Raw genomic sequence first — 72,089 nt, 5'->3', positions numbered from 1 at the left:
AATAATTAAAAAAATGACATACAGTTATAATTTCATAAAACAGTCAGATAAAAATACAATAAATAATTAAAATAAGATTAAATTGAGATGGAAAGCCTTTTTGCTCGAATCATCCAAGCCCATTTTAGGAATTTGGAGACAGCGCAGACAATAAAAGGGGAAGTATCAGTTAATAAAATGCGGAGAGCCACCAAATGTTGTCTAGTGCCAAGGAGCCTGCATAGGGGTACCAGCCAGCGCTTCCTTGGGGCACGGTAGTCGGGACATTCAAAAAGGAAGTGTGCCACTGTCTCAACCCTTGTAAGACACACCGCACAGAAATCTGAGGGCTGAGCCGTTGGGGATCTCCACCTAGACACCAAGTCAGCCAGAGGTAAGGTGCCCACTCTGAGTTTAAAATAGAGGGCCCTATCCAGGGGAATGGAGATTAAGTCCAGGTAGGGCTCAAGTGCTACAACGTCTTCAATTCGTAGAAATGCAGCGGTTGAATTGCAATGGCGGGCATAGCAAATGAGTTTGTTGGTTACCCAGTCCCAATATATCTTTTTTAGGGTGGCTTTTGGAGGGGCAGAGCGGGTAACCCAGCAGTCTTCCAAGCCCAACTCCACCAGGAGGCTCTTGATGTCTCTTAACCATTTTATGCGATGCCATCCTTCCATTGCAATTACTTCAGACAGGCCAGCTGCGTAGGAGGCTAGCTCCGGTACCCTCCATAAACAGGCCCACAAGAGCAGAGGCCGCAATCGCGCCTGGTCCGTGATCGATTTGCAGCCCGTGTCGAGAAGCACTGGGACAGTAGGTGTGCTTGTTGGAAGTAGCAAAAGATCTTTCAAAAATTTGTTTTCTGCTTTACCCAGTGCCTCTAAGTTTGTGGAGCCCCACAACTCCGCCCCATACAAAGCCGCTGGAACCCCTCTGGCTTTGTAAATGTCTATTGCTGGGGAGATACAATGTTTAGAGGAAGAACGATGTTCCCTGAGTATGGCACCCGCCACCCTTTTATGGTTAAGTAACATCTTATTAATGTGTGGGGTCCAACTCATAGAGTTACTAAGGCGAATCCCCAAGTAATCAAACTCGAGGACCCTTTCCAGTGCGACAGAATTTAGAAACGGGGGTGGCCCAGGGTTTTTTGGAGGGTTCATGGATAGAAATTTAGTCTTGTCCACATTAATTATGAGGCCCCTGAGGGAGCAAAACTCCTGGAAACGAGTGAGGAGCTTTTGGAGACCCTGCAGTGTTTTGGCGATGAGCAAGGTGTCGTCGGCAAAGAGCAAGGTTGGTATCCGGGTGCCCGCCAGGGACGGGGCGTCTGCGGGTTCCTTGAGCAGATATTCAACCACACCATTCACATATAATGAGAATAGTGTGGGGGCCAGCACACAGCCCTGGCGGACACCCCTTTGCACTGGGATTCTGTTGGTTTTCTCCCCGTCCTTGCCCCACTGCACCTGTGCATAGTTATCTGAATGGAGTTTGACAAGAAGCGACAGGATGTAGGCGGGTAGTCCCAGCCCCTGCAGGACCCTCCAAAGCTCCTCCCTTGGTACCAGGTCAAAGGCAGTCTTCAGGTCAATAAAGGCCAAATAAAGACTGCCCTTGCCCAGCACCACCACCTTCCAGTACAGGAGGGTCAACCTAAAAGCTTGTTCTATCGTCCCCGTACCTGTACGAAAGCCCGCCTGGAAGTCTGACAATATCTTGTGTTCCTCAGCCCATTGGAGGATCCTCCCCAGAATTGCCTTCCCTGCCACCTTTTGAGAAGAGTCGATCAGACTGATTGGCCTGTAGTTGGTGGGGCTGTCCCGACATCCCTTTTTGTAAATCGGGACAACCTCCGCCCCCTTCCAGGAATCAGGTACTGATGCACCCCTCATAATTGCATTTAGTAAAGTGGCAACCAGTTTGCCCCATACCTTGGGATTGGCACGGAGCAAATCACCGGGTATCCCATCAGGCCCCGCAGCTTTTAGTGGGACCACGGACTTGATTACTGCTTCTACCTCTACCATTAGATCGTTCACCTGGGAAAAGGAATCGCTAAGAGCCCCTACAGGGTGGGAGTAAAGAGCCTCAAAATGAGTATACCAGAGGTGGGCGGGGATGTTGCAAGTAACAAGCGACCCATCTGGCCTATTCTTGTTCTTAATCAGACTCCAAAAGCTCCTTGCGTCCTTTCCCTTACTTGCGGTCAAAAGATCTTCCCAAAACTTTACCTCCCATTTGTTTTTAGCCGCCTTTATGGTCAGGGAATATTCTTTCCTGGCTGATCTAACAGCAATTGGGGACTTAGATTTAACTGCCTCTATCAGGGCCGTTTTCTTGTGCCTGCATTTAGTTGTATACCAGCCCTGTTTTGTCCAGGGGTCTTTCCTGTTGGACGTACTCTGGGCACCACTGGGTAAAACAAAGAGTTTGCCCAGTGCACCAATTAGGGCACAAAAGACCTGCGTGGCCTCCTTTGGTGCACTAGGCAATAGACTCAGTTTGCTCTGAGCCTCGACCAGCAGGACCCCTATAGTAGAAAGTTTCTCGTTGGACAGGGCGATCTTGGGCCATTTTAGCCGTCTCTCACAGTTAGATACCGTAAATCTCGGGGTATTAGGTGCCAGCAATGATCGTTTGGACCTATCCATATCCCTAAGCCACCCTGGGGTCAGATCGAGAGACAGGAGATTATGGTCGCTATCAATACTCTCAATAATCCTCATGTCGCGCAGGGTACTCCATAGACGTACATCGAGAAGAATATAATCTATTCTCGATGTATGATTGGGCCTATTGTATGTATGTGTGCCCTGCACATCCGATTTGGACCTCCCGTTTACCGCCCTTAGGTCAAATTCCAAATTTAGTGCGTTGATCTGTAAAGCCACTTGCGTCCATTTCTTAATGGGGGGCAGGGCCAAGGCCGGGATCCCCCTTTTCGCATCCTCCTCCTCCAAGCCCAACACATCGTCAAGACCAAGGGGCTCGAACGTGCAATTAAAGTCACCCGTCACCATAGTGCTCGAGTTCCTTGGCCGTTTTCTTAACAGGTCTTCCAGGAGTGCTATGGTGGCCGATTGCACTCCCCCCCTTGTGCCTCTGGCGTAGACGTTGTAAATGTCTAGCTGGATGCGACCCCGGGAATCCTTCAGCATGATGTTGAGTATGTCAGGGGAGTTTGTAAAATGCTCCTCCACCCTGCAGTCCAAAGAGACTGCAACCCAGATGAGGAGACCCCCTGAAGGGCGCCCCCTCCCTACCAGGGGCTTGACCGCGGGGATAAAGTGTGATGAATAGCCCACCTTGTGACGGGGCTCCAAGGCCCATGTCTCTTGGAATATGCAGATGGAGTAACCCTCCACGAGGGCACTCCATTCTGGCAACTCCAACTTCCTATCAATACCCGCGATGTTCCAGCTGAAAATCCTAAGAACTGGATCCGTCACAGCTGGAGCAGCACCGGGAATTGGTTCGTTCTCACCCGCCACAGGTTCCTGTATCACTAGGGTACTAACCCCTTCTTGCTCAGCTCGAGCCTGGCTTCTCTCATGCGGGGGTGTGGGGATTTTGCTGCACAAAAGGGGAGTGACAGGGGCAGCAAGCAGACTGCTCAGATCGAGGTCTCCCGCAGCAATGTCATCTCCAACCAACTTCACATGATTTGGTTCGGTTCAATAGCCCAAGGGGCTCCGCCCAGTTGATTGCCAGGCTGCCTGAGGATAGAACAGAGGTTTGGTAGGGAAGTCGAAGTAGTTAATGTTGTTGTACGGCCCTGACCCAAAATCTCGACCAGTCAAAAGTGGGGTTATTCTTGGGTAGAAGAATGTTAGATCCACTATGCTGATTCCCTGCCCACCAAGATTAGGATTTGAGTCGCAGATGGATTGTGCTACTCTACTGTCTCTAAAGTTAACCACCACACATTCACCTTCCACTTTCTTGTGCCCATAACCCACCCAGTTCACCCCTCTTGCTCCTATGATATGGCCATCAAGGCCCCTAGCTAGGGGTTTGTTGGATTCAAGCCAGTGCATAGTTTTGTTTGTTAGTGCCTGGGGGGATTCGTTGGTGCCAGCCTTTAGTGTGGGTACGTTAATCAGGACGGCAACATATGGGTGGCAATCTGGTGGCAAATTGACTGGAGGAGGTTTGGGGGCAGTTTTAGACCGAACAGCTTTATGAGCAACCTTGGAAGTTGGAATATGCGGTCGCATTGGAGAATTGCTAGCGTGTGAGGTAGTAACAGTGTGGGCATACGGGATATTTTTACTTTTGCCTACTACGTAATATCATGTCATGAAATGTGTGTTCCTTCTGGGGAGGGTGTGGGAGGAAGCGAGGCGTGGGTTTTGAAGAAAATGTTCAGGGATGTAAGTGTGCCTTCTGTCCCTGAAACCTGATAAAAGAATGTGTAATTTTGAGGTGTTCCGAAATTTTTTGCTAACACACTTTTTGATTTGAGACATTTACAGAGATTTCTTCTCTTCCTGAGAACTTTACTTTAAGATGAAAGGCTCTTTGTGCTTCCCTTTGGAAGATAGACCTAATGTCAGTCTGCTTGGTAATTTACTTGATGTACTAACTAAGTTTCCTTTCTGTAAAAAAACTATATATTTTTAAAACCCATAAGGTTGACAACTTTCGAATTTTTCATGTACAGTTTTATTGATAGCTTTGGACTAAGGCTATAAGAAACCCAGTTCCATTCAAATGACCCTCCTGATTTATTAATTAGAGTGCCAACATAAACATATAAATACTGATACCGAGCAGTGGAAGCTTCCATCACTAGATGAATGCATCAGGAGAAGTAAGTAGTAGTTCAAGTCTCCTTCCCGAAGTACAAACATCATGGGCAGCAGATATGCACACCTCATGGCTGCACTGTGTGGGGCTATACAAAGCCCAGAGCGTTTGAAGGATATCCAGGCCCAGGCTGTGTAAGGCTTCTCAATCCACCCATAGCCTTACAATCCTCTCTAATGAAAATAGGCTTGAGTACATGAGAAGCTTTACAAGCCTCTCTAATGAAAATAGGTTGAGTACCACAGTAGCACGGTACACATACCTAACACAACAAATGCACGTGGGCAGCAGGGAAGGATAGGTTTGCACAGGTGCATAGGGGCACCACATCCTCACGTCACAAGTGACATCTCCAGCCAGTTAAAAGTTGTTATTGGTGTTATATGGCATTTGAGTAGCCGTCAATCTATGCAAAGCACTGTGCAGACAGAGATTTCAAATCCCACAAATTACAAGTCTTCAAAAGCACAGCATTGCTGGATTCAAGTGTCCTATATGACAAGTTAAACAAGCATTGGCATTGCCAATAGGCCTCGCCTTTTGGACCTTATAAGTGTTTAGCCATGCAACAGTTGATGTTGTTGCACCAAGGATATTGTGCTGGATAACTAAACACTTATAAGGTCCCAAAGGCGAGACCTGTTGGCTATGCCAATGCTTGTTAGCTCTCTTAACAACACGATGACCTCCACGCCTGCTTCATCCACAAACTGTCTTCGAAGCTGTGCCATCCGCTCCCTAGAACGCAAAGCTGCCTTTCAAGAATGCCACGACAACACCCTCGAGACCGCTGTGGTTACATAGGGCAGGCTGAAATTACACAGCTCACAACAGAAACTCTGTCCTATTACTACACAGTGGCAACCACCATTGTATAATATATAAACACAAGCATGCATGCAATTCAATTCAATAATCTTTATTTCGTTGCAATTGCATCATAAAAGATATACAAAATACATAATAGACATGACCACATTATTATCGACAGATGTACAAAAAATATACAGTCAAAAAAAGTGCTGGTGCATAACCAAATAATTACTCTAACCATACACAGATAAATCGTGAGTTGGGGCTTGAAACACACTTCAATAAATATAGTTAAAAAGATTGTTAAAATATTTACAATGTTGGGGGCGCTAGAGGGCGCACTGCGGTATGGCTGGCTGAAGTGTCAGCTCCGCCGGATGGATGCGACTGCGAACCTCCTTTCTCCTCAAAAACCCGCCGCTGCAGCAATCAAACGACATTTTTGGTCATCGGAACATAAACCCGACGCCCCTATGACAAAGCTGTGACTGACCGCAGCCTGGTTGCCGAGCAGGCACCGGAAAAACGGGGAACCGCTGGAGCACCACAAAATGGCTTCGCACTGCGCTAATAAATATCGGCACTTACTGAGAACTGGCGACGGTCAAGAACGGACCCTTATCAGCAAATGAGCGGACGGATGATGCCTGGTGGACTGTGAGGCAGAGACAAATGGGAATTTCCCGCTTCTAGCGTACAACGTTGTCTCTTGATGTGCGTTCCAGCGGGGACAAGATGGCGGCGGCGCTGGAACGCAAATGACCAGCAGAAACGGCCAACTACGAAGCAAGCAGGACGGACCCGCTGATTGCTACAGGCGGCGTTAGCGGTAACCATGCGGTGAGTGAACCTGCGGGACGCACTGAGAGGGCAGCTGATATCCCGCTGCTTCACGCATTGCGCGCCAGCCGTACTGAGTGCTCAGGGAGGGTGGAGGCAGGAGCCCAGGACGCTGCAGAGCACAGAACCCTCCATAGTGCTGCAGGTACAGAAACACACGCTGGCGCAGACCCGCGCCACGAGGCATCACCCAGCAGCGACCAGGCACTGAGGGACACGACTTGCGCCTAACGCCGTGCCTGTGTGAATCCCGGAGTCCTAAGGCAGCTGGCTTAACTGCGCCATTGACGACGCTCCTTGCGGCCGCTGGGGCAAATGAATAGACGCACCCCGAGGTGGGGTACCAAGACACCGACACCCCAAGATACCCCTACCACTAACAGGGCACCGACAAGCAGCCCGAAGGCGACCACGTCTACAACGCCTCCGTCACAGTGGACCATGGGAAAGCCGGAGAAACAGCAAACCAAGCTTCCATTCGAAACAAAAAAGCAACAGAAAACCACGGTGTCCCCCCCGGAGTTGGAAGGCGAGGGAGACATGGCGGAAAGGTCGGGCATGGAGACGGTGCTGCGAGCGATCCAGCAGAGCCTGCAGGAGATGAATGGCAAACTGGACAGCGTGGTGCAAAGAGTGGACAACATGGCAGCCAAAATAGAGAAGCACGACGAGCGAATAGTTGAAGCAGAACAGAGAATTTCTAAAGTGGAAGACTAACACAACGCCACCTCGAAGATCTGCGGGGGCTTGGAGAAGACGGTAGAGACCCTACGCGCTAAGGTGGAGGACCAGGAAGCCAGGTCCAGGCGGAACAACCTTCAAATATCAGGCCTGCCGGAATCCACCAACACCGGGAGAATGGAAACCTATATCGAACTACTCCTGAAAGACATATTCGGCGTCGACAAGCTATCCCCGATGTTTCTGATCGAATGGGCTCACCGCTCACTAGCACCTGTACCGAAGTCGGGGGCCACTCCACGAATGATAATTGCCCGTGTGCTCAATTACAGAGACAGAGACACTGTGTTACGGCTTGCTAGAGAAATGGGCAAAGTCACGCATCAGGGGAATACTCTGGAGTTCTATCCTGATCACACCATGGCGGTACAACTGGCACGAAAAGAGTTTGCTCCAGTGAAGAAGAAGTTGAAGGATCTGGGTCTTGAGTATGCGATGCTGTACCCCGCGAAACTCAAAATCACGAACGTGGATAAACCTATCGTTCTGCAGACGGTGCAGGCGGCACATGACTTCATCAAGCAACATGTGAAACGTCGAAAAGCGCAGGAAAGAGCAGAACCGACGAGCGATGTGGACTGACAAGAAGCGTTGCGGTATCTGCATGTGGTCCCTGGAACAACTATGAGGCCGAAATAGACATTCCACTGTGAAGATGTGATGAGACGTTGCGCCAGGTCGAACTGAATTGGCGCCAGATTTACTTTAGACAAAATGGACGCCTGCGGGAACACGCCGATCGAACTGTTAATTACAGTGGTAAGACCTGCGATGAACATCCGAGAAGTGAGTACTCGCAGGGCCAGACATTTCCGGAGGGTGCATGGCAAACCACTGGGATCGGGGGTATAATATGCGCCACTGGCTGTTGTACAGGTCTCGGGGAGACATACAGTGGTGGGCCCTCAGGTCGACCCAACTAAACGGGCGCAGTTTCGTACTGTTGCCCGACTAAAGGCTGGGGCGATGGTAGAGTTTGCTGCTCTGAATGTGATTTCATGATACGCGAATTTCTTGTTGGCGGGAGGAGAAGGAGAGGTGAATTACTATGCAATTTACGTTAATGACGTTATAAGCGTCCGTCCACGTCCACTTTGTGGATGGAGTTGTGTGACCCTGGTGACACCCCCAGGCGGGTGCGCCCCAAACTAAGTTTCCGTATGAGGTTACTGTTTACTAGGGGATGGCTTTGGCAAAGTTTGGGTGCTAAAGTGGGAGGTGGGAGGGAGGGGAAATCAGAGACTACCGAGATACGAAATCTGTATCTGAGAAGCATGGCGATCTCCTTAACCATACACAGCTGGGCAGGTTTTAAATACCGTCGCTCTGCACTGTTATTGATTTGGCACAGTACACTTAATTGCACAGTGGCTGAGAGGCGCCTAGCAAAATTACTACTCCTCGAGCGAAAAATGTTTTTGAAATCCAGTGTCATTATCGGGGGTAATGGCGAAACATAGTACGTTGAAATTCCTCACTTGGAATGTGCGAGGTCTGGGCAACCTGAAAAAGATTAGGAAGTTGTTTGCATATTTTGATCGGTTGAATGTTAACATTGTTTTCTTACAGGAAACGCACTTAGCCCGAGATGGCACATCCACGTTGGGCGCTAAATGGGCAGAATCCGTCACCCACTCGAGCTACTCATCTTACTCCAGGGGGGTGAGCATATTGATAAAGAAAGGGACGAATTTTGAGATCACACACATACACAGAGATACTGATGGGAGAAGCATTGTCATGGTAGGCACAGTTAGACGGCAAAAGATTCTCTTAGTTAATATATATGGCCCCAACGTGGACGACCCGGGCTTTTTCAGCAGTGTATGGCATACTGTGGCTGGTCTCCAGGTAGATCACATGTTGTGGGGGGGTGATTTCAATGTCACACTTCAGGACACGATGGACAGGGCAACTCACACAGCGGAGCAACACGGGAAGGCCAGGATGATGCTGCAGGACGCAATAGACGACCTTCATATGGTAGATATGTGGAGGATTCGTAACCCAGGGGCGGCAACAGCGACACACATTAACGCGGCGAACAACAGCTGGTCCAGGCTGGACTACTGGCTAGGCACACGAGAAGTACTATCGTGGGTGTCGGATATCAAACATTTACCACGCACACTGTCCGACCACAACCCGGTGCTGCTGGACATAACCATTCCACACTATGACCCACCACCCTTTACATGGCGCTTTAATGCTACTGCACTACGAGACCCGATCTATAGTGACACCATACATACAGCGATAGTGGAATACTTTGACATAAATGGCCCAACGACGGAGGACCCGGGCTTACTATGGGAGGCCTTTAAAGCTACCATCAGGGCAGTCTGTATCAGTACGTCCTCAGGTATCCTCAAAGATATTCGACAACAATTGCACACACGAGAACGCACCATTCAAGAACTGGAACAGGCGTACACCCAGACAGGCGACACGAAGGTACTGGGGGACATTCAAGCACTGCTAACGGACCATAATAAATTCGCGCAGGACGAGCTTCAGTATGTGTCTCGGCGGGCGACTGCTCGGAGATATGGTGAGGGGGGCAGACCGGGCAGGGAACTGGCCGCTAAAATATGCTCAGGTAAACCTCCGCAAAATATTAAATCCATCTGTACTGATTCAGGGGAGGTGATCACTGATGTGAAAGGGGTACTGACAGAATTCATGCACACGTACGGCACTCTCTACGAGGCGCGCCCGTCACCCTCTCAGGCTGACTTACTGACGTACATGGAAGATATTGAACTAGCGTGGCTAGCGGATGGGCATAGGCAATACTTAGAACGTCCGGTAACGGTGGAAGAAGTCACAGACACCATCCGGCGCTTACCAAATAACAAGGCACCAGGGCCGGATGGCTTCGTAACAGAATTCTATAAAAAATATGCTGACTTACTTGCCCCACATTTGGTGCGTCTATACGGGACAGCACATGAAGCCCAGACACTGCCAGCGTCCCTGAGAGAGGCATTGCTTGTCACACTGCTGAAACCGGGCAAAAATGAGGACAAATGTGATTCATACCGTCCTCTTTCGTTATTAAACGTAGACACGAAAATAATAGCTAGTCTGCTAGCTGATAGATTAAAACCTCTTATGCCCCTGTTAATAAGGCCCGACCAGTCCGGATTCATCCCTGATAGAGCCACCACACATAACACCCGCACATTGTTTGCACTGGCGCACTACCTGGCTCCTGAAACGAAGGCAGCGTCTGTGTTGCTTGACGCCGCAAAGGCATTTGACACTATTGGCTGGCCCTTTATTCAGGCGGTGTTAGTGCGTATGGGATTCCCGATGATTTTTCTGGGTTGGATATCAATGTTGTACACTAACTTAACTGCACGCATCAGAGTGAACAAGTACATTTCGGAACCAATCCGCATAGGCCGGGGCACTCGGCAGGGTTGCCCACTCTCCCCGATGTTATTTGCCTTAATTTTGGAGCCACTAGCTTGTAAAATCCAACAACACCATCACTACTCTGCACTTCAAATGCCCTCCCGTCCAATTCACATTTCGCTTTATGCGGACGACATGGTGCTATATGTAAAAAACCCTGAACAGCATTTGAATCCGCTCTTACGGGAATACATAAAATTCGGTCAGAAATCCGGTCTGCAGATCAATTGGGATAAATCCCTTATCCTGTCGCTGACGGACAGCACACGCCCGACACAATTAGACTACCCGCTGGAATGGCAGGAGGAACCGACAAAATATTTGGGTGTGTGGTTCCACAGAGACCCGGAATTAGTCATACGGACGAATTACGGGCGTACCATAGCGACCCTCGAAGATAAAATTAAACGATGGAACAGACTCCCCTTGTCCTTAGCGGATAGAGCCGCGATCGTAAAGATGGTACTTCTGCCGAAGTTCCTGTACTTATTCAATAATATTCCGATCAAACCCCCAACTGCAGTGTTCCGTAGTATTAATACGTTGGTACTTAATTTGCTTTGGGCAGGCAAACAGGCGAGGATGGAAATGCGCACCATGACACTGCCGTATGCTAAGGGGGGATTCAAGGTCCCAGACTTCTACCTATACTACCTATGCGCTCAAGCGCAATTCGCGCATTTCTGGCACCACAATATACCCTTTTTGACACATGTGGCTGTGTAAGCGGGCGATGCGGATCCGATTCCATTGTCTAGCATACTAACACATCAACGTCCTAGACTACATGAGCGCGACATCAATCCGGTAAATGCGACCACGGAGGCTTGGAGATTGATGGGAAAGGCAGCACACAGCTTACCACTATATGCACCAAGGCTTCCACTAGCACATCACCCGGCACTTTCGGTCACTCAGGAACAGATGGGTATGGACCTGCTTAGGAGGGCTGGCATAGACACGCTGGGGGATCTATATATGGATGGTGAATTCCAGACCCTGGATAAATTGCAATACATCAGCAACCCATCCCCGCTCTTCAGCTTTAATTACTACCGACTACAGAGAGCACTACGGGAACATTACCCCACGCATCCAGAAGAACCAAAGACACTGGAACCCCTACAGCTGCTCCTCACCTCACCCACAGCATCACACTTAGTGTCTAAACTATACACGAGCATACAGGGAGCTATGGGGGGCAACTCGGACAAGGCTAGGGATAAGTGGAACTCTGGGCTAGAGGAACAACTAACGGACAGTGAATGGGAATCCGCTTGTATGCTTACCGGCATGTTGACACCTAATGGTAACCTGAAAATCATACATTACAAATATCTACATCAAGTGTATCATACGCCCCAGCGACTGTATAAATATGGTTTGAGGGACGACTCAAAATGTTGCAGATGTAATCAAGATGATGCGGACTTCCTGCATCTAGCTTGGCACTGTCGCAAGGTAGCAGGTTACTGGGGACAGGTCGTGCAGGTTTTAACTGAAATGCTCGGAGTTTCTGTGCTTTGTGATGTTAAGGTCTGTTTGTTGGGTATTGTTCCACAACTCAGAGCTTTGAAACGCAAATTCTGTGTAGTTGCACTACTATTAGCCAAAAGAAGGGTATCCCTCCATTGGAACAGCAGGAGAATACCGGAGGTGAAGCACTGGATTGAGGATATGGTGTATTGTCGAGACACACTCAATACATATGAGGAGGAGTTGCCGATTGGGTCCAGACCGAGAGACTATTGGGGGTTTCTACGCACATATTTACTAACTCATGGCGCATCAGACTCGGATGCGGACACTGAGTGATATAATCATCAGAAGGTGCAATAAGAGCGTACTACTGTTTAGTATGGGTGCTGAGGAGGAAGGATGCTGTGATACAGAATATTAGTGGCGAGAGGGAATCGTATGTTGGGTAATTTGTTGTTATTTTTAGTTTTGTTAAGTTTTAAAAAACAAAAAAATTGTGAAAATGTAAGAACACTATCGAGCATACAGGCGAGTATGACACTGTTGACAGCTAATGGATTATCTGATAATACGCCGCCGGTCCGTTGGATGTCGGCTGATGGGCTGTGTTCAACCTCCACCATCTGTCGCTGTTGTGAATATATGGTGCCGGCCTGCAGAGGTTGTAGGCGACTTCTATGTACATCTTTGTATGCGATGAACAGTGCAATCGACTTTCTTACGTCAATAAATAAAAAAATAAAAAAAAAAAATATTTACAATGTTAAAAAAAGCATTAAATTGAATTATAACAGCCAGTTAACAATTCTCGCTAGATACGCCTAAAATGGCAGAGACTATTTTTGTCTGATGAATTTTACAGCCAAGAGAAATCTACTGATGCCAAACAAAATTACTTGACTAGTGTCCGTAATTAATATTCTACCAGCTTCCTTATGCGAAGTTGATCCGATATTACGGCACAATGGCACTATCCATTTCCTTCTTGTTTCTATATAGCATGAACAAAAAAATAGAATGTGAAAAATGTCTTCTCTTGCATTATTTGTGCATAAAGTGCATTTATCGTTGCTAATTTTCCCCCATTTTGTCTCGGTTTCCCGAGTTCTTAGTATGCCATACCTATATTTTAGATACAAGGTTTTCGCCAATGGTGGCCGAATCTCATCAAGAAACATTTCAAACTGGGCCACATTTTTTACCATTAAAAAATTTTTAGTTATGGGGCCATGCGCTCCAACGTATACTGCGTCATGGCTCACAAGGGCCCAAAAAGAAAGTTTGACTATTTTCTTTGAGGACACGGTCAAAGATTCTGGCTGGCTCCAAAAATGGGATAGACCCAATTTTGTTAACCATGTTTTGACATGTTTAAACCAAGAAATCTTATTACCAGTATCTAATTTCAAAACTTCAACCAGTCCATTTTTATATTCAATTAATAGGGGTAATCCACAACCTGACCCATAACAATAACGGTCTTAATATTGCATGTAGATCAGTGCGTCGTATGTTCATATCGAGGAGTAGGGGTAGTAATGGAGTGTTGTTAGGAACCTTTAGTAATCCCCTTATGAACTTGTTCTCCAAGATTTCAAAAGTCTTTCTACACACTGGTCCCCAGAGTTCTGCCCCGTACAAAACTGCTGACTGGACCTTGCATCTAAAGAGCTCTAATGCTGGGGTAACTGCCTTATTTGCACATTTATCATGTCTTTTCAGTATCGGAAGACAATTTTGTTTGAACACAATTTTTGATTTTTCTAATTGGGGTCTCCAATTTAATGATGCATCTAATAGTACCCCCAAATAAGTAAAACTTTGTTCATAATCAAGCTTTTCTCCATTCAGCGTTAGGTTTTTTTGAAACTTTTATGAGGATTAAGAGCCATATATTTAGTCTTTTTTATATTAATTTCTAACCCTTTTGTGATTCAATACTGCTGGAATCTATCTAATAGGATCTGTAGGCCCGTGGGGTTTGTGAAATGAGAATCGTGTCATCCGCAAAGAGGAGGGACGGTACTCGTTCCCCCCCCCAGGCGAGGTGAATCGTTGTCACAATTCTCCATATAAACTGCAATATCGTTGACAAAAAGGGAAAAGAGTGTGGGCGCCAGCACGCACCCTTGGCGCACTCCTCTCTTGATAGGGATTGGATCTGTGAGTTCACCATTTTGGCCCCATCTTACCCTAGCATAGTTATTCTGGTGTAACCCAATCACTAGTTTCAATAGGTCACCTGGGAACCCCTGCTTTTTCAGTGATTTCCACAGTAAATCACGAGGAATAAGGTCAAATGCTGCTCGTAGATCTACAAAGGTAACATATAAATTACCTCTGCGGATGATGACATATTTCCAATACAGGCAGCATAGCCTTAATACCTGATCGATGGTCCCTGTCTTTTCCCTGAACCCTGCCTGATACTTAGATAAAACCAAGTTTTCCTCCAGCCACGTATTTATGCGGTTTAGAATGTGCCTGGCATACATCTTCTGTGTTATATCTAAAAGACTGATGGGGCGATAGTTCGCTGGCTCATCTCTATCCCCCTTTTTAAAAATAGTGATAATTTCTGCCCCGTCCCATGTATCAGGGATATGGTCACCAGCTGCGATGACATTAAACAAATGACTTAAGTAAGGTGCCCAGATATCAGTATTATGCTTATAAAGATCACCAGGGATCTTATCCAGACCAGGGGCCTTCCCTTGCTTAACAGAAGCAATTGCTGTTTCAGTCTCTTGTATATCAAAGATTACCAATGGGTATTCCTCATTCTCTACCTGGGTTTGTATTTGATTTGGGTTTTCTGAGAGCTTTTCCTCTATAATTTGGGCTGCATATAATGATGTAAAGTGATCAACCCATATGGCTTCGTTTAAGAAAACCTCCCTCGAACCTTTATCTGGTTTGTTCCCTTTGGCTACTAACTCCCAGAACTGCCTGTGATCTTTTGTTTTTGCAGCTAATAACATACTGGACCATAAATCCTCATCCCAGGATGCTTTGGCTGCAGCTATTATCTTATTGTAGCTTTTCCTTTTTGCTTTAAGTTCTACAGAGCCTTTACTTTTTACTGCATTAATCAGGTCGGTTTTGGCAGCTCGGCATTCCCTGTTAAACCAGGGTTTGCCTACAGGTTTTGCATTCACCAACCCGCTCCCTTTCCTAGGTTTTTTAGTGATATGGTCTAACAGTTTTTTACAAAAGGATTTATGCAGTCCAATGAATTCACCAGGAGTATATTCATCCACATTATAAGATTCGAATATATTCACAAATGTGGAATAAATGTTAGCCAACAGATCTTCTCTTTCAAGAATGTATGCCCATTTGACGGCCCTTCGATTATTGCTTAATACGACATTGTCGCAAATTAACGGGGCTACTGGGCTAAGTATACCCTCAGTAACACCTTGTTCATTCAGCATACTAGACAAAAAACTCATTTCCAACGGAAAGTGATCGCTCTCAAAGCGTTCTCTAACCTTTAAGTCATTTGTACATGGCCACAAATTAAAAGAAACAGAAACATAATCTATCTTGCTCCTACAATTCCCCCTACTAAAGGTAAATGCTTTCGGGGAGTCTGATGGCATGCGCCCATTGCAAGCCCTTAAACCATGGCCTGTGAGCAGCCTTGTGATCTGTAGGGCTAATGTGGTCCCAGGAACAGTTCCATTATTCAGTACTGGTATCCCATTAGCAACATCCTCATCCTTGTACAATTTAACCATCCCCACAATTGGCTCAAAATTGCAATTCAGATCACCACATAAAATGATACTTCCATCTTGATCTAGAGTGTCCATAAACATTTTCAATTTCTCAATACATGGTGATTCCCTATTGGCGGGACATGGTCTGTTGTACACATCTATGAGGTTTATCACCCTCTTATCTCTTGTTGTTAGTTTCAGTCCAAGTATATCTACGGAATCGGTATTTAACATTTTTACCCCCACATCAATGGTTGCCCTGATCCATATTACCAACCCTCCTGAGGCTCGCCCTCTTACTGAAGGGACGGCCGCCACTTGGTAGGTTCTATATCCTATTCTATGGACCTGGTCCGTGGCCCAGGTTTCCTGTAGCACACAGATATCAAATGTGTTCATATAGATGTTCCAATCAGGGTCACACATTTTTGTACCAACTCCAGCGATATTCCACAAAACTAATGTTATCAATGGGGGTCCCTCTTTTAAACAATGGGTACTAGGTTTAATAATGGGGAGTAGATTTTCGTCAACGATAGTACAGATATTCACGTACCTATCCACTAATAACTCGCTATTTTCATTATCTCCTTTCTTCAAATCACATGGCCTCATGCTTTCTTCGTGCCCATTCCCTACCAAGTTATTGCTATTGCAGACTTTTTCGCAGCCAATATCCTGGTGATTAAGTGGTATATTGACCCCCCCACTCTCCTTAGAAAATGCTACACTAAGTTTGGGAATTACATAATGTAATGAAGATACCTCAGGTGTGATGGTCGATGGAATTACCTGTAGTCAATCGACAGACTCAAGACAATCAAACTGGTTATGGGAGAAGAAATCATGAAGATGATGTGTTTGTCCTAACCAACCTCCTCCTTGGTGCCTCCTGCCACGGTGTCTTACCATGGTCCACCCATCAGTCCTAGAGTGAAAGTAACCGGGTGGGTAAAAGTATGTTAGTTTGAGTGGTTGTATGGTGGTGGCTGGGTCTGGGTTGGGATACTTCCAATTACAGATGTAATTAACTATTCTTGGATTGTCAAAATTAATAACTATGCTATCACCTTCTATGTCTTTCGCCAAGTAGCCCACCCAGGGTGCTCTCCTGATGCTTAGAATGTTACCCATCAGGCCAGGGGGTAACGGCCTATTAATATTTAGCCATTGAGTCACCCTTTTCCAGAGGAAAGTTGAGCTTTCCAACTCCTGTTTGCCTAACTCTGGAACTCCAGTCAGGATTACCACAAATGGACAGACCTCCGGGGGAAGGTTAAATACATCCTTTGCCTGGTCTTTACTTGGTCTATTTCAATTTACCACCCCCTTACTACCTATTGCTGTGCTTGGTGCACTTTGCTTTTGTGGTTTATTAGTGGATACCTCTCTAGATGTCATTGGGTCCCCCACATTTGATTTAGGTGTTACTTTTTCATTAGGCACTAGTATTACATCTGGGGTTTTTGCAGACATAGCTTTTGGCAATGTTAGTTGCGGATTAGTACTAGACTTCTTCTGTGGGTTGTCTAATATCCCCTTTATGTCCCTTTCTATACGTTTTAAAAATATCTCTACTTTACTCAATCTCTCCTCTAGTGGGCGAAGTAGGTGCCTTAGTGCTTCAAGTATGACAGTAGAAGCAGAATACCCCCCTTCTGCGCCAATCCCTGCTGGCAGCAATCCCCCTGGAACCTGTACCAGGGGCCCATGGTCTGCTATATCCTTATTTTTACCAACAGCCGCTATGTCCAAACTAGTATTAGGTGATGCGGGCTGCTTAGGACCCTTCTTCCTCTTACCACCAATATTAGTGGTAGGCCCTTGCTTATTTTTTGGAATTGCCCCTGCGTTCACCCCTTTCTGCTGCCTAGTGTTGTATACTTTAGCTGACTCAACGGGTGCCGGTGCAGTACGAGCATTAGGTACATTATTAGGTGATTGCAATATAGATTCTGAGACATTTAGAGAGCTACCCTCAGAGACATTCAGTGTATCATTATTAGTATTTGTATCCACAATAATTTCATTACTTAGGGAACCATTAGTCTCTCCTGCTATTTTAATTCTATCTTTGGGAGCAGGTGTTTGAACATGTGCCATTGGTCCAAGGGAAGATCTCCTCGCGATGGCCAATTCCTGCGAAACCCTCCTTTCCATAATATTTATACTTTCATCCACCACGCAGTTCATTCTTTTAATAAATTGATCCATAGCTCCCGTAAAAGCAACAGTGTTGCTCTTCCCTTTACTTTCCTTTGGAGGCATTATGCCAATGGTAGTGGGGTTTGTAAGAGCCGGTAAACAAGTTAAAAACTAATTAAATTGAAAAAGTACTCACGAAATAAAGTAAACTAAAGACAAGGGGGGTTGCCCGCCCAACCACTGCTGTCCACTGAGGGCCACAGAGGGCCCGCCCTTTGCCCGGGCTTAGCCCCGGGCGCTCCCGCGCGCGACTCGCGGGGCGATAGGGGTTTCAGCCTTTTGAGGAGCCGCCTCCTGGCGCTCCGAGCGCGTCACGGGCGCGCCGCCCCTGGTGCTTCTGGGGCTTGTAGTGCCTGGTGCCGAGTTGGGATGTCTCTCGGCACTTCCCCTGTGCCCGTCAGTCCTGCCGTTTCCCTCACGGCGCTGCGGTAGGTTTACTTGCAGTTTAAGTGGTGTTCCCCCCATGCATGCTTAGATTGAAACATGTTAACTAAACTACACTACTGTGCAATGTAGGGTAGCTGGACAAGTTAATATGTGTCACAAGATGAAATGTTTCTTTTCTGCCTTGCCTCCTGGCACCCTTGATAGTTTTGGTGATGGTGGGTCACAAGGTGGGGGGCAGGAATGCTAGAGCTGACCCCTCTAGAGATACCATTGACTTGGAGAGACACACTGAAAGAGGAAGAAGGAGAGGATGTAGCCGAACGGCTAGAGCTGTCGACCCTGACACTCGGGAACCAGGTTAGAGTCTTTGCGCTCAAAATCCTGCGATTCTGCGCAAATCACTTAATCGCCCCGTGCCTAACAAAATGAATGTGTCCCTCTGTGACACAACTGGTGCTCATGTAAAGCGCTCTGATACCTTCGCGTCGTGTTCGCGCTATATAAAACTCCCCAACAAAATAAGTCTAGGGGAGGCAGATTGAAGAAGACCGTAGGAGGAAGAGTGAAACAAACTGAAAGAGGCAGAGTGAAAGAGACAAAAAGAGGGAGCAAGGAAGAGGCTGAAAGTGGCAGAGTGAAACAGACTGGGAGGCAGAGAGATTACAACTAAACCGTGGGATTCGTGGAACTGTACAGGAAGAGACATTTTCTGCAAGAGAGTAAAAGGCATAAGACAGAGTAAGGTGGTGCGCGAAGAGAGATGACAGAAAATAGACAAAGCAGCCAGAACAAGATACAGCTTGCAAAATATATACTTGTTAAATGACAGGAGGACGGGTAATGACAGACAGGAGCAGAATGGAGAGAAAGGAAAGGCTTTCCATGGATAGCAGGCCGCCTTCTCTCCTTGCACTGGAGGCCGCCTTATCTCTTTGCACCGTAGGCCCCCTTCCCTCCAGTGTCAGGGTGGCCCTGCATGAGTGCGCAGTGCCAGCATCCACTCGCATAACCTTGCTTCAGCTGCATTTCGAGCGCCTGTCCTTTCCTGGATTAGTATGCAAAAAGCAGAGTGAAAGAGGGCAGCGAAAGCATATTAACGAGGGGGAATATGGAGCTGGCAACACAGCCAAGCAAGAGGCAATTAAGAGATAATGAGCAATGTCTCACTTAAAAGATTCATCTGCATTGTTTGCACGGCCCGTGCCAAGCGCTCCCGCTAGACCAAGCGTGGAAGAGACAAACCACAGGAGAAATCTGGGACTCCTCCATCAGGAGAGCTCTTCGCGCTGTGGCTGATAAAGCAGCGCGCGCCAGATAACCTGTAATTGGACAGGCGTGCAAGGCCATTATTACACACAGGCAGCGCCCAAGGAACTTTTGCTAAAGTCAAGGTGAACAAACTTCCCTCTAAAATAAGCGCGTGCACTGAGGCAGCAGGGGGGGAGAGAGTAGGGGGGCTGCGCCGCATGCTGAAAGTTATAACCAACAGGTTGAGGGGAGAGAGGTGGGGCCTTTCCCTTGCGGGAGCGAGCAGGAACCATCTGTTAGTAATTAACAGAGGGTTTGAAAGCTCGCTCCCGCAAGGGAATCGCCAAACGTGCACGCGTTGCCATTCAATGCAATGCAACATGTGCATGTTTTTGCCCGCAAAGCTGTGCCCATTACTAACGGCCCTTTTCCTATGCAGCGCATGCACGCTGCGTAGGCGAGACCTAAAAATAATTGCTGAGCATTCTTGGCTTAAATGCTAAAACTGAATGAGTGTCCTATATGACATGGTGTCACTTGACAGCTGCTTGTGTGTACACACGCAAAGCACTGTTTAATCAGAAATTTCTAATCCCCAAATCTACTAGTCCCTTAATGTACAGCAATGCTAGCTTAAAGTGACGCAGATGACACGTTAAAAACTTAAATTGTAATTCCAAAAATGCACAGAACTGCGGACTCAAACGCCAAGACTGATTTAAAGTGTCTCATATGAAATGGGGTCACTTGACAGCTATCTGTAAATACGCACAAAACACTGAGCAAACGAAGTTCTAATCTCCAAAAACTACTTGTCCCAGTAAACACAACAATGCTGGCTTAAATTGTTAAAATTACAAGTTGAAATAACACTACAATTGGCAGAATGCACAGCAATGCTGTCAAAAAAACAGAGAATGGCTTAAATTGTCCCATTTGACTTGGCTCACTTGATGCTCTGTGGGCCCGATTCACAGAACTAACTTAAGACAAAATCCTAAACTTACTACTATTTTGGTATTCACAGAAGGCACTTACTCATTTTGGTATTCACAGAAGGCACTTACTTATTTCGGTATTCATAGAAGTTAGGAGTCCTAACTTTAGGACTCCTAAATGCCTACTGTGAATATCGAAAGTCTTAACGTTAGGATTTTTCTCAGTTTAGGAGTAGTGAAGTTAGGACTCCTAACTTTAGAACTCCTAAATACCTTCTGTGAAATCCAAAAGTCTTAAAGTTAGGATTTTTCGCAGTTTAGGAGTAGTGAAGTTAGGGCTCCTAACTTTAGGACTCCTAAAAGCCTTCAGAGAATACCAAAAGTCTTAAAGTCAGGATTTTTCTCAGTTTAGGAGTAGTGAAGTTAGGATTCCTAACTTTAGGACTCCTAAATGCATTCTGTGAATATTGAAAGTCTTAAAGTTAGGATTTTTTTCAGTTTAGGAGTAGTAAAGTCTAACTTTAGGACTCCTAAACTGAGAAAAGTCCTAACTTTAAGACTTTCGGTATTCACAGAAGGCATTTAGGAGTCCTAAATTTAGTAGTCCTAACTTTACTACTCCTAAACTGAGAAAAATCCTAACTTTAAGACTTTCGGTATTCACAGAAGGCATTTAGGAGTCCTAAAGTTAGTAGTCTTAACTTCACTACTCCTAAACTGAGAACATTTTGAACTTTAAGACTTTCGGTATTCACAGAAGTCATTTAGGAGTCCTAAAGTTAGGACTTCTAACTTCTGTGAATACCGAAATGAGTGAGTGCCTTCTGCGAATACCAAAATGAGTAAGTGCCTTCTGTGAATACCAAAATGGTAGTAAGTTTTAAGTTTAGGATTTTGTCTTAAATTAGTTTTGTGAATCGGGCCCTGTGTGTGTACAACTCTGACTAATTTCCAAATGGAATAATTAAATTGCCACTCCAACCAAAGTTAATCTTGGGGTTGTATGATGTCTATTTGATTATGCACTCCCAAGTGAATGCTTGACTCATAGTAGTACTATGAGAGCTGCATTAGATCTTTTCTGGCTTTTCTACAGGGTTGAATGTACCATTTTTAAAGAACATTTAATTTTCCTTTCTATTAGTGATTCATGCAATTCACGTATTGAGATCTAGGTTTAGCTATGAATGCTGTTGTCGTCTCAAGTCATTATTGCAGTGTATTTTAAATTGGAGATTTAAAAAAGCTTACACTTAGAAGTAATTGCCACAATCTCATATAGTAGGTCTTTCAGGCACTTCAGCTCTCATTGACACTGTTCTGCATGATCTGGGATGATGGCTGACACTCTGCATGTTGTTCATGAGCCCAGAAAAGGGCACACAGATAAATTCAGTGAAAGTGAATCATGTAAGTGGTGTGCACAGCAAACTTTGTTTTCCAGAGGTAGTGGCTATTGGTATTCACCCTACCTCGGATAGGACCCCGTCCGTACATAAGAGGCTACATGCTGCAATAGAATGGGATTGTCCAGCCCGGCCTCCATTACCAAAGTCATTAAGGCAACTTGAGTCCTGCTTCCGGTATAGAGAATCCGGAAAAACAAAAAAACATTAACATTAAAACAACAATGTTGCATGTTTTTCTACTTTCAGTTTGAGCAAAAAACAGCTGCCACAATGTGTTGTTTTTCAGGCCATTGCACACAAATAGGGGACTTGGGGCTCTCCGTGGGTGGTGTATTCTGGGTGACCCCTCACATTGTGGGGGCTGCAGCACACTGTTCAACACCCCTGGCCCACCTATTTATCCATTGATCTATCTACCACCCAAACTATCCACCTCCAAACCATACACTCCACACTGCATTTAGCTAAGTATTTGCTAGTTACCAGATAGCATGCTAGTACATCATAGGTTATTCCAAAAGAATCACAGTTGTCGCTTAAGAAGTGTCCAAAAGTATGACACTCTAGTGTAACTTCTAGCAGGATTCAGTAGTTGTCAGATCGATGTCCATGAGACTTTCATGACATGACATAAACATCACTGAAATTGGTACTTGAACACAAACAGAAAAGTGCAACTGCATGATAGCAAGCAACCAAGGAAGAAAGAAAAATGCTATATAAGAAACTAACAACCACACATTGTAAAACAACATTTGTACACTAATGCAAAAATAAGTGGCAAAATAATACTAAAGAAAAAAACATGCTACTATTGTGGTAACCGTGATAACTATACAAAGTCAATCAACCATGTAGTAGGTCACCAAACTCCAGAATTTACATAGGCCACGACCCTCATACCCAACCTGAAGTGATCCTTGGACACCATCACCAACTTGTTTTGACTTATAGGCATCTCCGGGAGCATGGCTATGATGCCCTGTGTAATATATTCCTCCAGCCAATCCTCCATCTGTCTTCATCGTCCAGCCATTGCTGTACACATCAGCAACTTGGTGGTCTTCACTACATGTACCTTTCTTTTGGTACAAGGCTACATGTCTCAAATTCCACTTCTGCCCATTCTCATGCTTCACCCAGTTATAGAGATAAACTTAACCTTGTACGGGCCCATTAACTTGGAAAGCCCACCGAATCTCTTGCACGTTTAACGTTAACCTACTCATCAATCTCAATCATTCTATGCCCATTCTTCACCTGCTTCTTCCTTCCCTTTACGATTACAAGTCTAGCCTTCTCAGCCAAGGAGCAGAGGACGCCTAATGACCCGTACCTTTTAGCTGGTAGAAGACAAAGGGAAATGTGCTTTTTAAGGCAAACTGCGATCTTTCTGCAGGTTGATTCTCCTACACATTGACTCCTTCAATCAAAATGGCACTCTATTGGAACCAAGCTTTCTACCTCTCATGTTGAAGAAAGGAAATACATCTGTTTGGTTATTTACTGTGGTGCTAAAAGCCCAAAATGTATCCCTCATTCTCTCCTCAATATCGAAACAACTGATGATTGCCATCTCCAATGTGCCTTTTAAAAAAAAGTTGTTATTGTGTTTCAAAACATCCATTATAAGTGTTTCTTTTCTGCCTTGCCTCCTGGCACCCTTGATAGTTTTGGTGATGGTGGGTCACAAAGTGGGGGGCAGGAATGCTAGAGCTGACCCCTCTAGAGATGCCATTGACTTGGAGAGACACACTGAAAGAGGTAGAAGGAGAGGATGTAGCCTAACGGCTAGAGCTGTCGACCCTGACGCTCGGGAACCAGGTTAGAGTCTTTGCGCTCAACATCCTGGGATTCTGCGCAAATCACTTAATCGCCCCGTGCCTAACAAAATTAATGTGTCCCTCTGTGACACAACTAGTGCTCTTGTAAAGTGCTCTGATACCTTCGCGTCGTGTTTCCGCTATATAAAACTCCCCAACAAAGTAAGTCTCGGGGAGGCAGATTGAAGAAGACCGTAGGAGGAAGAGTGAAACAAACTGAAAGAGGCAGAGTGAAAGAGACAAAAAGAGGGAGCGAGGAAGAGGCTGAAAGTGGCAGAGTGAAACAGACTGGGAGGCAGAGAGATTACGACTAAACCGTGGAATTAGTGGAACTGTACAGGAAGAGACATTTTCTGCAAGAGAATAAAAGGCATAAGACAGCGTAAGGTGGTGCGCGAAGAGAGATGACAGAAAATAGACAAAGCAGCCAGAACAAGATACAGGTTGCAAAATATATACTTGTTAAATGACAGGAGGACGGGTAATGACAGACAGGAGCAGAATGGAGAGAAAGGAAAGGCTTTACATGGAAAGCAGGCCGCCTTCTCTCCTTGCACTGGAGGCCGCCTTATCTCTTTGCACCGTAGGCCCCCTTCCCTCCAGTGTCAGGGTGGCCCTGCATGAGTGCGCAGTGCCAGCATCCTCTCGCATAACCTTGCTTCAGCTGCATTTCGAGCGCCTGTCCTTTCCTGGATTAGTATGCAAAAAGCAGAGTGAAAGAGGGCAGCGAAAGCATATTAACGAGGGGGAATATGGAGCTGGCAACACAGCCAAGCAAGAGGCAATTAAAGGATAATGAGCAATGTCTCACTTAAAAGATTCATCTGCATTGTTTGCATGGCCCATGCCAAGCACTCCCGATAGACCCAGCGTGGAAGAGACAAACCACAGGAGAAATATGGGACTCCTCCATCAGGAGGGCTCCTCGCGCTGTGGCTGATAAAGCAGCGCGTGCCAGATAACCTGTAATTGGACAGGCATGCAAGGCCATTATTGCACACAGGCAGCGCCCAAGGAACTTTTGCTGAAGTCAAGGTGAACAAACTTCCCTCTAAAACAAGCGCGTGCACTGAGGCAGCAGGGAAGGGAGAGAGTAGTGGGCCTGCGCCGCATGCTGAAAGTTATAAGCAACAGGTTGAGGGGAGAGAGGTGGGGGCCTTTCCCTTGCGGGAGCGAGCAGGAACCATCTGTCAGTAATTAACAGAGGGTTTGAAAGCTCGCTCCCGCAAGGGAATCGCCAAACGTGCACGCGTTGCCATTCAAAGCAATGCAACATGTGCATGTTTTTGGCCGCAAAGCTGTGCCCATTACTAACGGCCCTTTTCCTACGCAGCGCATGCACGCTGCATAGGCGAGACCTAACAATCATTGCAGAGCATTTTTGGCTTAAAAGATAAAAAGGAATGAGTGTCTTATATGACATGGTGTCACTTGACAGCTGCTTGTGTGTACACACGCAAAGCACTGTTTAATCAGGAATTTCTAATCCCCAAATCTACTAGTCCCTTACAGCCTGATTCATGTACGGGCCGTTTTGCGTGTCCCTAATAGCGATGAATAGCGACTCGCTATAGAGGAAACGCAAAACGGCATTCATGTACTTTTCGGGGAAAAATAGCGACTCGCACGCGGGCGCTAAAGCCGTTAGCGACCTACAAAAAATGCAGAAAAATCGCTATTCCCGGCTACCTGCGATCGGGATTGCGACTCGCAATCCCGATCGCACGGGATTGCGACTCGCATTCCCGATCGCACGGGATTGCGACTAGCAATCCCGTGCGATCGGGAATGCGAGTCGCATTCTCGCGCGATCGGGAAAACGGGAAGACGCATTCCGAGCACCGTGATGACATCACAACCAGGAAGCAGCCAGTTCCCACCCCCAAACACCACAGTGACGCTATCCTTCGAGTGTGCACGTCGGAAAGCTGAGGCTAAACCACCGTTAGCGACTCCAGAAACGGCAGAAATAGCGACCGCCATGTCTGAGGAACCTGTCCCTGGCCCCAGCAACAGCGCTGGACGAAAGCGCAAGCTCAAGTTCTCCGAGCAGGAGCTCGAGAACCTGATTGAAGGGGTGGTGGCCAACCATGACAGGCTGTTTGGCCCCAACTCCAGGAAGGTCCCAGAGCAGGACAAGCGGAGGATCTGGCTGGGGATAGCCTCCAGCGTAAACTCTGTGGGCGTGGCGGACAGGTCGTTGGAGGAGCTGAAGAAGCGCTGGTACGACCTCCGAGGTCGTGCCAAGGAGAGGGTGGCGGAGCGCCTTGGTGAGGCATCGGGCACTGGAGGTGGCGGACCGACTGTCCCACCCAACACACCCCTGGAGGACCAGGTTGAGAACACCTTGGAGAGGGAGGCGTGTGTTGGCGTGACCCCTCTGGACTCCTCCCGCCCCACCCAAGACACCCAAGGTAAGTGGCATGCGACTGCGACCCTGTCCCCTATGACCGTCCCTGACCAAATAGGCTCACTCATTGGCCCTTAGTCATGCCTATGTTGTGCATCAGGAAATGCCCTGAAGCATTGTGGGAGATGTAGTATGTCCACAATGTAGTAGTACCACAATGCGGCCAGAAAGGTTCCAAAGTGCGCAAATCCACAGCCATCCAGGGAATGACACCCAGCATGCATGTAACATCTGCACGTCTGACAGTCACATGCACCTAATGAGTATCCACTTACCCTCACAGGTGGCGATGATAGCAGTGACAGCGAGAGGCTGCAGATTGATGAGGAGGCCCAGGAGGAGGAATCACTACCCGAAACCCAGCCACCAGCCCCTGCCGCTGCACCAACACCAGCAGCCAGGCCCCCCACCGTACCTGCTCCTGCATCTGCCGCTGCACCAACACCAGCAGCCAGGCCCCCCACCGTACCTGCTCCTGCATCTTCCGGCCAACCGGCTGCCAAGGCCAGGCCCCCCACCGTACCTGCTCCTGCATCTTCCGGCCAACCGGCTGCCAAGGCCAGGCCCCCCACCGTACGTGCTCCTACATCTGCCGGCCAACCGGCTGCCAGAGCCAGGCACCCCACCAATGTGCCTCCAGTTCCTGCCGCACCAGCAACACCAGCTGCTACACCACCTGCAGCTCGTGCAACCAGATCTGGGCCTGCCACAGCCGCAACACAGCGGCCGAACAGCAGGAGGTGCAATGGGCATCTCCATGCCTGCATGAGCGTCGAGCGGCGCATGCTCCGAATCCACCAGCGCCAGTCGCAGCAGCAAGGAGCCATCCAGCTCCAGCTGCATAAAATTGGCCGCAATGTGGCCGGAGTAGGAGAGCGGATGGACCGCATGACGGCGGCCATGGACCGCATGACGGCGGCAATGGAGGACAATACTGCTGCGCTCGTCAAGCACCGCAGTGTTGCAAGCAGGCGCCACCACCAGCTGATGAGCCGGCTGTCGGCCTATAGTAGGTCAAATTATGTGGCAGCAAATGCCACCACCCAGCTGTCGCGGCGCTCTCTGACCCAGCAGCACCAACTGGTCCAGTGCTGCGAGGACATAACCAGGGTGCTGGAGCACCTGACCACCGCCGTGACGGCACTTCATACACCTGTGCTACCGGCCATTGTAGGGGGAGACGATGCCAGTGAGGGTGCCTCCAGCGTGAGCAGCCACTCTGCCACGCAGGTCCCGCCACCTAGGCGCAGCACCAGGGCTACGCCTGGTACAGCTGCCCAGGATGAGGATGAGCCTCAACGGCGCCTGGGCATTACGCGCCGGAGGCGCCAATGACACTGTGTGAGGGACACTGGCGCAGGCTGACGCTAAGCCTGCCATGAACCTTCACATGCAGTATGCAGGAATACTGTAATTTGTAAATAGTTGAAACCATAACCTTTTTCTTGTGAATGAAACAAATACATTTATTTTACTGCACACATTAGCCTTGTGTAATCATTACATTTTGCATGCAATTGTGATATGTGGGGTGGGGGAAGGGGGTGGGCTAGAAATTGTTAGCTGTGATGTGGTTGCGACGTCTGTGGCCTTCAGCTGGGTTCTCCCCGCGTGCATGGTGCGCATGTGCTGGTGGCCGGTCGTCCCCCTCAGATTCACTGCCTGAGATGTCAACAGGTATCCGGCGCTTGGTTGCAATGTTATGAAGCATTGCACAGACAGCCACAATGCGGCAGCACGCTGCAGGACTGTAATACATGGCCCCACCTGTCTTGTGCAGTATACGGAACCTGCTCTTGAGCAGGCCAAATGTCCTTTCTATACAGTTCCTTGTCCAGATGTGCGCAACATTGTAGCGCCGTTGCTGAGGTGTGGCAGGGTTGAGGTAAGGGGTCAGGAGGTATTCCCGTAGGGCGTAGCCACTGTCACCTGAATGAGAGGAGCAGATGTTGATTGCCTGTGCAGCGCAGTTACTTCATAGCAATGTGACATTGTCGACAAAGTGTACTTACCAAGTAGGTGTCCTTCCCCAAACTCTCCCCTGATCAGTCGTGTGTGGAGTCCGCTGTGCCTGAAGATAAAGGAGTCATGGGTACTCCCTGGGTACTGGGCCACAATGTCAGTGATGATGGTCTTGGCATTGCAGACCATCTGTATGTTGAGGGAGTGGTAGGACTTCCTGTTGCGGTACATATACTCCGTGGCAGCTGGTGGGCAGATGGCGACGTGGGTACAGTCTATGCTGCCGAGGACATGGGGAAAATGGGCGACATTATAAAATTGTAGTTTTGTCAGGTCCAATTCCTGTTGGCTCGTGGGAAATGTGATGTGCCGGTGGAGCTGGCTGAGCATGGCGTCAACAAAAATGTGGAGGCAGCATGACATGGTGGGCTGGGATATCCCCCCAGCAGCGGCTACTATGCCCTGGAAACTGCCGGAGGCCAGGAGGTGCAGGCTGCACAATACCTGCACATGTGTAGGCACCGAATTGTTTCGCCTAGTTGGGTGCTGCATGATGGGGTCGAGTTCTTGTATCAGCCAGGTGATCATTTCCCCATTAGGCCTGTATTTAGCATAGATCTGTTCTCTGGTTTGGCCCAGCAAGGTGACCTGCTGCTGGTAAATCCTTTCCTGCCTCATGCGTCTCCTCCGTGCTGCTCGCTGTAGCCTTCGCCGCCTCACCACCATGTACATCCCAGGCATTGTGGAACGCCTAATGCTGCTGCTGAATGTCCTTATGTGTGATTGGTCAGGCCTGGACCTGTTGGTGATTGGCCAACAGTTTTTCAAATTTTACTTAATCATGGCTTTTATGGTTACCACCTGCTTTGAGTTGTCCTTAAATTGCGCCGCGCAAACGTGCGAATTAGCCCTTTTTCGCTATTGTATTTTTTTCATGAATGCCGATTGAGACAATATTGCGTTTCGCTATTCATTTCGCAGATTCCGTGGTTGGTCGCTATTTCCGTATCGCTAATGCTCGAGTACCCGGAGTCTGCGACTATTATAGCGTAATCGCTATTTAAATCGCTATTCTGTGTTTGCGAATTCGCTATTTCGTACTTGAATGCCGATTCCGTGTTTTGCACCCACAATTGCATTTTCGCTGCCATTGCGGCCGCTATTTAGCTTCATGAATCAGGCTGTTAATGTACAGCAATGCTAGCTTAAAGTGATGCAGATGACACGTTAAAAATTAAATTGTAAATCCAAAAATGCAGAGAACTGCGGACTCAAATGACAAGACTGATTTAAAGTGTCTCATATGAAATGGAGTCACTTGACAGCTATCTGTAAACAAGCACAAAACATTGAGCAAACGAAGTTCTAATCTCCAAAAACTACTTGTCCCAGTAAACACAACAATGCTGGCTTAAATTGTTCAAATTACAAGTTGAAATAGCACTACAAGTCGCAGAATGCACAGCAATGCTGGCAAAAAAACAGAGAATGGCTTAAATTGTCCCATTTGACCTGGCTCACTTGATGCTCTGTGGGCCCGATTCACAGAACTAACTTAAGACAAAATCCTAAACTTACTACCATTTTGTTATTCACAGAAGGCACTTACTCATTTTGGTATTCACAGAAGGCACTTACTCATTTCGGTATTCATAGAAGTTAGGAGTCCTAACTTTAGGACTCCTAAATGCCTACTGTGAATATCGAAAGTCTTAAAGTTAGGATTTTTCTCAGTTTAGGAGTAGTGAAGTTAGGACTCCTAACTTTAGGACTCCTAAATGCCTTCAGAGAATACCAAAAGTCTTAAAGTTAGGATTTTTCTCAGTTTAGGAGTAGTGAAGTTAGGATTCCTAACTTTACTACTCCTAAACTGAGAAAAATCCTAACTTTAAGACTTTCGGTATTCACTGAAGGCATTTAGGAGTCCTAAAGTTAGGAGTCTTAACTTCACTACTCCTAAACTTAAAACATTTTTAACTTTAAGACTTTCGGTATTCACAGAAGGCATTTAAGAGTCCTAAAGTTAGGACTTCTAACTTCTGTGAATACCGAAATGAGTAAGTGCCTTCTGCGAATACCAAAATGAGTAAGTGCCTTCTGTGAATACCAAAATGGTAGTAAGTTTAGGATTTTGTCTTAAATTAGTTCTGTGAATCAGGCCCTGCGTGTGTACAACTCTGACTAATTTCCAAATGGAATAATTAAATTGCCACTCCAACCAAAGTTAATCTTGGGGTTGTATGATGTCTATTTGATTATGCACTTTCAAGTGAATGTTTGACTCTGATAGTAGTACTATGAGAGCTGCATTAGATCTTTTCTGGCTTTTCTACAAGGTTGAATGTACCATTTTTAAAGAATATTTAATTTTCCTTTATATTAGTGATGTATGCAATTCACGTATTGAGATCTAGGTTTAGCTATGAATGCTGTTGTCGTCTGAAGTCATTATTGCAGTGTATTTTAAATTGGAGATTTAAAAAAGCTTACACTTAGAAGGAATTGCCACAATCTCAGATAGTAGGTCTGTCAGGCACTTCAGCTCTCATTGACACGGTAAACATCGTTTACCACGAAGTTTTTACAACGCGGTACCTTTAGCACGCATCCCTTATAACGCAAGTCGTTACCACGACTTGCGCTGGATGGCGCTAAAGGATTAAAAATAGTAAATTTACTATCCCAACACCTTCCCTAGGGTCCACGGGGACTGGTGTTAGAATAGTAAATTATACTATTCGAAATCCGCGCCCCCAACGCAAGTCGTGGTAACGACTTGCGTTGTAAGGGATGCGTGGTAAAGGGATGCGTTGTGACGGTACGCGTTGTACCGTCATACATCCCATTGACACTGTTCTACATGATCTGGGATGATGGCTGACACTCTGCATGTTGTTCATGAGCCCAGGAAAGGGCACACAGATACATTCTGTGAAAGTGAATCATGTAAGTGGTGTGCACAGCAAACTTTGTTTTCCAGAGGTAGTGGCTATTGGTATTCACCCTACCTCGGATAGGACTCCGTCCGTACATAAGAGGCTACATGCTGCAATAGAATGGGATTGTCCAGCTCGGCCTCCGTCACCAAAGTCAGGAAAGCAACTTGAGTCCTTCTTCCGGTATAGAGCACCATGAAAAACAAAAAAACATTAACATTAAAACAACAATGTTGCATGTTTTTCTACTTTTAGTTTGAGACAAAAACAGCTGCCACAATGTGTTGTTTTTCAGGCCATTGCACACAAATAGGGGACTTAGGGCTCTCCGTGGGTGGTGTATTCTGTACATTGTGGGGCTGCGGCACACTGTTCAACACCCCTGGCCCACTTATTTATCCATTGATCTATCTACCACCCAAACTATCCACCTCCAAACCATACACTCCACACTGCATTTAGCTAAGTGTTTGCTAGTTACCAGATAGCATGCTAGTGCATCATAGGTTATTCCAAAAGAATCACAGTTGTAGCTTAAGAAGTGGCCAAAAGTATGACACTCTTGTGTAACTTCTAGCAGGATTCAGTAGTTGTCAGATTGATGTCCATAGGACTTTCATGACATGACATAAACATCACTGAAATTGGTACTTGAATACAAACAGAAAAGTGGAACTGCATGATAGCAAGCAACCAAGAAAGAAAGAAAAATTCTATATAAGAAACTAACAACCACACATTGTAAAACAACATTTGTACACTAATGCAAAATTAAGTGGCAAAATAATACTAAAGAAAAAAACATGCTACTATTGTGGTAACTGTGATAACTATACAAAGTCAATCAACCATGTAGAAGGTCACCAAACTCCAGAATCTACATAGGCCACGACCCTCATACCCAACCTGAAGTGATCCTTGGACACCATCACCAACTTGTTTTGACTTATAGGCATCTCCTGGAGCATGGCTATGATGCCCTGTGTAATATATTCCTCCAGCCAATCCTCCATCTGTCTTCATCATCCAGCCATTGCTGTACACATTATCAACTTCGTGGTCTTCACCACCTTGTACCTTTCTTTTGGTACCAGGCTACATGTCTCAAATTCCACTTCTGCCCATTCTCATGCTTCACCAAGTTATAGAGATAAACGTAACCTTGTACGGGCCCATTAACTTGGAAAGCCCACCGAATCTCTTGCACGTTTAACGTTAACCCACTCATCAATCTCAATCATTCTATGCCCATTCTTCACCTGCTTTTTCCTTCCTTCCCTTTACGATTACAAGTCTAGCCTTCTCAGCCAAGGAGCAGAGGACGCCTACTGACCCGTACCTTTTAGCTGGTTGAAGACAAAGGGAAATTTGCTTTTTAAGGCGAACTGCAATCTTTCTGCAGGTTGATTCTCCTACACATTGACTCCTTCAATCAACATGGCTCTCTATTGGAACCAAGCTTTCTACCTCTCATGTTGAAGAAAGGAAATACATCTGTTTGGTTATGTCGGGCCCGATTCACAGAATGAACTTAAGACAAAATCCTAAACTTACTACAATTTGGTATTCACAGAATGCACTTACTACAATTTGGTATTCACAGAATGCACTTACTACTTTCGGAATTCACAGAATGAACTTACTACTTTCGGGATTCACAGAATAAACTTACTACTTTCGGTATTCACAGAATTGATTTAAGACTACTAACTTGACGTCCACCGCCGGGGAGTAATTTACGGGCCGTAATCGTAATTTACGACATAGCGCCGTAATTTACGATTACGGGCCGTAATTTACGATTACGGGCTGTAATTTACGATTATGGGCCGTTGGGCATGTTAGCCAAGGGGAAACACCTGGCCAAGGTCCACCCATCCCCCAACATGGATCAGCTGACACACAGCAGCCAATGCCAGCAACAGCTCCATTTTGCCATGGTGTATGCTGCCACTGCCTACCATCCCCCACCACGCTCCAGCTAAAGCCAATTAACACTAATTGACCAGTACCACAACACACATAAAAGCAGCACACAGTGAAGGAACAGGTTTGGCCACAGAGAGACTGTTACGATAACGTTTCCAGTGCCAGAGACCATGGAGATGCGCAGAAAAAAAAAATTCTCAGCAGAGGTGACCACCATGCTCGTGGAATACATAGTAAGGCACCACAAGAGCCTATATGGGCTACCACCATATTGCACCAGTGGTGCACAGAAGCAAGAACTATGACAGCAGATAGCCACTGCTGTCTCAGCCCTGGGGGTGGAGAGGCGAACTGTACAGGACATTAAAAAAAAGTGGCAGGACGAAAAGCAGAGAGTAAAGGAAAAGTACTCCAGGATAGAACTGAGGAGAGTCCTCCCTGCTGCATGCCCTGGACCCCGCATCCAGCTCACCCCACTGGAGGAGGATATCCTAACAACTATACACCCCCACTTGGTCCATGAGCTGCCTGTTAGTGACGTCCGCTACGTGGTACCAGGTAAGTGGAATGAAAAGAAAAAGTGCATGAAGAGATTGTCTGTGTTACACTGTCATAGTGATCATGGAAACTGTCAAAAATTCCCATATATATATATGGTTAGTCAGAGACTCATGTGTCACCCACTACGTAACACCCCAAGTCCCAGAAACCTTTGCATCAGAAAAGGCTAATACCCACCACCCTATTAAAAACATGTGCACAGTACTGATGCCATACATACACAACCCAGCTAATTCAATAACTGTACATATTGACAGAAAATGTGCAATGACAAATGGAAATTTAAAATTACGTTAAATACATAAATTAGCTAAAGACAAACATTAGCAGGGAAGCGCCAGTACCAATGTGACATGCAATTCAACCCTTGCGCAAACACGGATGTGTCGTGTACATATGGTGGTGCACTGTGGTACAGGGATAAACAGATGTGTGTTAAATCTGATGGTGTCTAGGGGGGCTTTGCTGAAGTTATGTCGCAAGAGCATTGCAACTCCAACAATGTTCATGCACTGCCCATACCTAACGTGCTGTGCCACTCCTTACGTCTGCTTCAAGCAGGCGTAAGGTTGCGTCGCAGCGACCTCTGATAAGTGATACTGTGAAATCATGTAGATTACACTGACTCACTTGGACGCGGCATATCCCAAAGGAGTGCACACCCTGCCTACCTCCAAGCTGACGTTGCGCAGGGCCTCACAACTAGACGATTCACCCTAGTAGCGTCACGTTGCAAATAATCCTAAATGTGTTGTCTGTTGTAAACCACCGTCGTGCCACAGAAGTGATGCAACAACAGTGTAAATTATTTTTCTAGGGGGTCGTAAACCTGCCACAAAATCTCCAAAAAGTACTTCACCCTGTGCCAGCCTAAATCACAAAGCAGATGGTGAGAGTATCCTCTGAAGTTAATATGTCCAACACATATCCTGTTGTCCAATTTCCACTCTGCCACGCCATTACATCCCCAACACACCACTGCTCCTACCTGCCCCGTCTGCGGCAGATCCGCACAGTACTGTTATCACACAGAAGATATGGGCAAATCCCCGAAACGTTACACAAGCACATTTCCCATTTGTCAACTTTTCTCTCTTCTCACCCATTGACACATCCAGCCAGAGCACAGACAACTGCAGTAGCAGAGGGCACCGCATCGCATAGGAGGAATCGGCAACGTACCGAGGAAGGCATGTCAACCACACAAACTGGTAAGTCAAAGTGGACAGGAGATGGTCAAAATGCATATATCGTCAGAAGACGACAGAGGGACAAATAGTGCCCAGCTATGTAAGTCTACCATTTATGCTGCATTTGCTGCATTACAATTGGAGTTGTCAATGGACATTCACCTTTAACATATGACATTTGTGAACAGCGAAAGACAAATCATAAAATGTCTTGGCTCATCATACCTTTGTAAATGTGGTACACAACATGTATTACACCAACAAACCCAGAACGGGGAAAGCAATCCTGTAATCGAGGGCCACAACAAGTCAAAAGGGTATACACACCATATTGTAATAGTGTATGTAGACCTTATCAAGAAATAGCATTAGCACCGATACGGAAATGAAGACCAAACAGTGAGATACCAGTCTCTGTAGCATTGACAATGCATACACTGTCCAACTTCTAATCTGTCATACATACTTCATTCAGCACAGTCCACACAGATGATCATGTACTGCGTACATTGGATGGATAATTTCCGGACATCAACAAAACACGATAGTGGACTTTACCTATGGATTCGTAGGCATGTAATTGTGACATAGGTAGCATCAAGGTAGTGGGCCCAATCTAAGTTATATGTGGAATCACTCATTACATAATGTATGACACACTTCTGCAACGGTGGTGAACATGACTGCTTGTGCCCGTCCTGTGCCAGAAATTTAATGCAACACATGTGGCAGCAGGAATGTAAAGTTGCTAAACAAACTTATCATTGTAGGTACAATGTTGTCCTCCCAGAACCCCAGACGCCCACTGACTTCTGCTACTAGGTTGGACTTGACATCTGTACAGGGACCACCTACTGCTCCGGTGCAGGGCCACGGTAAGTCAAAGCTTGCTAAATGCTTTTTAATTGTGCCTTTCACCTCCACCGTATGTATTGTACAACATTGTTATCCTGCATCACAATATGCTCACATAGGGCATTTGAACACATGGTCAATTAGACCCTGGTGGCAAATGAGATGCTGACACAAAATGTATGCCAAGTGTGTGCACAATGGACATACAATAGCACAATGTGTCATAAGAAACGTCCACAACACAACAGGCTTGCAATTCAATGATATGCTAAATCCCTAGCAAAATTAACATGGTCAAATCAACATGAAATTGGTATGGCTGAGGCACACACTGGTGCCAGTTGTGTACCTGTGAGATGGGTGTAGGGGCTGCTAAGGTGAATCTTCATGCAGTTACACCTGCAAAATGATGTGGCTGAAGGGCAATAGGATAATCCAGTGCAGGTGGGAAGATTCAAAGCTTCTCACCTCATCTACAATGTGTGATCTAAACCAAATGTTGTCTTCTGCTTGCCTCCCTTCTACCATATTCAAATGTTTAGGTGAGTGTATGAAATATGAGGTTTGGATGTCTGCTGCACAAGACACCATCTGTTGTCATGTAAGTAGTACCATGATGTTGGAAATGGAGCATGGGAACAGAGAACACTCAAAGGATGGACATTAGTAATCTGTGTTCGCTCCTTCAAAAATGAGCTGTGTGACCTCATGGGTAGGGAAGCACAAATGGGCAACATCAGGCCCCTGACAACTGCACATCTCACACATGAACTCCTTTCTGACTTGTCAACAGACAACATTATACCCATGAAAAAAGTCAGTCACAATGGTATGGGTGAAATCAGTAACCTTCTCATACAAGTTCGTCAGTTGATGTGTCATCTAATTGATGTCAGTGCTGCATGGCTGTAAGCTAGCAAATGCTGCTTGTGAGCAGGTGCCCACATGTTAAGTCAATGAGCTACACATGCTGCACATCGTCCTTGATTATCCACAAATGGCTAATGAGAATGTAATTTGATCTCATAGCTACAATCTGTTGTACTAAAATATGGACATGTATTTCTCATCACAGGTGCTGTCAGGATGAGACCACTTCAGCGGACACCATCCCGGGGGTTGCATGACATCCTGGCTGCAGCTGTGAAACCGTCCCGCACCTGTCCCACAGGTAAATCGGGCATGAGGAGTGTCAACAGCTTAGATTTCAAAGCCATTACAGAGACCGAGATCCCCTTCTACATGGAATCAACAGCTGTTGATTACAAAGTGAAATACAGACCAGGAGTGACACATATGCAGGTCTGTCATTTGGTGAGGCAGATCGTTGAGAATGTTGTTTCTACCCTCTACAGCTATTTCTACAACAACTATGATGAGACAGGTGCAGCAGGATACACCAGGAGGGAACGCAAAGGGACAGAGAGTTGGGGCTGGAGCTGGTGAGTTTGCTAGTATTATGTACATCTCCGTGTCACACCTCAGTGCTATGGTGTGAGCGGCCATTTGTGGTGGTACCCTAACATGATCACATGATCCTCATCTGCTGATGCAAAGTGCAGTAAATACAACCCTGGTGTTGCTGCACATGTAATACCTGGTCAATCACTAATACGGTTGCAACCTCTGTGTTTCAGATGATGCTGAGTGAGAGGCAGACAGCCTGACAACCAGTGGTGGCCGACGGGCAATCCGAGGGGAGAATCCTCTGATCCTCCAGGCAGCAATGTCGGCTGCAACTCATGCCCAAGAGGAGGAGGATCAAGATCAAGAGGACATTGACTATGAGGAGGATGATGAGTAAATTTCTATTGACTCCGAGGATGACAATACTGACGTCCTGGACTCACATCCTCTGACAAGCAACGCCCGTCTGCCTCCTCTCAAACCATCAACAACACGGCATACATCAAACCATCCACGGCTCCCACACATCCACTCACAGATATCACTCACTCACAGCCCTCACGTCCGTGACCGACATGGTGGTTCCCCTACCCACTCTTCCCTACGCAGTTTATCCCAGCCATTCTCTCCAACAACTGTGGGAAGTACCAGCCCTGTTGTGGACCTGGTATCCCCTGGGCACCCTACTCCTGCCCACAGACTTATACCTGCCCCCCCCCCCCCCCTGTTGTTGGACCTGCTCATCTCATCCCTGGCAGACACCAGCAGAGGGGGCATTCACGTGACGATGGTGGCCAGTGGGAGCAGGACTTCTTCAGACAGCAGGCAGATGTGAGGCAGGACATTCGGGCCATAGGGGCTACCCTGTCCGACATTTCTGGGTCCCTGCAGGACATGGCCCAATTCCCTCAGGTGGTGGACAGGATGGGCCAAGCTTTGGATAGGATGGATAGCACTTGGCAGGAAATGTCTAGAAATATGAGAGACCTGATATCCATCCAAAGGGAAGAGAGTGCAAGACACCATGCCTTGGCCATGAAGATGATGGAGGGCATGGGGAGAGTGATCCAAAGTCTACCTTCACGGCCAACGTAGGGAGGGGAACAATCATGTCGGCTTGTAGGACAGCACATCCCCACACCTGTAACACCAACTGCACAGCACCACAGCCAAGGTACCCAAACATACCCGCACCCTGAACAGTCACTCCTACCACCCCCACTACCTGCCCAAACACCACAAACCTCTGCACAGTCACTCCCACCACCCCCACTACCTGCCCAAACACCACCAACCTCTGCACAGTCACTCCCACCACCCCCACTACCTGCAAAAACACCACCAACCTCTGCACAGTCACTCCCACCACCCCCACTACCTGCCCAAACACCACCAACCTCTGCACAGTCACTTCAACCACATGAACAACCAGCCCTTGTCCAGCCACAGACACCTAATGTGCAGACACCATTGGCACCTGCACCTCTTGATCAGCCTGGACAACACCAACAGACACGAAGGCGACAACCTCAACCTCACCCCTCACCGCGTTCCTCCCCCCCACTATTGCGGAAACGCAAACATGACCGCCATTGACATGGCCAATTTGTTTTGGGCTCCTTAGGAGTATTTTGACAATAAATATCTACCAAAGTAATATCCTGTTGTGTACCATGTCCCTTCTGACAATGTAGGCATGTGTGTGTGTGACAGGTAAAAGTGTAACACATTATAGCAACACGTTGTAATGTGCATAGAATGTGACTTACTAAATATGTGTCTATATTTGGAGATAGACATTCAAAATGAAGTCAAACTAGTCAGACAAAGTATAATTCTGCAAGTTATTTATGTAGGAACACAAACAAACCGTCCGTTTGGAAGGGAGGAAGGAAAACAAATGATGATCTTAATGCAGAAGGAGAATGTAACTTGGATTTGGGTGGGGCAAAACAAATATAATACGTCAGGTAGCGTCATGGGAACCAGTCTATTCACAAGGGGAAAAAGAAATCTCCGTCCGAAACAATGTCTCAGTCCAACAGTCAAGTGTCTTTCTGGTCATCCTCCAGGACCACAATGTCTAGATCCTCTGGGTCGGACACATCCACACGGCTGGCTGATGCAGGAACAGGCACCACACGGGAATGTGACACACGAGGAGTATGGGGGGAAACAGTGTGGAGCAACGGACAGGGGGACACATTGACGGTGGTTTGGGAAGGCACTTGGGAGATGAAAGACATAATGGCTGTGTTCAGGGACTGGACTTGGGTGCCGAGGTTGTCCATAGATCTTACTAGGTCCGTGTTCATGGACTGGACATGGGTTGCGAGGTTGTCCAATGATCGGACTATGTGCGCTTGCATCGAGCGTATCTCCAGACACACCTGTAGCAAGATGCGAGGGGACATGTCCGCTTCACCCTCGACCATCCAACTGAAGTCCCCTGGCACAGCCACGGGAGGAACAGCACCGGCACGGGGGGGGGACACAGAAGGGATGTGGTGCCTCAGGTCCGGAGCGGATGGGTTTGGCTTGGCGGCTACGAGGAGGGGGACAGGTATCAGGGGATTGAGCTGGAGCCCCCGATGGCATGGGGGACGCTAGAGGTAGGGAGGGGCTGATGGCAGGCCCAGGTTGAACATTGGTCTGCCCCGGGGACACCTCTTCGTGACCCACTGGTGAGGTATGTGTGGCTGAGTGGCCATCCCCCACATCATGGTCGGAGGAGTCCGGTCCTTCACCCCCCCCTTCAATGTCCACAGCCTCCACCCGGGACATAGTACCAGTGTCATGTTCTTCTTCATCCCGGGTGGGTGAAACCCCCTGGCCTGCAGATGTTGAGGGCCCCTCCTCCTCCTCCTCTTCCTCCTCCTCTCCTTCATCGCTGGTGGAAAGAGGGTTTAGCCGCCGCCGAACTGATGGTCTCCTTCTCCGGACTTGTTCCTGCGGATCTCCTGTCTCACCAGCCGTGCCTGCAGAAGTGTAAGCAAAATCCTGATGTGGTGATTGTTCCATGCATGACGCTACACATACATTGAATAGCCTAGGTCCGAATTTGTTTGCCTCTGATCACACTGTATAGTTATCAGGGGCCAATTTACAACTACTGGCGCATCTCGCTAATCAGCAGAGGTGTGTCTGATGTGTTGCAACGCATCAGCCCACCCGTGCGTCACCCCTGATGGCCCGCATGTGCAAAGCGGCACACTGTGACTCTTGGGTCGCAGATGTGTGATGCATCCCGGTGGAATAGCCGGGCTTTGCTGGAGTGGCGTGGCAAGTGTGAACCCGCCTCCAGCAAGGCTCAGGGGTGCACGATTGCTGACATGCTGCGGCAATCCTTACACCTGCTTCAAGCGGGTGCGTAGATTTCAATCCGCTTGGCCATAATAGTAACTGAGTGAAATCTTGTAGTTTCAATCAGCCACTTTTAGGATGCGATCCTGCACCGTATGCGTCACGTTGTAATAATCCTGCAGCATGGCGCTTTGTGTGCTCCGCCGCTGCGTCACTAAAGTGACCCTATGGCGGTGCACAGAGGCGCAGGTGCCTTGTTGATCTGCCCATCAGTCCTTATGGACTCAATGGTGGTTGGGAGCACACTGCCTCACAGTCCCAGCACAGTTTGCCCCTTTGCATCCGGGTAAATGCTGTTTACAGTACTAACTTACTCCTGAATCATCTGTGTTTGCAGGGAATGCTGCCAAGTTCCTCTCAGATCACAGTAACACTCACAGGCGCACAGCAAACCCAGATGATTTACTTTGCTCTCTGAAACTGCTGCTCTCTACTGATGAAGCGCTCATTCCAGGAACACGTGTCTAGAGATATACAGCACAGTCAGCTGCAAATTTGGTGTATGACTCCAGATTATTCCTAAGTAAGTTTGAACTGTGTACTGCATTTACCAGGATGCAAAGGGACAAACCGTGCTGGGACTGTGAGGCAGTGTGCTCCCAACTAAGCATGGGCGTGAAATCCGTTCCGCTCGCGGATTTTTCGGATTTTCGGTAAATCCGCAATCCGCGAACTCTCGCGGATGTGGCGAAAATACGCAAATCCGTGCGAAGCGGATTTTTTGCTTGTGTTCGCACTGCTCGCGGGCCGCGGCGCGGGCAGCAACAATCTCTCACTCGCGAAAGTACAAAAATTACAATTGGGGAGGGGTGAAGGAAGTGGCCCAGTCTCCAACTTCCTGTTCCTGTCCAGCAAGCTCCTCCCATAGGGGTGGTGTGAAGGAAGTGCCCCAGTCTCCAACTTCCTGTTCCTGCCCAGCAAGCTCCTCCCATTGCTTAGTCCATTTCCTGGCCACTTTGATTTCGATCTTGACTGGGAAGGATTACTTTTTGTGGATGCTGCTGGATATTTGGATTTGAGGCCTTTTGGATTACTTTTGGATTCGAAATTTTATTTCACAAGGAAGTAAGTTGATGTTGTTTGTTTGTGGTGATTTTTGTGTGTGTTGCTTGTTTTTCGACTTTTTGGGGGGGAAAATCTGCAAGTTCGCGAGCTGAGAATTTTTTTGCTTGTGTTCGCACTGCTCGCGTCCCGCGCAGCAACAATCTCGCACTCACGAAATTGTAAAAATTACAATTCTGCACATGAATTGAAAACCACCAGGCTTAGTTATGGGTGCATGGCTGCATGCATGATACAACTGTTTTGTTGAATTTTATTTTTAACATGATTCTGGCCAGGGCATGGATGGCATTGGATTGTGGTGATTTTTGTGTGTTTTACGACTTTTTGGGGTGGTGTTGGGGGCTTGTTATGTGGGTGGGGGCCATTTTATTGCCTGGTCCCGTGTGGGTGGGGGTCTATGGGCCATTTTTAAGCCAGTTTGTGTGCTTTGTGCCATAGGCCTGCACCCAGTGTGCTCTGATTTCATCCATTATGGCCAGGGGGCCCAGAATCGGTCTGTTCGCGGATTTTGCTGGTTTTTCGGCACGTTCGCGCCGTGAAGCAACAATCTCGCACTCGCGAAATTGTAAAAATTGCAATTTTGCACCAGAAAACCACCAGCAGGCAGCATAAGCCTTCTGAAACTTGATGGATGGCATTGGATTGTGGTGATTTGATTTGTGTTGTGTTTTTTGACTTTTTGGAGTAGGGGTTGGGGGCTGGCTATGTTGGTGGTGGCCATTTTGAGGTATGGTCCTGGCCATGTGGATGGGGGTCAAGCGGCCATTTTGAAGGCAGGCAGTGAGCTTTGTGCCATAGGCCTGCACCCATTTTGCCTTGCTTTCACCCATTGTGCCCAGGGGGAGTCAGTGGTACATGAAACTATAACCCTCTCTGTGTGTGCTCTCTTGGATCAATGTTAAATTCCTGTTTCCCAAAAATTTAGCAATTCTTAATTTTGAAATTTCCATATTGTGTGGTGTGCACGAGTGTATTCATAAATGCCTACTTGCAAACTAATTATTGAAGTGCTACATATGCAACATATATTTACTGATGTTCCTCTGTCTTCGTTTGCTTGTAGGTGCATAAAGTCAATAAATCCGCATCATCGTTGAGCATCAGTGCCAGGAAGAAGTCCCGCTGCGGCCTGTTGTTCCGACATCTGAAGAAGATGGCTCCAAAAAGAGGTGCCCGTAGGTCCTCTAGCAAGAAAGATGTCTCTACTAAGGAGAAGAAGAAGCAAGTGGCACCACTTACCAAGGAGACTGGTGGCACCACCACTAAATTTTTGTGGGGAAAACAAAGGCCCACCATGAGTGCTGCACAGGTAGCCTGTTTAGTGGTTGAATCACCAACGACCAGTGATGTTGGCTCATCGCAAGAAAGTAGCAGCACACCATCAACACAGGTTGTAACTCATCTCACAAGTACTATTCAACAACCAAAGCCGCAACAACAACTGTATGGGCTACTAGTACAAGCACAAGTACATGCGCAAGGAGCTGTCCGAGAAGGAGCTGTCCGAGAAGGAGCTGTCCGAGAAGGAGCTGTCCGAGAAGGAGCTGTCCGAGAAGGAGAAGGCCGAGAAGGAGAAGGCCGAGAAGGAGAAGGCCGAGAAGGAGAGGTCCATGGAGAGTTGCTAGTAGCGATCAGTGAAGAGGCCCATGTAGCGGCGCATGGAGCGGTGCAAGTGCCCACAATGGTTGTTCTTCCAGAAGTAGGGGCACAGGAGGAAATTGACTTTGGAGCCGGGGTATCATGTCAGGAAGACGAAGGCACTCCTCCTGATGATTCATTTTCTCCCAGCTCCCCACCAAAGAAAAGATCAAGGAGTGTGTGTAGAAGCTCCTCTTCAAGCCCCGCTCCATCAGATGATGATCTGGATCTTCTCCGACGCCTGAGAGGGAGGCACACCATGAGCTGCGAAAGGTATCAAATGTTAAAAGGAAGGGCCCCGGAAAGCTCATACTTATGGATCCGAACGTCGGACTTGATGAAGTGGTTCATTCTGATGTTGATGAACAGGATGACAGCAATGACCTAGTCATCACACACGTCATTCCAGCCACACCGGCCATGCAGCAGACAGACATTTATACCCTATCCCGACGTCAGGCTGAGCGTGACCCTGGCGACGTGCCACTGGTAGCACCACCAATGCAGTCAAGTAGTACAACAAGTTCAACAAAACCTACAGCTCCCATATTTTCTCCCCAGAGGGGGACTCCATCCAGCTCGACTCCCTCAAGTAGGGTTGCTGAAATAATTGCACAACCCAGTAGATGTCTGCAAGGCTCATCCACCACTGCTTCATCTGGCATTGGCAGTATCATCTTGTGTGCCAAAACCAGAGGTTTCAAGTCCCCAGTTTGGAACTTTTTTAGTGTCCATGCAAAGTATGATAACATAGCCGTGTGTTGCATTTGTAAGACTAGCGTTAGCCGTGGTAAGACTGGTACCAACTATGGAACCGGAGGCCAGATAGGTCATCTTGAAAGAAGGCACGCTGTCGAATGGTTTGCGCACCTAGCAAACATCAAGGGAAAGCAATCCCAAAGGGCAAGTGGCCAAAATATACCCATACTAGGTGTTTCATCTGAAGATGACGGGGAGGTAGAAGAAGCGTCAGACATGTGTCCGGTTGCACCCAGTACCCCTGGCAGCACCACACCCTCCGGAACACATAGGAGGCACACTGAGAGTCTGGGAGACACACCAATGCGGAAAATGTCAACACTGATCAGAAGTGGGTCGAAGAAGGCATCAGCATCATCCCGTAAATTTGTCCAGCACACCATTTCAGCCATGTTCTCCTCAGATGTGCAATTTCAATGCAACCACCCAATTGTACGCCTGTATAACACTAAGCTGGCTAAAATGCTAGCGTTGGACCTTCTCCCTTTTTCGTTTGTCGAAGGTGTGGGTTTCCTTGAACTCGTGGCAACACTGGCCCCTAAATGGAAGGTTCCTAGCCGGTTCTATTTTGCCAGGGTTGCTGTTCCAGCACTATATAAAGAGGTGCTTGAGTTGGTTGGGGCTGCTTTGCAGAAGAGTGCTGTTCACACTATACACCTGACAACACACATGTGGACCAGTTGCCAAGCCCTTGATTACATGTGCATCACTGCACACTGGGTCTCTTTTTCAGGGGTTACAAAACAGATAAATGCAGGTGGTGACTTGGTCGAGATTTTTAAGGGTGCTCGTAAACATGCAACATTAGCCATGTTTGGCATGGAGAAAAGTCATACTGCAGCCAACTTTTTGGATGACTTTAACAAAAAGGTCTCGCAATGGCTGCCCCCAAGAAAATGCAAGGTTGGTTATGTTTCTACTGATAATGGCAGCAATGTAGTTAGGGCCATGGAGGACGGTTTCTATTTCAGAGTGCCGTGTTTGGCGCACTGTATGAACCTTGTCGTGCAAAAGTTCTTGAAAAAAGAACTTGCAGTCGACAAAATACTGACCATCTGCAGAAGAATATGCACACATTTTAACCATTCGTTTAAGGCCCGGAAGGAGCTGAGGCGCAAGCAAAATGAACGTAGTATGCCAGTGAAAGCACTTATCCAGGAGGTGGCAACACGTTGGAACTCAACCTTCTACATGCTTGAGCGTCTGCATGAGCTGTTTCCAGTAGTCAAAGAGTATTTCTACAACCTGGGTGGTGATACGACAGAAATGATGCTAGCGGTGGAGCAATGGCAGCTAGTTAAAAGCCTGACAGACATGCTTCGTCCTTTTGAGGTCTTCACGCGTGACGTCAGCAGGGAGGACTGTTCTTTGAGCAAAGCTATCCCATTGTTGCTGAAGCTCGAGCACCAAGTCAAGGTGGTGTCTTCACAATTAAAAGATGCTGGAAAGAATGAAGCATATATGTTGGCGCAGAGATTATTACAACGCCTAGTTAGCAATAAACGGCTTGTAAATATCAAGAAACAACAGCACTACATTTGTGCTACTATTCTGGATCCACGTTACAAAAAGCCATTGTTTGGCAAAGTAATAATTCCTTTTGAAACATCAGATGTTACAGAGTACAAAGGTTGGCTAGCTCAGTCAGCCATTCATTTTGAAAGAGAGCTGAAGGAAACTGTACGAGAAGACAGTACTACTAGTGAATCAGCAGGCCATCAGGCGTCCCACAAAAGCACTTCTGCATCTGTGCCTCTGGCAGAAGTGAGTGACTTTTCCACTAAGCCGTTAACCACACCAGCAACCGTATCATCTGCACCAGGCCCAGGCGATATGTGTGAAGCGGATTGGCTAAGTGAGCTAGGGTTTCCTTGTCCCAGAAAGGACACAGAAGTGCAAAGTACAGGAATGCGGGAGGACATTCTTTCAATGGTGCAGGCCTATCTGGATGACTCAACAGCGGTCAATATTACTGAGGACCCATTGGCGTATTGGCATGTGAAAAGAAAAATATGGCGAGAGCTCACCAACCTGGCTATCAATTACTTGTCTTGCCCACTCGCAAGCGTGTCTTCAGAACGTGTTTTTAGTTCTGCTGGTGGCATTGTGACTTGCAAAAGGTCCCGCCTCTTGCCCGCAAATGTGGAGCGGCTCACCTTGATAAAGATGAACCAGCACTTCATACCACCAGATTACAAAGTACGAGAATGCACGCAGGAAGAAGAGGACACCGACCTACCTGAGGAAAGTTCTCCTCAGTTACCAGAAGTACAACCGACTGATGAATTAACAGAGTATGAGGACGAGTTCTGCTTCCCTGACAGCGAGTTCTGAAAATGAGTCAATGACTCAATAACTGTAAATTTAGTCCTCCTTATTCACTTTTATTCCTGTGTGTCTGTCTTTCTTTGTTTAGCAAGTGCTTCATCACATTCACAACAAAACTGTAATTACCCCATCACAAGCAACAACAAGCCCATCAGCAGAACTGTCTTGATTTTGATGCCGCAGCATTCCTCATGTTCACAACAGTTAGTTGACAAGAACTCAGTCCTGGTCGTCTATCCTCCTCCTCCAGACTCACCCTATCCATTTCCCGTAATGCTGATGCCTGGATTCTGCACAATGAAGAAACTTACGTTGCCGAGTCCCCTAAAGAGGGACTGTCTGGAAGTAGTGAGTCCTCATTTAAATACAATTTGCTAAGTGTGACTTTTTTGCGTTTGGGTTTAGGGGTCTTGGCTGGGCCATTGCTGGCAAGGTCTATTAAGGGATGAAATTGGTTAGGCATTTACTTTGGAAAACATTTGGCCTATTACACGTGAACGTTTAGGCGTTATTATTGCTCGCTTGCCTGTCTTAGGGGTGCTGTCTGTGGGGATTCTAGGATTTTGGGGTCTGTGAGCACCGCTGCCACATTTCTAATGTTGATTGCTTTTGTTTTGCAGAAAATCCACGCCGGGAAACTCCAGTTGGGGCCCTGCTGCAGAACGCCTTAGGACACTGTGAATTCCAGGTGGAGCCAGCCCTCAAACACAAATTACAGGTAAGATAAGCGTTTGGATGGGAGGTAGTATAATGGAGTGTTCGGAGAGGCGAGAGAGTGACAGTGGTACTAGTAGTAAAGTCCTAGGGCTCTTGAATTAACAAACTCTGTGACAGGCATTTATTTTGGAAAACATTTGGCCTATTACACGTGAAGGTTTAGGCGTTATTAACTTATTATTGCTCGCTTGCCTGTCTTAGGGGTGCTGTCTGTGGGGCTTCTAGGATTTTGGGGTCTGTGAGCACCGCTGCCATATTTCTAATGTTGATTGCTTTTGTTTTGCAGAAAATCCACGCCGGGAAACTCCAGTTGGGGCCCTGCTGCAGAACGCCTTAGGACACTGTGAATTCCAGGTGGAGCCAGCCCTCAAACACAAATTACAGGTAAGATAAGCGTTTGGATGGGAGGTAGTATAATGGAGTGTTCGGAGAGGCGAGAGAGTGACAGTGGTACTAGTAGTAAAGTCCTAGGGCTCTTGAATTAACAAACTCTGTGACAGGCATTTACTTTGGAAAACATTTGGCCTATTGCACGTGAACGTTTAGGCGTTATTATTGCTCGCTTGCCTGTCTTAGGGGTGCTGTCTGTGGGGCTTCTAGGATTTTGTGGTGTGTGAGCACCGCTGCCACATTTCTAATATTGATTGCTTTTGTTTTGCAGAAAATCCACGCCGGTAAACTCCAGTTGGGGCCCTGCTGCAGAACGCCTTAGGACACTGTGAATTCCAGGTGGAGCCAGCTCTCAAACACAAATTACAGGTAAGATAAGCATTTGGATTGGAGGTAGTATAATGGAGTGTTCGGAGAGGCGAGAGAGTGACAGTGGTACTAGTAGTAAAGTCCTAGGGCTCTTCAATTAACAAACTCTGTGACAGGCATTTACTTTGGAAAACATTTGGCCTATTGCACGTGAACCAACACGATGACAGTGTTCAGTTAAATGAACTTACTGCAAAACCACCACCCACCAAGCTCAAAAGTAGTAAAAAAACAGGTATGCTCAGATAAAGTTTGAAAAAGTATATTTATATCCCTAACAAAATAATCTCCCGCAAGACCCTCCCTAACCCCAACAAATAAATAGTCCTTCAAAAGTCCCCAAAAAACCCAACTCCCAATTCCCACCCCCCAAAAGTCTCTAAAAAAGGGGCAAGGGACACTCTAGGGATGCAAGATGTTGAATTTGGCCTCCAGGGCATCATGCCTTAGGGCCAGGGCATCGTACTTCTCCTGGAGGGTGGCGTGATCTAAGCGGAGGCCCTCCACCACATTCTGATACTCGTTCCATTTCTGGACCTCCGCCTCTAGGTCGGACACTCTGCGGAGTGCACGGCGCAAGCGAGCCTTAACAGTACTGCGAGGTGCAGCTTTTGCTGCTCGGCGGTGGCGTCTTCCAGCACGGCTCCGGTTTGCTGGAGCACTGCGCTTACCGGCAGAACGTGGGGTCACGGAGGAGGATGCAGATGTTAGATTGGATGCACTGGAGTGCGTGTCGTCCCCCTCCATTTCCACCAGGCGCCGATATTGGGCAACAGTTGCTTCCAGCCTCCGTTGCCGGGCCAGTACAGCCAGCATACTCCTCGTCGGTTTAGAGGTTTTAGTATTACCAACTATATGAAGAAAGAAAGACATAATATGTAACCAATGCTCTTTAAGAATATGATTAACACAAAATGATTCAGCAGGAAGTTGTGTCACAGTACAACTAGCAACTATCCAACGCAGTACAAAACTATTCAGGCCAGTATCATGGGCGTCCGCAGGGAGGGGCAAGGGGGGGCGCTTGAATCACCATTTCCCTTCCCACAACTCACTTGTATCCTTGGTTTGGTGCTCTTTCATATGAAAGAGATCTGGCAGAAGTGAGTGACTTTTCCTCTGAACCGTTAACCACACCAGCAACCGTATCATCTGCATCAGGCCCAGGCGATATGTCTGTTTCTCTCTCTCTCTCTCTCTCTGTCTCCCTCCCTCACCCTCCCTCTGGCTCCCTCCCTCTCTCTCTCTCTCCTTCTGGCTTCCTCTCTCTCTGTCTCTGCCTCTATCTGTCTGTCGGTCCCAGCCTGCTGTAATTACCATATTGTAATTTGTCACTGGGCCACCACTGGATACACATCATTCATGGTGCACAGACATAATATTGACTCCAAAATATCGTCTGGACAGAATATCGAGTTTTAAATATCGTTTGGAGAAAATATCGACTAGACAGAATATCGACAGCCAAAATATCGTTTTTAAGGTAAGTGAAGTAATATCGACTGTAAATAATATAGACAGTGAAAATATCCAAGTATATAATCTAGATAGTAAAAATATAGTTTTTTAAATAATATTTAATTATTTATAGTGTGTTTATGTTATAATATGTGTGAAAAGTGTCAATTTATTTTATTATTTTTTTTAATTAATTATTTTTTTAATTATTGTGTAATTTAATTCTGTAGCGGGTTGTGGGTTTATAGGGGAATAGGGTGGGAAGTAATTTAATTATAATTAATTAAATATGTAAATTTATTAATTGGTAGTAATAATTAATTAATTGGTAATTAAATAATATATGTTAATTATTTAAAATTTAATTGGTAATTAATTTTATTTAATTGATTAATTGCTAATTATGTCAATTAAAATAATTTATTTTCTCTAGCGGGTTGTGGGTTTATAGGGGAATAGGGTGGGAAGTAATTTAATTATAATTAATTAAATATGTAAATTTATTAATTGGTAGTAATAAATAATTAATTGGTAATTAAATAATATATGTTAATTATTTAAAATTTAATTGCTAATTAATTTTATTTAATTGATTAATTGCTAATTATGTCAATTAAAATAATTTATTTTCTCTAGCGGGTTGTGGGTTTATAGGGGAATAGGGTGGGAAGTAATTTAATTATAATTAATTAAATATGTAAATTTATTAATTGGTAGTAATAATTAATTAATTGGTAATTAAATAATATATGTTAATTATTTAAAATTTAATTGGTAATTAATTTTATTTAATTGATTAATTGCTAATTATGTCAATTAAAATAATGTATTTTCTCTAGCGGGTTGTGGGTTTATAGGGGAATAGGGTGGGAAGTAATTTAATTATAATTTATTAAATATGTTAATTTAATAATTGGTAGTAATATTTAATTAATTGTTAATTAAAAAATGTTTGTTAATTAATTAAAATGTAATTGGTAATTAATTTTATTTAATTGATTAATTGCTAATTATGTTAAATGAAAGGGGTATTTTTAGGGTTCAGGGTCAGTTTTTAGTTTTTGGGTAAAGGGGTATTTTTAGGGTTCAGGGTCAGTTTTCAGTTTTTGGGTAAAGGGGTATTTTTAGGGTTCAGGGTCAGTTTTCAGTTTTTGGGTAAAGGGGTATTTTTAGGGTTCAGGGTCAGTTTTTAGTTTTTGGGTAAAGGGGTATTTTTAGGGTTCAGGGTCAGTTTTCAGTTTTTGGGTAAAGGGGTATTTTTAGGGTTCAGGGTCAGTTTTCAGTTTTTGGGTAAAGGGGTATTTTTAGGGTTCAGGGTCAGTTTTTAGTTTTTGGGTAAAGGGGTATTTTTAGGGTTCAGGGTCAGTTTTCAGTTTTTGGGTAAAGGGGTATTTTTAGGGTTCAGGGTCAGTTTTCAGTTTTTGGGTAAAGGGGTATTTTTAGGGTTCAGGGTCAGTTTTCAGTTTTTGGGTCAAGGGGTATTTTTAGGGTTCAGGGTCAGTTTTCAGTTTTTGGGTAAAGGGGTATTTTTAGGGTTCAGGGTCAGTTTTCAGTTTTTGGGTAAAGGGTTATTTTTAGGGTTCAGGGTCAGTTTTTAGTTTTTGGGTAAAGGGGTATTTTTAGGGTTCAGGGTCAGTTTTGGGTTTTTGGGGTACATATACAATATTGCCTATTATTTAATTAAATGTTGTTACTATATATATATGTTTTAAGAAATATGATTAAAAATATATATTTTTTTACTTTCATTAAATATTTAATTATTAAAAGTTATTTTAAGTATTGTTAATTATATTTTAGTAATTAATTTTTTATATTAATGTAATTAAACATTGTTTTTAGTAAAGTCGATATTTTTTACAACGATATTTTTGTAAACGATATTTTGTAGTCGATATTTTTGTACTTACCTGTTTGTACATACAAACTCGATATTTTTGTAGTAGATATTTTCACCTCGATATTTTGGGTACTCGATATTGTGGTAGTCGATATTCTTTCAGTGATCCATCATTCATATCCTATCTAAGAGTCAGATAGTACCATGATCCAGCTTACCTGTACTCGCCACCGCCACTGTCTCCTTCCTCACAGTCTGTACTTCTTGGTCCGTCTCCTCTTGCGCCGCATTCTCCCCATAGCTGTCCTCGGACTCAGAGTCACTGATCACCACCACATCCGAGCTGGCCCCGCCACCAGATGTTCCACCTACAAAGTAGATTTAAGAATGTTAGATTACACCACTCACTAGTATTTGGTCTAGGAATGAAAAGAAATGTGAAAACAACAGAAAAATTAATTGACTGTCTACTCTAGTCTAAAGTAAAAATGTCCATCCTTCCAGGGAAGGTTGTTGACTTGCTGCATTTTTTTGTCATAATTGATGAATGCTTGATTAATTTTAACACACATCATTTTTTTCGGATCAGACAGAAACTGGACTTCTAAGGACAAGAGCAACATCAACTTCAAACCAGGTGAAAGCTCGGCTCGACCACAAGAAATGTGTTCCATTACTCATCAACTCAGCACCAAGCACTTTTCCATTTCCAACTAACTTTATTTTAATATATGTGTTTACTTTAACTTTTAATAAAGCTTTTAAACTTGAATAGACTGTGTGGTTTTTGGTCCTCCAGACTAGAGTGACTGAGCGAAAGGTTTTGCAATTTTTGCAAGGAGGATTTCGTGCCGCTGACACTACCAGGTTTATACAGTATGCCAAACACGCCACTCTGAAATATTATTACTCTGGTCTTTGGTGTCCATAGTTCGGTTTGTGGAGACTTGTCCCAGCAACAGTAGTATTATTGATCTTGCTCCTATCTAAACACTATTTCGAAAAAATTAAATTAGGAACGCTTGGACAACAATAGGTCCTCTATATTTAAATGAAAACTTACTGGGGCCAGCAAAGGAGCACTCGCCGCCCTGGCCTGCATCCTCCTCCTTTGGAGCCACTGCATCCGCTTTTTCTGTCCGCTTGCCCCTGGGCGGACCTGACGTACAACATGAAAGAAAGAACAGAAAACATTGATGATTGCTGCTTGTCGATGTCCTTGTCAACCAAATCAAACATTTAGAAAGAACAAGAACCAACTATTTCATCCAAAATGAGGGCTACAAAGGAAGGACTGCACCTGAGCCTCTACTCTAGGGGCAGATTTACAAGCCCCTTGCAGCTCTTTTGCTCCGTTCTTGCGTCACTTTTGTGACGCAGCGCCACAACAAGAGAGGCGCCATGGTGTGGCGTATATTAACAACGTGACGCATATGGGAGATGCATCCCATTCTAAAGCCCTGCGCCATTAGGGAGCGTTCCAGCGCAAGGGAGGGCGTTCCTGCGCAGGAACGCATGCTAAAAGTGGCTATGGGGAATATATAAATTTTCAATCAGTCATTTAGGACAATGATGCGTCACTGAAACCCTGCGCCTGCATGAAGCAGACTTACGGCTTGACGCAGCATTGCTGGAGCTGCGCCATCGTTGCAACGCAACTCCATCTATGAGCCGCCTTTACGGCACCGATGCGTAACGCTTCGGTGACGTTTTGGGACCATGGTGTGCCGCATTGTAAATACGGCGCACCATGGGTGGTGCTGGCGTGCCGCACACTTTGCAGGGATGCGCAGGTAATTGCTAATCTGACACTTAGGGGCATACTTACGAGTTCTGAGCTGGACACCTCCAGATGTGCACCAGAACAAATGCGTAACGCAAAACTAACCTTGCGTCACGGCAGATGCGCCGCAATTACAATGCGGCAAACCCTGGCGCAAGGGTAGGCAGATGCGTGACGCATCTCGTGCCGAAAGAGAGGCGCATCTCTAGAGTCGCGTCGCAGGCGTGATGCAACTATTGCAATGCTCAGGGCTGCCCAATACTCAACATACCGCATCAGTCCTTACGCCTGCTTCAAGCAAGCAGGCATAAAGAATTGACGTAGCAGCGTCGCGGAAGTGCCTGCGTTAAATCTTGTAGATTTCACGCAGGCACTTTTGCGAGGCGCACAGCTGCCTGACCGCCACCCCCCATCCACCCCCCCCCCCCCTGCGTGGGAACGCACCCATTGTGACGCAGGCCCAGGCCTTAACGTGGCGCATCTCCCTAGATGCATCACGTTGTACATGACTCGCAGGGATGCGCCACGTTTACGTCGCTGTGCGTCAGGTAAGGCAGCGTAAACGTGGCGCAAGGGGCTTGTAAATCTGCCCCTTTGTGTCTAGCATTACGCAGTTCTGTAAAATACACTCATACATTACTCAGCCCAATTAAATGAACACAAAATAGAAAACAAATAAGCAGTGGCACCGCCACAGAGAAGGAGAACAGTGCACCTGAAATGCACAGAAGATTTTGAAATATTAATTTACCTCTGTTATCAATGTAATCAGCAGCATTATTGCTCTTTGTAAAAAAGTTAAAGCAAACATTTGCAATATAACACAGTCACACAGAGCAGGAGAAAAAACAGAGTAGTGAGTGATGAAAAAATTGCTACTACTACTCACCAAGCCCGGGGACCTCCACTCCCAGCAGGTCTAGCAGGTCGCGCTCTCGGTCCAGGATATCGGTCCAGCGGTGGGTCACTTGATTGTAGGTGCGCTGGACCCCCGTGATGTTAAAAAGGGCCCGGCACACCTGCCCCCACCGCTTCCGTCGCTCCTGGCTGTTGGTATAACCAGCAGCGATCCTGCCGCCTGCCGCGATGGTCCTGGGGAGACGGCGCTGCACATAAAAAACTAGTGAGCCCACCTCCTCAGGGCTGAAGATCTCCCGGGGCACCACCATTTCCGCCCTCAAGCGGCCACACGGGAGCCGGGCACGGGCTGCGGTGCCCGTCTTGGGCAGCTTGACAGCTGTCTTCACCATGTTCTGGGCAGGTGTTAGCAGTAAGGAGACAAAAAATGAAAAAGAATAAGAGTAGGGAAGAAGGAAATAAAAGTTTAAAAAAGTAGTTGAAAAGTAAACAAAAGTAGCCTAAAACACAAAAATACAGACCTAGAAAAATAGAGGGATAGAAAAAAAGTTAAATAGATCGAAAAAATATCAAAACAAGCAAAGGATGGCAGAGATATACAGAGGATAGAAACACCATACCCAGACACATAGGAATGAATGAAAAACAAGATGGCGGCCCGAACACGTGCGTGTAAGTAAGTTTGCATGCGATTTCTCTCGCGAACTCGTGCGAACTTGCATTCGCAAGGCGCTCATTGCGCGAGATTACACATAGCGGGCGGAAACAGAAATACGTCACGCAAACAAAATGGCGGCGCCCATACTCAACCTTGGGGTAACTCGCACCAGTTCGCGGCTTCCACGGTCGATTTCGCACGACGCCGCGCCTCGCGAATAGGGCGAAATTACCGAAAAACGAGTTTTGCAAAAGCAAAACCAACGAGCAGGTGCAAAAGTTCGAGCTCATCATTTGTAACCATTTACCTGTAGTGCTTCCTGAAGGGGCCCTCCAGAATCCGGTTGCCTACTTGCAACTATTGTGTGACCCTGCTCTGACAGTCACAGAATAGTTACAAGTATGCCATTGCATCCTGTTATTGCAACAAAAAGGAAAGGGAGCAGACAAGCAGGTGCCAGCCTTCATTAATGTCAGTTGGGGCAGGGCAGGTGTTGTTGTTTGCAAAACTTAAAGCACTTAGCAGGTGTGCTTGGCTTTGCCACAATAATGTACACTCACTGGTCAATCAGAGGGTGCTGTGATGACACCGAGGGTGGCATGGGTGTGCCAGCTAGAGGGTGGCATGGGTGAACCAGAGTGCCAGTGTTGACAGAGGATGGCAGTGCTTTGCTTTGCCCCAATAATGTACACTGGTGAACCAGAGGGTGCTGTGATGACACAGAGGGTGACATGGGTGAGCCAGAGGATGGCATGGGTGACCAAAGAGAGTGCCAGTGGTGACAGAGGGTGGCAGTGATGAAGAAAGCCTTGCAAACAGGCTGGGCATGTAGAAACAACAAGTTCGCAAAACTGGCGACCCGACAAGTAAGTTCGCAATTTGCGAAATTGTACAAAACCCTCGCGAACTTGCAGAAACCCGTGCGAACACACCCCCCCCAAAAAAATACGCAAATCCGCGAGAATTCGCGGAATTTGCGGATTTTCGCAATCCGCAAATCCGCAAATTCGCGGATTGCGAATCCGCAAAATCCGCCCATGCTTACTCCCAACCCCCATTCTGTCCATGCACTTATATTACATGTATGCACACTGTCATATACTGATTTGTGTTTCACATGGACATCTCATGTGTATTATTTTGGCTTGCGCAACTGCATTATCCAAACCTCAACCTTGGCATTGTTGTGATCTGTGTGTCGTGTCACTGCTGCATGTGCCAGTTCAACTACAAGTCCACCAGAGGAGAACACGAAGAGTCCAGATATAATAGATATTGGCCATTGATATGGATTTGCAGCTATTTAACGTCTGGACAAGTGTCATCTGCTTTGTAGCATTGTATGGGACAAGACAAATGTGGGTCACACATCCACGTGGGGTCTGGAGTACTCCTCTAGCTACATTGTGTGTCTGGCCTTTTGATGTCCACACACATCTTCAGACAATCCAGTGCCACATAGTGTCTTACTTGACTTAAAAGGTAGTGCAGTACACCGCTGAACAGTGGTGGGTGGTTGTGACAGCTACCTGTACATGTGAAATGTCATATAGGCCACTGAGGGTGAGACGTCTGGCAGTGGACACACCTTGCCAAACTATGAAAACTTGTGAGTGATGCAAGGATCTCAAAATCTGTCATGACTCCAAGGCACATGATGATGTGTCTCAATTGGAACACAACGCTACAGGTGCAATGCTAATCACAACATCCAATCCCCTATGGCCTGCCATGTGCAGACTGGACAGTCTCTGTACCATCGCTCATCCAATGCACACATCTGTTATGATTGACTTGGTTCAATTGTAGTGGTGCTGGCAGAGCAGAATTCAATATGGATGCATGAGTGTGGCTCATTTACCCAGTTGTCATGAGAAAACTACAACTCCCAAAATGCACCCTGGCCTGAATAGTACATCTGCCACAGTGTGCCTCTTGAAACCTGGTGACTGCTGCTTGGACATGCAATTGGCTAATGGAGGCATGGAACACACAATGGTACAGCACTGTTTCACTCACATCATACTCCCAGACTCATATTGCATATGATGCACTTACTAGGTCCATGCTGCTCGTGCTCCTCCAGCTGAGCATGGAGGGTCGGCCAAGCTGCTCGCAGGACCCTCCTGTACAGTGGTGACAGGCGAGGACGATGTACATGGTGCTGGGAAGACAGGCCAGCCAGCTCGGTAGCCTTGGTACGGGCCCACTGCTTCAGGTCCTCCCAGCGCTTGCGGCACCCCCTAGCCCTCCTCGTGGCCACTCCCACTGCACGGCAGCGCTCGGCGATGTTGGCCCATAGCCTGCCCCGGGCTGCAGTGCTCAGCTGGTGCTCAGGGTCCCCATATAGCTGAGGGAATTTCTCCAGCACCCCCTCCACCAAGATGTCCAATTCCCTGTCTGTGAAAGGGGGGGCTCTCTCCTCATATTCCTCAGCCATATAGGGAATTAGGTCAGATGAGAGCAGCAAGATGCCTAAGGATCTGATCAGTGATAGAGGATGACTCAGAATGACCACAAAATGGCTGCCAACTACTTCCTGTGATGTATTTCCTGTCTCCCACTTCATGTATTGCCTTGCCTGTATGAAATTATGTGTTCTAGTTTATTTTCGTAATTTATGGCCCGAAATCGTAGTTTCCGGTTCCGGGTCGTAGTTAACGCGCAGGCACATTACAATGCGGCACCGGAAACTACGATTTAGCGCCGTAAATTACGTAAATGACCCGGAACACATTATATCATACAGGAAATGTTATACAGGTAGTGGGAGACAGGAAATACATCACAGGAAGTATTTTGCAGCCATTTTGTATTCATCCTGGGCCATCCACATTCAGTAAACAAATCCACTGCCATCCTGTTGATCTGATGTAGGGGAAAGTGAAATGACAATGCAGGTGTGTATCATGAATATGTATGAAAAGGGGGAACAGGTCATTTCAAGTCATTTATGCAGTGACAGGGGATAGGGGGCTGACAACATCCATCCCACTTTCCTAATCTCATATTTTGCATTATGGGACATGTAGTTCATATTGAGTACTCAGTATCAGAGTTGAATGAAGTGTTATGTAACATTGGTGTGGATATGTCAGATACATATGGGGCAGCTATACGAGCCCTGTGTGCTCCAATTGCGCCACAGTAGCGTAACTTTGGTGGCGCAGCAGCGCTACGCCACCTTCATGCTGTGGGGTATCTTCAACATGACGCATCTGTGAAATGTGTCATATTGTAAGGCCCTGCACCGCAGTTGTGCATTCCTGCACAAGGGGGGCCTTCCAGCACACAAACACCTCCGAACAGTGGCAGGGTGAAATTTACAAATTTACACTCAGTCATTTTCATGGCCATGCTGCGTCACAACCCTGCACCTGCTTGTAGGAGGCCTAAGAATTGATGCAGCATGTTAGGCATCGGCTCGCTGCTTGCCTTGCTGGAGCTGCATTGTGCTTGCGACCCAACTCCAGTGGTGCTTCACCTTTATGACAGCATATGCTTCACGCTTCTGTCTATACTTGGCCCACAGTGCACAGCTTTGTAAATGCGGCACATCCATGATGGCGCAAGGGATGTCTGCTGTGAGGCACAATTACTGGGGCATCCCTGCTGATATGCAGAGATGCAACTGTTATTGTGAACCTGACCCATGGTGCATGAATCTCCCATGACATCATCACTCACATTCTGTGCCCATCATTTGTGGGGGAGTCAAATCTGTAGTGGTCATAGGCCTGCTGCAGGGCTGGGATTGGCTGCTGGGTGTCAGCTGATCCATGTAGGGGGATGGGTGGACCTTGGCCAGGTGTTTCCCCTTGGCTAACATGCCCAAAGGCCCATTATCGTAAAGTATGGCCCGTAATCGTAAATTACGGCCCGTAATCGTAAATTACGGCCCATAATCGTAAATTACGGCGCTATGCCGTAAATTACGATCACGAACCGTAAATTACTCCCCGGCGGCGGACGTAAAGTTAGTAGTCTTAAATCAATTCTGTGAATACCGAAAGTAGTAAGTTTATTCTGTGAATCCCGAAAGTAGTAAGTGCAGTCTGTGAATACCAAATTGTAGTAAGTGCATTCTGTGAATACCAAATTGTAGTAAGTTTAGGATCTTGTCTTAAATTAATTCTGTGAATCGGGCCCTGTCTGTGGTGCTAAAAGCCCAAAATGTATCCCTCATTCTCTCCTCAATATCCAAACCACTGATGATTGCCATCTCCAATGTGCCTTTTAAAAAAAGTTGTTATTGTGTTTCAAAACATTCGTTATAAGTGTTTCTTTTCTGCCTTGCCTCCTGGTACCCTTGATAGTTTTGGTGATGGTGGGTCACAAGGTGGGGGGCAGGAATGCTAGAGCTGACCCCTCTAGAGATGCCATTGACTTGGAGAGACACACTGAAAGAGGTAGAAGGAGAGGATGTAGCCTAACGGCTGGAGCTGTCGACCCTGCGCTCGGGAACCAGGTTAGAGTCTTTGCGCTAAACATCCTGCGATTCTGCGCAAATCACTTAATCGCCCCGTGCCTAACAAAATGAATGTGTCCCTCTGTGACACAACTGGTGCTCATGTAAAGCGCTCTGATACCTTCACGTCGTGTTTGCGCTATATAAAACTCCCCAACAAAATAAGTCTGGGGGAGGCAGATTGAAGAAGACCGTAGGAGGAAGAGTGAAACAAACTGAAAGAGGCAGAGTGAAAGAGACAAAAAGAGGGAGCGAGGAAGAGGCTGAAAGTGGCAGAGTGAAACAGACTGGGAGGCAGAGAGATTATGACTAAACCGTGGGATTCGTGGAACTGTACAGGAAGAGACATTTTCTGCAAGAGAATAAAAGGCATAAGACAGAGTAAGGGAGTGCGCGAAGAGAGATGACAGAATATAGACAAAGCAGCCAGAACAAGATACAGGTTGCATAATATATACTTGTTAAATGACAGGAGGACGGGTAATGACAGACAGGAGCAGAATGGAGAGAAAGGAAAGACTTTACATGGAAAGCAGGCCGTCTTCTCTCCTTGCACTGGAGGCCGCCTTATCTCTTTGCACCGTAGGCCCCCTTCCCTCCAGTGTCAGGGTGGCCCTGCATGAGTGCGCAGTGCCAGCATCCTCTCGCATAACCTTGCTTCAGCTGCATCTCGAGCACCTGTCCTTTCCTGGATTAGTATGCAAAAAGCAGAGTGAAAGAGGGCAGCGAAAGCATTTTAACAAGGGGGAATATGGAGCTGGCAACACAGCCAAGCAAGAGGCAATTAAGAGATAATGAGCAATGTCTCACTTAAAAGATTCATCTGCATTGTTTGCACGGCCCCTGCCAAGCGCTCCCGATAGACCCAGCGTGGAAGAGACAAACCACAGGAGAAATGGGACTCCTCCATCAGGAGGGCTCCTCGTGCTGTGGCTGTTAAAGCAGCGCGCGCCAGATAACCTGTAATTGGACAGGCGTGCAAGGCCATTATTGCACACAGGCAGCGCCCAAGGAACTTTTGCTAAAGTCAAGGTGAACAATTTTCCCTCTAAAACAAGCGCGTGCACTGAGGCAGCAGGGGGGGAGAGAGTAGGGGGCCTGCGCCGCATGCTGAAAGTTATAAGCAACAGGATGAGGGGAGAGAGGTGGGGGCCTTTCCCTTGCGGGAGCGAGCAGGAACCATCTTTTAGTAATTAACAGAGGGTTTGAAAGCTCGCTCCCACAAGGGAATCGCCAAACGTGCACGCATTGCCATTCAAAGCAATACAACATATGCATGTTTTTGCCCGCAAAGCTGTGCCCATTACTAACAGCCCTTTTCCTATGCAGCGCATGCACGCTGCGTAGGCGAGACCTAAAAATAATTGCTGAGCATTCTTGGCTTAAAAGCTAAAACTGAATGAGTGTCTTATATGACATGGTGTCACTTGACAGCTGCTTGTGTGTACACACACAAAGCACTGTTTAATCAGGAATTTTTAATCCCCAAATCTACTAGTCCCTTAATGTACAGCAATGCTAGCTTAAAGTGATGCAGATGACACGTTAAAAATTAAATTGTAAGTCCAAAAATGCAGAGAACTGCGGACTCAAATGACAAGACTGATTTAAAGTGTCTCATATGAAATGGGGTCACTTGACAGCTATCTGTAAACACGCACAAAACATTGAGCAAACGAAGTTCTAATCTCCAAAAACTACTTGTCCCAGTAAACACAACAATGCTGGCTTAAATTGTTCAAATTACAAGTTGAAATAGCACTACAAGTCGCAGAATGCACAGCAATGCTGGCAAAAAAACTGAGAATGGCTTAAATTGTCCCATTTGACCTGGCTCACTTGATGCTCTGTGGGCCCGATTCACAGAACTAACTTAAGACAAAATCCTAAACTTACTACCATTTTGTTATTCACAGAAGGCACTTACTCATTTTGGTATACACAGAAGGCACTTACTCATTTCGGTATTCATAGAAGTTAGGAGTCCTAACTTTAGGACTCCTAAATGCCTACTGTGAATATCGAAAGTCTTAAAGTTAGGGTTTTTCTCAGTTTAGGAGTAGTGAAGTTAGGACTCCTAACTTTAGGACTCCTAAATGCCTTCTGTGAAAACCAAAAGTCTTAAAGTTAGGATTTTTCTCAGTTTAGAAGCAGTGAAGTTAGGGATCCTAACTTTAGGAATCCTAAAAGCCATCAGAGAATACCAAAAGTCTTAAAGTTAGGATTGTTCTCAGTTTAGGAGTAGTGAAGTTAGGATTCCTAACTTTAGGACTCCTAAATGCATTCTGTGAATATTTAAAGTCTTAAAGTTAGGATTTTTCTCAGTTTAGGAGTAGTAAAGTCTAACTTTAGGACGTCAGTCAGTATCTCTTGTAGAAAGCGATCCATAAACCCCTGGGTGAGCGGCACTGAGAGCTCCCACCCTCCCCCCTTCACCACCCCCTGCTGCCGCAGGTGTAGGAGTTGTGGAATACATTGCCACTTCTGGCTGTGGGATTTTACTCCAAAGAGACATCACCTGATTGTCTTTAGTTGCCTTAGAACGTTGCATAGCATGGAGCAAAGTTGCCAGAAATGCAGAAGAGTGTGGCCCCTTCTTGCAGTTCTCGGCTATACCAGCTTGTGCCTGTTGTGCATTGGCTAAATTCTAACATTGCGACTGGGTTGAAGGTAGATAGTCACATCATCATGTTGCGTAGAACATCATGGGTGAGCAGAGTCAAGAAAAATTGGGAAGGGGATTCTGTTACCATTAACTTCAATAGCCCCTTTGTGGCAAAAATTATCCTTAGTATGATCTCCCAACCTTCTTCTGAGTTACTTTTATAGGGCCCAGATCTATCTATCTGTCCAATACGCCATCGGATTTGGTCCAGGGAAGTCAGCAGGAGGGAACTTTAGGTATTAGCCACATCTAATAGCTCATTAGATTGTTGTGATTGATTGAGTCCAGGTCCGCTCAAACTAATTGCACCTCCCCTACAGTGTTCTGGGGAACTTCAGGGTTATCCAGAAGTCAAACGGGTGTAACTTTATTTCCTGGAACGTTGCAGGGCTGACAAGTAAGTTTGACAATCCAGACTGGGTGCATTTTTTAGGCAGGTTTTATGTGATCTGCCTCCAGGAGACATGGGCGACCGTAAACAGTTATTATCTGGAAGGCTACAAAACCTTTTTTGTGTGAGCCACACCCTCTATAGCAGGAAGAGCGAAGGGGGGGTTTAGTCAGTTTTGTTTCTTTAGCAGTCCAAGTCAGTTCTGTCATGTTGCATTAAGACTCCCCCACCTTGAAGGTGTTGTCGTTGTCTAGGGGGACAAATAAGCTATTGTTTTTTACATTTTTATAACATCGTAGCTTGTGCTCCAGAAGTATGCAATATTTAAACAGCTGGATTTTTGTCTGAGAAACATGACTCAGAGTATGCAGTTTTTCTTAAATGTTCTAATTGCAGGGTACTTTAATGCCAACTTATGTGGAGACCAAAGTTCTGGGGGGTTAAAGATTTGGGGTGTGCACACCATGCTGTTCTGCATATGGAACACACCAATCCGGGCTCTATACTTAATGACATCCTGAATTAGTTTGATTTGTTGTCTGCTATGAACAAGTTGCCACCAGACAAAAAGGATGTTGTCTCAACTTTCACTGTGAGGGGTTGCCAGTCCTTTATAGATTTAATTTTTGTTTCTGCACCATTTGTTTCTTATAATTTGGATTTTATTATACAGGAAAGTGTGTACAGCGACCATAAGCCGGTGTGTGTCTTGACTGATGGCCCTGGTTAGAAACATTAGCCAATAATGAAGCAAGGGTGGCACTGACAGCCATGGACAGGGAGAGGGGGTGATTGAAGTGGGAACAGATTATACCGGACCAGTTTTTTCATGTCCCTGCTCACCCAGTGGTTCAAGGAGTTTACCATTTGCTCAGACAGGGCGGCAGGAGCCATAGCCAACCTATTACAGGCCTCAGGCAGATGCTCCTTTTATACAGGTCCGGGATTGTTTGACTCTGAGTGCTCCTGCTCCTCCAGAAGATTGAAGGAAGCTTTGAGCACCACACCAAGAGATTCCCTGGCTGTCAAGTGGTACTGCAGAAAATATATGGCCAAAACAAAAATCAGCCCTGAAAGAGGAGGCCTGGATATACCTGGTAGATGCCAGAATTGCATCTACCGGAGCCAGCTAAACCAGTCATGCTCACTCAGGAGTGGGAACACCCCTCCTCCCATGCCTATCGCTGGGATGCCTAAGGGTAGCCATGCGCTCTATCTGAATTATCTAATAATAATAATAACAATAATAATAATAATAATAATACTCAGCCCTGCTAATAGAGCAACCCCGCCCACCCTCACGCCTGCAACCAAACACTTCTCTTCACTTTGTTTTTCCATTTTATGTTTTTGCTTCACACACTGAGAGAAGCAGTAGGGCAATGCTCCTTGGCCCTAGTGGAGGAGCGGCCACTGGTCAAGAGGCGCATTGCTGTGCACCACATTTTGGTGATGCACAGTCAGTTTGTCCTCTAAGGATACATCTAGAAAAGGAGGAAGACCCCCCAGACATCACCCTCTTCACGCAGAGGCTGATCCCCCTCCAATGAAAGACAGAGCTATGGTTTCAAATCACGGCTCTGTCTTTCACTAATGAACTCTCCTCATACTTCACACCGCCACTGTTGACAGTTCATTTTAGTGTAATCGAGCTCTCTGCCCCATCCTGTGTAGGGTGCACCTAATAGAAAATGTTTCCCATATTACACTCGGACACAGAAGAATGAATGGAGCAGGAGAACAAGACAACAGCGTAGCGCTGCAATTTAGCTGTGTGAAACATTTTATATTTAAACTGTCTTTCTGGGTGCCGGACTTCCCATCTTGCTTTTTTCACATCATGATTAGGTAAAGTCTCTCTAAAGATATAACAAGTGACCCAGCCTTTGAGATCTAAGATTTACTGAAAAATATGTATGTGAATGACAGCAGTAGGGTTTAGCATGACAGCAGGATGTAGCAGAACATACAGGATGACATCAGGATTCAAGAGAGGAAATAGAGTATATTTCAGCAGATGGCAGAAACATCACTGACATACAGAGTAAAAGTAGTAGCCAAGAAAGAAAAACAGTAGATGAGCTGCAGGGAATGACATCTCAGTAATAGGAGGTGGAACTCACAGTACACTAACTCCTCCACCTATACTCTGATCTGAGTGGAATAAGCGCCATCTCCTGAGATAGGTGTTTATTCTGCATGCCACTGAGACTGTAACTGAGAATGTTTTATAAGGAATGGAGACTTGCACATATCTATTTTGCAGAGAATAGAATCTTTGGCTGCAGCTCAGTAGTGTCTGCTACCGAACGAGCATGGGGGACAGGGGTCGGGGAGCACAGGGGAAGGGAATAAATAATAACAAATATGAAAAAAGAAAAGAACACTTACCTTGAAATCAGGGTTACAGCTACTTCATCTTCTCCACCAGGAAGCACCCAGCCTCCCAGAATCACTTGACCAATCACAATGCTGCTTTAAGCAGCATTGTGCTTGGTCTCAGCGACGTTGTTCAGCACTCAGGGCCCGATTCACAGAATTAACTCAAGACAAAATCCTAAAAGTAATACTTTTGGTATTCACAGAATGCACTTACTACTTTTGGTACTCACAGAATGGATTTACGACTACTAACTTTACGTCCGCACTCGGGCTAGAGATTCTGGCCCGGAGGCGGAGCTTCCGGCTCAGAGGCAGAGCTTCCGGGCCGAAGGTGGGGATTCCGGCAGGTGGCAGGGATTTATCCATGGCCAAAATCTCCACCTCCAGCCCGGAAGCTCTGCCTCTGAGCCCGAAGCTCCGCCTCTGAGCCGGAAGCTCCACCTCCAAGCCAGATACTCCACCTCCGAGACGGAATCTCCGGTCCGAGTGCGGACGTAAAGTTAGTAGTCGTAAATCCATTCTGTGAATACCAAAAGTAGTAAATGCATTCTGTGAATACCAAAAGTAGTAAGTTTAGGATTTTGTCTTAAGTTAGTTCTGTGAATCGGGCCCTCAGACTGAGGCTTGTAGGCTGGGCATGTTCTCCACCAAAGCTGTATAATACAGCCTGTGGACAACATGCATAGTGTGCATGACGGTTTGGCCTGCCCCAGACAGCCGGCCAAGCCTTCATGTACACTTTAGGTGCAGCCACCACTCTTCCTTTGCAACTGCAAAAGTAAAAATAACATTATAATAACAGACGGCCCTTAGTATTAGTTTTACTTTTCACTGCTTTAAAGCAGTGGGGTGACCTCTGCCTTAGCGGAGGAGTCGCCCCTGCTGCAGCTGCCAGGTCCTTTGATAACAGGATTTAATAATAATGAGGAATGTGTTTGCTTTTCACTAAGCATGATGGTCTCATTTCAATAAGTACGATGAGTTTCACGACTTCTTACAAACGGCTGATAGATTGAATCCTAAACAGCTGGGGTTTGAAAAAAAAAATGCTTATAATGGAGCTGAAATTGTGAACATACTAAAAGCTGTGTCGATATCTCTCTACAAATAAGATACCACTGCTGGGGCCAAACTGTCAGTGCCGATGCGGATGTGGAATTGCTGGTCTGAAAGAATGTAGAGTGGTGATTCACCCTACTTCGCACTTAACTACACAGTGAGACACCTTCCTTTGCTTCTCCCACAACTGCGCTTTTCCCCTGGCTTCTGGCAAGTCACTTCCTGCTTCTGGCAAGTACTTCCCGCACTGAGCCCGTTCTGAGTGAGCCCGGTCCTGAATTGTGCTAAATGCTTTTCTCTACTTTTCATCCCGTTACTCAATCTGCAAAAACCTCACACGCTCTAAAGCCTTGTTTTTAAAATGCCAACCATTCTTGCTCCATTGGGTTGTTTTTTTAGGTCTAATGCTAGCAGGGAAATTGGCCCCCACTCCACTTTTTCATGATAAGGCAGCCATAATGGAGTAGCAGGGCCCACTTACACATCTGGAAGAAGTACCTTTTGTACTACTGATGGTCCTTCTCTTTAAAGAAAAAAGAAAAAGAAGCCCGTATCGTCCGCCTCCTTGGCATATCTCTCTCAGGAATCTGTTTCTGGCCATTTGTATAAACAAAAGAATGAGCCCCCACACAATGCTCCCTCTTCTGGGCCATCTTTTTGATGATATCTATGAATCTTGCTCCATTCCTCTTTCTCCTGTACCATTACTCTGAGGATCAAGAACTTGAGAAGGCTTCTGAAAGGATCCCTGCTGACCTCTTTTCTGCCACTCCATGGACTCACGTTTCACAAAGAGAACTTATCCTGAAAACGTTCATGCTGACTTTGAGGTGCCTCTGCCTGAAAGCAAAGGGTGGGGTGGTGGTGCATAGAGATTCTCATCAGCCATTAATTTATTGAGACACTTAAAGGGACACTTGGGGAGAGGAGTTGGCCTAACGGCTAGGGCGGTCAACTTTGAATCTGGGGAACTGGGTTTGAGTCTCGTGAACAGCGCTGAATATCCTGTGATTCTGGGCAAATCACTTACAGCCTGATTCATGTACGGGCCGTTTTGCGTGGCCCTAATAGCGAATCATAGCGACTCGCTATTGAGGACACGCAAAACGGTATTCATGTAGGAATTGCTAAATAAATAGCGATTCCTACATGTTCTCTATTTGCGAGTAGAAATTTCCTACTCGCAAAAAAAGGAATAACTCCCCATTCATTCCTATGGGCCTAAAGGCCCATAGGAATGAATGGGGAGTATCCCTTATTTGCGAGTAGCAATTTACTACTCGTAAATAAGATAGCGATTTTAAGGGTGCCAGGGGTGTCCAAAGGACACCCTGTAGCACCCCTAAAATGCACATTTGAACAGGTGTTGCGCACACACATGTCCAAAGGACATGTGTGTGTGCAACATGCAACTTAGAAAAATGCTTTTAAAAGCATTTTTCTGAGTTTTTGCTATTTACCGAGAGGTCTGACCTCTCGGTAAATAGCGGCCCAAATTTGCAAAATCGCTATTTTTGAAAGTGTCATGAATAGCATTTAAGGAATCTCTAATAGAGATTCCTTAAATGCTAATCCTTGCATATTAGCTAATTCTTCATTAGCGATTTTTGCATTTGGGATTGTGAATCCCAAATGCCAAAATTGCACTCGCAAAAGGCAAGATTCTGAGAATCTTGCCCTTTGCGAGTGCAATTTAGCTTCATGAATCAGGCTGTTAATCTCCCCATACCTAACAAAAAATGAATGTGTCCTCATGTACCGCAACTGGTGCTATGTAAAGCGCTCTGTTACCTGATTCGGGTCAAGTTCGCGCTACATAAAACTCTGTAAAAAAAAAAGGGACGTCATCTTGAATTATGAGATTCTGCTGCAGCAGTGTTTTCCCATGATTATGGTTTACTGCATTTGCTCCATAAACCATCAACTAGTGCATACAGACTTTAAGAAAAAAACATCTTGATTCTAGCTTAAATGGACCAAAAGTTACTAAAAACGTGTCGGTGTTCTGGAGCAGTGGAAATCCCCTCACAAAGGTTGACGGATCATCTTTTAGCTGCCCATTGCTGAATTTTGGTGTTAAACTGATACTACCGAGGTGAAATAGTTCCCCTGATAGCGTTACCATGAGTAAAAAGGACAAAATAATGAAGTCAATTCTAACCACAAAATGTCTCACATTGCACAGCATGATTTTCTTTTTTTGCTGCATAATTTAGTCAACCCTGCCACATAATTTGGTCTTTTCCTGCCATGTAATTCCAGTGGTCCTGCTTAAAGATTCATGGTGCATCGAGTTGTTCTTTTGGAGCGATAATGTTGAGATGTTATCAGCTGAGTTCTGGAATAAAAACGACACTTATAAAAAATGTTCATGTACAGTCTGACTACTTATTTTGAAAAGATACAGGACTTGTTTTATCTCATACACTGCATCATTCTGCAGCAGCCAAGCTTAGATTATGTACAATACAATTTTAGAAAAAAACATATTACATACTCACAGTGCTACCTGTCACAGACTCAAATCACATAGCAATATAAATATAAGGCCACTATTACCCATTGCCCCAACTAGGGTTCAATTCTGTGTCTCTCAGGTTGCACACGCATAGACGTCTGCAGTGATTGCATTTGCTAACTGAGCTTTCATAGCCTTAAAGAGTACATTTTGCACCAGTTAGTTTAATTTGCATTTATTTTTCAGTTACGCTGCTTGTGCTTTATTTTATATGCAGTTACCTTATGCTAACACACTTTAAAGGCTGGGTGGTAATGAAGACAGCCTGGAAATGTGCTAAATAAACAAGGCCACGCTTCCAGTCCATCTTCCTTTACAAGTACTTGTAGAGGGCTTTACACCCCTTGTAAACCACCCACTGACCCTCCAGGGGTGTTGCTCAAAGTTTGGAGACCTCTTCATAATGGGGTGATGAACAACCGAGGGTTTTGATGATATAAAAGAACAGAAAAGAACATATTGTCTTAACTCCCAATCTAAAGCTGGTTTTTGGGTTGTAAAAACTGTCTTACTGCATTAGATGCTATATCCTCTGGTTTAGAGGCTGCCTTTTCCCAGATGTCAGAGAAAAAACTCTTCCAAAACCTTCAGTGATACTAAAAAGAAATATGCCTGTATTGAATGTGAACCTTCAGCATACTATTGGGCCACCAAACAGTTCAGTCATTTCATTTGTGGACATTCATTTTGCAGATTGCCCATAAATGTCATGTCCACATCATTGCCTGTGGGGGGGAGAGGGGGTCTAATGTCTACTGCAAGCATTCCACGACGTTGCCCTAAGTGCATAGTTTTGTTGTTTTACATATTCGAGGGAAGACAATAAATTCACGCTGCATATTGATTTTCACAGCTACTATGTCAGGGTCTCTGTTTAAAGGTGTCAGGAAACAATGAGATTGATGTTGTTCTGACCTCAAGTGACCTGTGTAGCCAGCAGAATGAAGGGATATCTAAAGAAATATGGACATCAGAAGACTCAAAAGATGAAATGCTGACCATAATTAAGGTGTATGGGTGTCCCTCAATAAATCCTGTCAGGCCCATTATATTCATTTGCACAAGTTAATGCCTAGTTGAGGGTTTGTCTGGGCATTGTTGTTTTACAGCAAATTGTGTGTTCATCCTTTTCATATTCATCATAATAATCTCCAGGCTTCCAACATAAGACACATGCGATACTGTGCCTTGAAATGTTTCCTTAGAAATTTGCCCAGGATAGATGCAGAAACTGATCGTCTTGTCAGGAAAATGTGTATGACGTGTGATAAGAGCCTAAAGTCTTCATCTATTCCCATGCAGTCGCTCCCTTGGTCCAATTTTGCTTGGCTTTAATATTACTGGGCCTCTCAAGAGACTCTTTATGCATATGCATTATGCCTTAGATTTAATTTATTACAGTTCTAAATGGTCCGAGTCAAGTTTGTTGAGAGGGTCACCACACATGAAGTGCAGAAGTTCCTCATGGAAATTTATAGTAAAATAGGTTTTCCATAAAAGTTAGTCACTGATAATGCAGTGCAAGTCACTTCTACTGAGATGACTGAATTTCCTTAAAGACACTATATATAGCACATAATAGAAGCATTCTGCGATCCATAAAGCAACGGACAAGTAGAACAGTTTAACACTTACGTAAAGAACAATGCAAATCTGGCATGTCAGATTCAGATTCCTGTATCTTTGGCCATCTTGGATGTGTGCCCCTGACGGACTAAATGTAAAGCAGCGGTATATATCGGGCCTGGCTGCAGAGGAGAGAATTTCATGGAGATGCTTGGACATAATAAAATGAATTAGCATCACAAAATAGAAATTTTTAAATTCGATTAGGAAGGCTGAAAAAGTAATTGCATATAAATCGTAAATCGTAAATCATACGTTCTTATATAGCGCCCTTCACCATAAGGTCTCAAAGCGCTTGCTTTGGGAACCCGTCCTGGCTTTTCCCTGTGAGATAACCCCTACTGGGCATCCCCAAGGTGAAAGCCAGGAATCCCATCGCGGTGGGGCCGTTGTGGAGATTAAGCAAGCTATTGCCCAGAGTTGCAGAGTGTGAACCCATGATTCGAGTAGGCGCCGAGGAGAGAATTATCGAGTCCGTGGACATTTTTGGGCTCAAGACCCTGCTGCGTCGGGAATTGAACCCTGGTCCCGGGTCTGACCTCTGCGTCCTGGTCTGCCTCCTCTAACCAGTGAGCCACACTTCTCCATTGACAGGAATTTATTTGACATTATAAAAAGAATTCGCATCATAACATAGAAATATCGGAAAATTGGAAAAAGAATAAGATTGAACAGTAACATGAAAATGATTCAGCCCTGAAGAGGCCCCATGGGGGACAAAACGCGTAGGCTGGCTGTATTGAAATATTGATTGATCTATGTTTTGAAGAGTTTGGAACTAGTGTCAATAAAGACAAGAGGACAAGGAAGCTTGCATTGGATTTTTGATTATTTACGGACTTCCATTATTAATTGTGGATGAATTCATAATAACCGTATGCTCCTTCTGTATGGATTTACTCCACAGAGAATTTGTCAATGCTTGACATGATCTTCAGAAATTCAGCCCTTTTGTGGAATCACAGCAGGCTGAGAATAGGGAGTGTAAAAATGCCCCCCACAAGTCCAACTGTACTGAAATAGAAGAGGGTAACTTTGTATAGGTATAACGTCCTGGATGTGTGGGTTCTTCCAAGTTCTGTAGGCCAAGCAAAGACGCTAAGACCATTAAATTGAGTATCAATACCCAAGATGGTATACTCTAGAGTCTCAGGAGGATGCCTATCATTGCGACGAATGGCAGTTGGTAACAAAGAGTCCCTTTTTGTATATGATAATGAAGATCATGATATTGTCTCTGATGATTTGTCAACATATGATAATTTGGTAGCTGTCTCAGGACATGGCTGTTTGGCTGAGCAAGTTCAAGTACCTGTAGAATACATAATAACTCATTGTAGAAGAACTGATCAAGGGAATGAAGTTTCAATTGCTATTCATGTAAAAAATGCAGCATGACTATAAATTCCACCTTGAAAAGAACTTCAAGGACACGCTATGTCCCTTCTCTTTTTAATTGTTTTTTTGAAGGAAGGAGATGTGTTATATATTGTTTGCCTTTTCATTTAATTATATTCCATTGCACTACATTTGTTTTACCTGTACCGGTTTCTCTCCTCCTCTTGGGTTGTACCAGTGGAACACAGTGGATCAAAAAGTTTCTATATGGGGAAGGTCAGTCAGTTTTACCGGCAACTGTGAGAGGATGGCTTCTATATGATTTGTTTGAGCTTGTGATTAAAAATACTACTTTCTCAAATTCCTGTGACTATATTCCTCTGCTCTCAACAGCCTGCCTCTCAGCTGCCGGGTTTGTGATGAGCAGCATATACCTCAGGTTTTAAGTCTTTACTAGGGCTCTTCTTCCTACAGACATATACTCCACAGAAACTCTAAAATGTTTAGTTTATTCTGGAAAAATCCATACTGTTTTTTGTCCTCCACTAAAAATATGTCAGCTTGTTCTACCTGCTAGCTTGAAACCAACTGTCCATCGTTGACATGCGTGTCCTTGCCTCAGTTACATGGCAGCTTTCTTTTACTTTAATGTCACAATCATTAAGCGAAACAAAGCAGAAGCACTGCCTTCAAAGCACACTTTCTTATCTATATATCCTCACTATCCAAAATATCCTGCATGCTGGCAGTGTTAAAAACGATAACATTTCTATAGGGACCTGTCTAGATAAAGGACCCTAATCCACACTTGCCTGTCATGCTCTGCTCAAGAACCCATTACTCATGAACTGTCACCACATGTACCTTGATTTCTGTAGGATTCTGTGTGGCCCTGTTCCTTGTATTTCCAAACTGGTGTCTGGAATACAGCAAGTGAATGATGTAATACAATTTTTGTGCATGTGTAGAATCAAGTCAAGTCAAGTCAGAATTTATATAGCGCACTACATACCCAGAGGGTCTCAAGGCGCTTGAGGAAGGGGGGGGGAGGTTTACTTATCGAATATCCAGGTTTTAAGCTGTTTTCTGGAGGCTAGGTGTTTTGAGTAAGGCGGAGGTGGATGGGAAGGGAATTCCAGGTTTTGGCCGCTAAGTAGGAGAAGGATCTTCCCCCCATGGTGGCTTTGTGGATGCGCGGAACAGCGGTGAGGGCTTGGTTGGATGAGCGCAGCAGGCGGGTGGGGGTGTAAAAGGTAAGGCGCGTGTTGAGACAATCAGGTCCAAGTTCGTATAGGGCTTTGTGTGCGTGGGTGAGGAGACGGAACGTTATTCTCTTGTTGACGG

The sequence above is a fragment of the Lissotriton helveticus genome, chromosome 5_1 (assembly GCF_964261635.1).
Source record: "Lissotriton helveticus chromosome 5_1, aLisHel1.1, whole genome shotgun sequence".
Classification (NCBI taxonomy): domain Eukaryota; kingdom Metazoa; phylum Chordata; class Amphibia; order Caudata; family Salamandridae; genus Lissotriton; species Lissotriton helveticus.
Note: the sequence above shows the minus strand (reverse complement) of the source record.